The sequence below is a fragment of the Sturnus vulgaris genome, chromosome 2, assembly GCF_052056855.1.
Source record: "Sturnus vulgaris isolate bStuVul1 chromosome 2, bStuVul1.hap1, whole genome shotgun sequence".
NCBI lineage: Eukaryota > Metazoa > Chordata > Aves > Passeriformes > Sturnidae > Sturnus > Sturnus vulgaris.
This window is the reverse complement of record NC_142244.1, coordinates 105,959,852-106,010,905: the sequence shown is the minus strand read 5'-3', so window position 1 is coordinate 106,010,905 and position 51,054 is coordinate 105,959,852. Positions and strand designations below refer to the sequence as shown.

The window sequence follows — 51,054 nt, the reverse complement described above, 5'->3', positions numbered from 1 at the left end:
ATAAACATTTGCCACACTCTGGCTGCTTATATTTTGCAAATGTAACTAATTGTGTTAAGCATAGTGCAATGGAGAAGAAGGACAATTGGTGTTCTTCACTGATTGGTGACTTAGGTACATTTTAGGTTTAACTCTTCCATGCTAAAATCTTTACAACCAAATCCATAATAAAATACCAGTATTTTCTGTGGGTACTGGAGCTCATCATGTATCATTTGTTCATGGTATTTCTGCTGTTCCATTAATTTGCCTGTTAAGGAGCATTGCCCAGTTCTGCAATGAAGTGGTTAAACTTCTTTCTGCTAGAGCTGCTTCTATTAGGTCTGTAAAAAATCTGCAGTAAAGAAATGTAGGAATTTTAGGAGGGAACAACAAAAATTATCATCACAAAGAAAATCTCACAAGGGTGCATACCTTGTCTGTCTTTCCACAGTACTGTTCCCGATGAACTGTTTGCTACCATATTCTTCAGGTGATTCACCTTTTGCATTAAAATTCTTCTGCTAATGCTTTCTAGGACCAACACGGTGGTATTCATATTCTAAAATCAATATTAGCTTTTTTCAAGAAACTATGTTTCTTGAACAACCCCAGCGATGGTGACTCCACCACCTCCCTGGGCAGTCTGTTCCAATCCCATTTTCTGTCAGAAATGTAGCACTCCTTATTTCTGATACTCATCTCCCACTGAGTTACAAATCAGTCACCTGGGATGTACACAAGACCCTCCCTTGTCGCAGATGTGAGCAGAAAAATCTTGCACTATCCAACTCACTCAAGAGAGCTGGGAGCTGCCACGGGGGATGCAGAGATCAAAGAGTCTAAAAATACTGAGAAAAGGGTGTTTGATTTTTTTTTTTTTTTAATATAAAGAGGTTAGAAAGGCACAGAACCCTGTCCATACACTAGCCCCATTGTGCTGGTTTTGGCTGGGGTAGAGTTAATTCTCTTCACATTGGCTGTGTATTGGATTAGTGCTGAACACAGGGTTGATAATACAGAAATGTTTTTTGTTATTGCTGAGCAGGGATTACAGAGACCTAAGGCCTTTTCTGCTTTTCATGCTGGCAAGGGGGCTGGGAGTGTGTGGGAGGAGACACAGCTGGGACAGGTAACCCCAACTGAGGAAAGGCATATTCTGTCTTCAACACATGAATAACAGAAACATTTCTGTATTATCAATTCTGTGTTCAGCACTAATCACAGCCCCTTACCAGCCAATGTGAAGAGAATTAAATCTACCCCAAGCAAAACCAGCACAACCATCCAAATTTTATCGGCAGTGGGACAGAAGAGCAATGGAGCTGGGGAAGGCTCTGGAGCACAATTCCGTGAGGAGCAGCTGAGGGAGCTGGGGGTGTTCAGCCGGGGGAAAAGGAGGCTCGGGGGTGACCTTATCCCTCTACAGCTCCCTGACAGGAGGGGCAGCCGGGTGGGACACGCTCTGTTCTGCCAGCGACAGGATGAGAGGACACAGTCTTAAGATGTGCCAGGAACGGTCTAGGTTGGACATTAGGAAGAATTTATTCACAGAATGGGTGAGTAGACATTGGAATGGACTGCTGGTGGAGTCCCCGTTCTTGGAGGTGTTTAAAGAAAGACTGGACGTGGCACTCAGTGCCACGGTCTCATTGACACGGTGGTGTTCGGCACAGGTTGGATTTCCGACCTGATTGGAAAAGACTGATCGTGTGACTGATTCTGTGATCTCTGAACAGCCGAACCTTCTTTATAAAGGCTGCAGGGTAACACAGCAAGCCTTGCTGCGGGGCTGAGGGCTAGCGTGTAAGCCCTTTGGGCATCTCACTCGCGCCCCGCACAAGCCCAGAGGCGCCATTCCCTCATGGCAGCCCGCGCACATTCGAACCTCTCCGCCCCCCGAGCGGCGCCGGCAGCGGGCGGGCGCTGGGCGGGGCCACAGCGTGACGTCACGCCGCGGTGACGCCATCGCTCCGTCGCCGCGCGCCCGGCGCCGCCATGTTCAAGGTGAGGAAGGGTCCGCGCCCGGGCAGGGCCCGCGCCGCCGGCAGCGCTCGGGGCTCCCCCCGCTCTGCTCTGCCTCTTAACTCTTCGCACGCTCTTAGTTCCACTCTCCTTGCGGCTGCTTAATCGCTCCTTTTAGCGCTTCAGAACCGCGTGCCCTCCGTGTTGCATGAAAAGAGACACATTCCTTACCTAAGATTGCTTCTGGGGTACATCCGCGCGCAGCTGTGTTGCCGCAGAGTTTGGGTTCGTGCAGTTGTGGCTTGAAAGTGTCAGTTCGATCTTGAAAAGTCTGCCTTTTAGTGCGTGAAGGTTGTCAATGAAACCTGCGAAAAGCACGGTCCGGCTCTCGCTGTCTCAAAGGTCTTTGCTTAGAGCAGCCCCAGGTCCCATCAGGCTAAAAGCAAGCTCTGTGTACCAGCAGATCGTTGTTACGGCTGCTGGTTTAAAAAAAAACAGCAAAACCTGGTGATGCTCGATTCTTGATATTCATTTTCTTTAGTACCATTTTCTGTGTGAAATACTGATAATAGATCTTGATATCAATATACTAAATACGAATATATAATTGAAACACACAAGAAGTTCCATGTCAACTTGAGGAAGAACTTCTTTACGTTGAGGGTGGCAGAGCACTAGAAGAGCTGCCCAGGTCGTGGAATCTCTCTGGAGACATTCAGAGCCCACCTACCTGGGCATGTTCCTGTGTCACCTGCTCCAGGTGACCCTGCCTTGGCTGGGGGGTTGGGCTGGATAACCTCCAGAGGTCCCTTCCAACCCTGACAGTTCTATGAGTCTGTGATACTGATCCTCGCTTGCTCTGCTCTTGTCATGAATTCCTTTTTGTGCTTTAATATTGGAATTCTGTGCTCGGAATAATTGAGAATTCCATAATTGATGCTGGATTGTCATTAGAGGGGTTATATGTGAACCTGTGCATTTAGGCACTCTGCATAATATGAGTACTTTTATACAGCCATTGAGGATTTAGGTGCTTCAGGCCAACCTGATGTTATGACTCCAAGAGTCAAAGGGAAAGGTAGCTTTTTGTCCAGGATATTTGTACTTCAGGGGCAGGAGTGTTGAAGAGTTTGGATTTTGGTTTTATGTTTCTATAGTTTGGGTTGAGAAATAGGAGGAAAAATAGAAAAAGAAGAGAAAAAATGAAGTGGTTTCATACATTAGGACCAGTATCAGCCTTCTTAAAAGTATGCTCAAGCTTTTCCTATCTGATGTCTAAAGATAAAGTTGAATTCTTCAGCTAGAGAGGAGTAAATGTATCTTTTTTTGCTCTAAATAACTGCAGAGCAGTGCCAAGAGAAAAGAATGTCAGCTCTGCTTTTCTGATACTGAGTGGCTGTAAGACTGGCAGGCTAAAAACACAGTCAAAATGTTTTACTAATGCAATTGTTTTAGTAATACGTGGTTAGTATGGAATTCAAAAGTGAGATCCTAAAGGGAGTTTTGGAAACGGAAAGTACAGCAGTTGATCTTTCATATTCCCAAATAAATACTGTGTGTGCAAATATGCAGTATTTCAGCAGCAGTTCTGTCTGTCCTGTACGGTAGCTGATGTAGGGGACCTTTGCAATATGACTTGAACAGCACATTTAAGAAAAAATTCAGCTCGCACTTGCAAAGGTTAGTTTCATTATTTAAAAAGTAAAACCAATGGAAAATGTCTTCAGTATCTTGATAATACAAACAGTTGACATTTTCAGTCTGAGTAGTTCTGTGATCTCTGATACTGTTTTGTGAAACCCAGATGCTTCCAGTCTTGTGCTCTGCTGTTTGTGTCTATATAAAAATTTCAGATATTTAAAACATTTGGTTTTACTGTTTCTGCTGGTGACACGTAGCACCATTTGCACATTTACTGTTTGAAAACATATTTTAGAATGAAAATGCATGCAGATTTTTGCCTTTTCAGTGACAAAACAATTTTGCAGTGAATAAAGGAAAGATTGAGGAACTAAACTCTACAGCTATTAATGGTTAGTAGCATTCGTTTTTGTCCTGGCTAATGGAAGTATGTGAAAAGTGTTTGAGCAGTTTAACACTATTAAAGATTATCCTCGTCTTTCCTTGGCTGTGAAACAGCTGAACCAGTCATTGTGGTGTTTCATTTATAGTGATTTAGTAATTAGTCCATAAATTCAGACAAGGAAAAACTTCCATTTTAAGCAAGTTTTTCCATACCTTTTGACCCATCAGATCCCTTACGTCTTCCAGAAAAGCAATCCTGTGACCTAGTTCTTGTGTGCTGTTTCTCTATACTTAAACAAACATTTTCAGGAAGTTTGACAACTATATAGTCTAATTTTTAAATTGAGGAGTCTCTTGGTTACATTGAATAAACATTCCACCTGCAAAGCAGTAAAAGAAGTTTAAGCTGCAAATGCTTGACTGCCTACTGTGAGCTGAAGTGGTCTGGATAATTTTAAAGCTATTTTCTAATAGTTCTGCAACAGACAGAAAGAGCAGTTGTGCCGTGGCTGGGCCAGTTACCACCATCACAGCATGCAGGAGGTATGGTTTGACCACGGTTTCAGTCTCACAAGCAGCTAGGTCAATGCAGCAGACCCTACTATTTGTGAAAAAGAGGCCTTGCTGCCTTCTCCTTTCTCATGTCCTCTCCCCTGGCCCACACCATTCCTCTGGTGCTTGTCATGGAAGGGTTCCATTTCCTAAGCCTGCACATAGCTCTCCACTTCTCTTTCAGGATTAATCTTTTGCCAAATTGGCGAGGTGAATTGCCTCAGGGTGGGAGCATCCGGCCACCAAAGCTAGGGCAAGGTGAGCAGCAGGACTTCTGGGAGCCAGGCCTGGAGAGGAGCCAGACACCTCCAGTTTGGTGTTTGATCCACTCGTGCTGTAACCTGATCCAGCCAAACAGAGGCTGTTGTAACTCTGCACATTTCCCTGAGCAGTAACAGGAGTATGAGACATTGAAAGCTTTCCCATTTCAGCTGACATTTCTGGAGTTACACTTTGCTGTTAATAAAGATGTGCGTTTGCTGGAAAATGCTCTCTGGGCATTCTTGATTTACTGTGCAGCTAAGATTTTTTTCTTCTCTTTTTTGGAGCACACTTTCCCATTAAGAAGTTCAGTTTAGCGTAGGTTCTAAACATTGAACAATTATATCCACCTTACTCACGGTGGTTGTGTTGTGTGATTGGATTAAATATAAAGAATTCAAAAAAGGTCAAGTAATTAATGTTTCTCACAGAAAAGTAGGGGACATTCCTAAAAGTCTTAGAAAGTATTGGTTTTGTTCTGATATTTATAGCTGTAGGTCTCATTGTTTTACTAAATGTAGATGCAGATATTAAGTAGAAGTAAAACTTAACTTCTTGGTATTAACTGTGGAAAAGGGAGGTATTATAGGCATTCACAAAGTTGTTTAAAATATGAAAATAATCTTGCAATTTTAACTGAGTAAGTTTTAAAATTATTTTAAATGAGAGAAAACAAGATTTTATTTTTAGATGAAGACTTATGAGATTAGCATTTATTTCTACTGCCTCCTTTAGCCTTAGGCTTTTCCACTTGCCATCTGAATGATTTAGATGTTGCCCTTTGAGTGCCTGAGAGCATTAGATTGTGTACTCCTGACATTCCTTTCTTCTAATTTCCAAGCATCTTAATGTATCACCTTTTACCATGTAGAGGGACATAAACATTGTCTACCTGGATGTGCTCGAACACCGTGGCCATTTTGTTTGCACATAATGATGTGCTTGTCTTCCTATAATGTTTCCAGGTAATTCGGCTGGGGGCCACCCCTGTCAGCCTGAGCTTGCTCTCTGTCCAGGTTTATGCTGCTTCTTCAGAGAAGACTTCCAAAAAGGAATTGCTGAAAACTGAGGAGGTAAGTGTGGTTAGAGTCTTAGTGCTCTTCTATCTAAGGAATTCTGAAAACATTGTGTTTTGATGTATGAAAGCAATTAGGTACATCTCATCACCTTTTGTATTCATGCCTTTAAATTTGCTTCTCAGTTTTCCACAGTAGAGACATCTATATAGTTTTGCTTTTATCTGGGCATTGCATTTGATGTTTTTCACTTGATAGTGCCAGGATTGCTTGTGTGTAAGATCTTTTTCCTACATTAAAACCTTTTATACTTCATTCAGAAATTACATTTTCATATTTGTAGATTTACTTACGGTTATATTTCAAATCTGCAGGAATATCTTCTTTGCTTTTTATCCAGATAATACCACTTACTTTTTTTTACTGTAAGTACTGTTGGTATTCTAATAAAAATTCATTTATGTTCTGCACTAAAACAGCAGAGAAGAATGTTTTCTTTCTAAATATAGTTTCTTTTTTATGATCAAAATTCTTGTTTGGCAATACTTTGAATCCACCATAGTAGCCTACAGAATTTTATCAGTTTTCCTTTCTTCACAGTTTTCAGACCTAAGCCACAACAAATACAATAAGTAGTGGTAATAAATACCTGTTATGTTATCATTTCTTTAAGGTGTTACAAATGTCTTGATGATAAGCAAAGCCTTAAAAGGCCCTGTCAAACTGTAGAGCCACCAGCATTGTTGCATAGACTTTTTAAAAGACTCCAACACTAAAAAAAATTAAAATAAGTAGTTCATAACTAATTCCAGCTTTATATGCATGAGAGCATGCAGTTGTTTAAAAATTTTGAGTACTTCCACCCAAGCTAAAGTGTTGTGCTGTAAGCACTGAAACTAAATCAGACTCTGTAGGTGTTTTGGCTGGGCGTTCCCTTGTACAGGGTGGGAAGAGCTGTAGTTGCAGGGGGCTCCTGGCCCAGAAGCCGCAGCCTGGGCCACCGTGCCCAGCCTCTGCTGGCCTGAGTCAGTCGTGAGGCAGCAGCGTGGAGTTCATGTGAGCTGAGTAATGGGCTTGCCATCAGCTCCAGCACAGCAGAATGTGCAAGCCATGGAGTTTTGGCTGCCTTTCTTGCCATTCACAGGGTGTTAGTTTGGATCTCTAGTGTGTCAGCTGTCTAGTTCGATAAAATATATGGGAATTTCCTTATCTCCAAGGCTTCTGTCCTTGTGCCAGACATTGCTGTTAGGTTGTCCAAGAGGATCAAAGTTCAGCTCGTGACTATGATTGCCAGGGATGACCAGGTTTCTTAGGGAAGTGAGGCCAAAAATCCTTGTCTTTCACAGTACTATGGGAAACCCAGCTGCACAGGTTATCAAATTACTGGATAAATTTGATGTGATTCTATATTACGTTATGGCTAGCAACTTTTTTTGTTAAGACAGAGAGACAGTTGTTTTCCAGCTGATCATGAAAAGAGAGCTAGCTACATTTTAATGCAGCAGTACTTGTAATCATCAGTTTATAATAAATTACTAAGTGGAGTATAAGTATGGTGTAAAACATAAGCTCTTTATACTAAACATCTGTGTAGTGTATAAACTGCTAGAAATTTTAATAGGTTTTGTTTTGATCTGAACTTTTCTGTTCATCTTCAGCAGTACAAACTTAGGAGTTTCAAATATGCTCAGGCAATTGTAGTAGACGTTGTGATTCTAAACCTTAAACAGGGTGGTTTAGCATTTATTATGTGAAGATGCCCATTGCTCATTACAGTTCCTCTTTGCTCAGTGCCAGGGTGCCATGTGGTTAATGACCAAAGGTTGTACCATTTTCCTGCTCAGTAACAAACAGGCACATTTGTATTGGATGTTACCTTTGTTAGAAGCTGCTTAGGCTCTTTAATGATGGCTTGTGCAAATATAGAAAATGATTGATTGTGATTTCTAGTACATTCAGTATGTTAACCAGAAGTGCTGATTAAGGTGAGAAACATTTTTCACAATTATGTTGTGTGTTCTTATTAAACTAGTTTAATATTAATTTATAACTTGTGACTTGGATCATATAGTAGCTATGAATGAATTGTGTAGCAGTTAGAAGTCATCTTCATCATAATTATGTGCTGTATAATTAAACTTTGCTCATAATGGTTGTCTCAGAGCTGTGTGAATTTTTATTATGCATTGTTTATGTAGTAAGCACAGTGTTAGGTGTTCTCTGCTTAGACTGTTCATGCCCTGAAGACCTACTTACACAATTACACCTTTGTTTTTAACATCTTGTTTGCTGATATTCACAGCTGTCACTGTACTCCTCCCCAGCTCGTGAGACTAAATATGTGGAGAATCCCAAAACCGACTTGGAAGAGGGGGTTTCCCATTTGCGGCATATTATGGAGCCATATACAGCCTGGTGTCAGGTATAATGGTTTGTTTTGCAGCTGGTGGTGGTTCAGGGGTAAAGCCCAGCTGGGATTGTGGTTTATTTTTTCTGAGTTGGACGTAACAGGGAGCAGCAAAGTAAAAGTTGGTAGCTGTAAAAGCATTTTTCAAAAATGTGGTATCACAGAAAGTTTCTGCATTGTTTAAAATTTTCCACAGTTCAGGTCATAATGTTTACCCCCTTCCCACCAGAAGAACCAGTTGTGTCTTTATGCTAATTTGCTGAACTAAACACTGGATTTAGGGTTTCTCTTTCTAAAAGAATTAAAATGAACTAAAGCATAGAGTTGTTTCTGAAGTGAACTTTAGGCTTAAATATACCTAGGCATATCTGGATTTGGCACTGTTCTATGGCTGAGGAAGATAGGAGAGTGGTATTTGCAGTTTTCATGCTGAAGGAGGCCTTAAATTATCAAAGCAGTGTGTTTCGGAGCAACAAAACCAAGTTGCCCTTGCTGCAACTGTGACAAAACACAACTTAGCAAAAAAGAAATCAGTATTTGTGGAACTAGAATGTTGAGGGAAGGGATACAGCTCTCTGGAAGAGAGAAAATCCCAGGCCACTAAGTAGTGGTAAACCTAATCCCCAGACTTTTCCCCAAAAACTTCCTCATATATATTTTATTAGGTAGTATGTTTATAGTAAATAGTCATTAAATACAAAAATAGGCTCCGTAGCAGAAAGGAAAACCAAGATTTTTGTAATCAAGGCCTAAATTGTTGGTATTAGATTGCAAAGCCCCAGGATAGCTTTCTTGCTCTTTCCTGCTCAGGAAATGTTGAGGCTTATTTTTGAAGTGAGAGCATCTTTGCCCTGTGGTTGTCTCTTGGCAGCTGTAGGCGATTCTCTACTTTGCCCTCTGCTGTTGTGAATCCTCTTAAGCTGCTGGCTGTTTGCCCAGCTCTCCATGGAAAGCCAGGCTGTTCAGTTTGGGGTGTCTTTTCTGCCTGGAAGTTCTGTGTGGTGCTACCTTTACCAGGACTGAAACATTTTTCCAGAGTTACTCGGTCTAGTGTTTGTGCAGTGCTGCCAGCAGGAGCACTGGCTGCAGCTTGGAAGGGGAAGAGGAAGGGAGGTTTTCCACAGGATTTTTCTGGCCTCCTGAACATATGGGTTTTGTTTGGTTGCCTGTGGTAACCCTAACTGGGCAGTGAAATTGGAGAGGAGGTTAGGCTTTAACCTTGCTTGATGTCTTCCTGACCTGTTGTCATCCTATTTGTTTTAATTTTTTTGTCTGTCTGGTGATCACTGACATAAGATGTACTCTTCTGCTCACACACAACAAGCCATTTCCTGGCAGTGGTTTACTGACTCATTTTATGAAGTGGGCATGTAGACTTTATGGGTTTGGGGCAATCTTGCTTAACTGTAGTCACAGGTAGCTTTGGTTTTACACCCCCTGCCCATCCCTGATGTGTTGAAGAAAATATTTAGGTGTATCTCAGTTGTCTTTAAAATCAAACAGATAACTTAGGATAATCAGAATGAAATTGGTTATGTTTGTATATCCATTTTACTTTTCCAAAATTACTTAACTGTAGGGGAAATGCAACTCAAAACTTAGATGTAGAAATGAGCCAGTTATATTTCAGTTGTGACAGAAGATCAGGCTTAGTCTGTGGGGTCTTTAGAGCAAGTTCTTCTTAAATTGGCTTTTAATAAGGCCATCATCCATTTAAAGTTGTGTGTCACATACTAACACCTTTTTATTTTCATGACAGATGGGTTTTTTTTACATCACTCTTGCCAGTGAGGAGATAAAAGTTCTAAAGATATCCCCATACAGTATTCTAAACAAATGCTTTCACTTCTGCACAGATGCAGCTCAGGTGGAATTGCAAGACTATTCTCTGCTTTAGCTTTGGGCATATATGTATATGAATTTGTTCCCTCATTTATAGACAGCCTTACACTGTCTCTCTGAGGCATTATTAATGTAAATAACACTTAGCAAGGTTCTTTTTGTTGAGATTTTTTTTTCTATTTTGATAAAAGGCAGTCTGCATTCTTTTACTTCCTGACTATTCTCAGTCTGAAAAAAATCTAGAACTGGTCTGTGGGGTTGATTTACTTTGGACATCTATGGACATCTAATTTTCCAAGTCACTTCAAAATGCCGTCTTGTTAGTCTAAGACAGTCTCCTGGAAAGTGGAATTTATCACCTTGCAGAATGAGTCACATACCCTAGCAAAGTGTGAGGAAGGAGTTTATTGCAGTGTTGTACTTCTTTTCTTTGCATCACCTCAGGTATTTTTGGAGTACCTGCATACACTGAGAAACCCAAGGTAATTCTGAGTTTCAGTTGCCTGATCTCAGTAAAATACTGAGATTGACATCTGTGTTTTGAAGTATTGTATTTTATCTCTATCTGAAGACTCCTTTGTGAAAAATCAGTACGTTGTGCTAAATGTAACATTGAGCAAGCATAGCCCTATAAGTGAAGGGTGGAAATGGGAATAAAAATAAGTTATTTTAGGGACCCATCACCTTTTTCTTTCTTGTTTTGTTTTTTTTTTTCCTCCTTTGTCAGGTCATTTACAGTCTATAGTTAATATTTTACTTACTTGGTATCTATTTACCCTTGTTCTCTTTTTTTTTAGGATCTTTATGCCAAAGCTAAGCCCACGTTAGAAAAAGCTGTTGAGCATGGTAGAGGTAAATCAGTTTAGTTTTCTTAACTAGCAGTCGAAAATGCAGGACTGTACTATATCTTCAGTTTAAAGGGAATTCCATGAAGCATCATTGTATGTATAATTTCTAATGCATTGAAGACTACTTTATTTCCACTGTGTATCTGTTTGAATTTCTTTTGTGGGCCACTTATGACACTACATTTCTAAACAATTGAAATCCGAGACCAGCATTTATGTTTATCAGTGTCACTAAAAATTACTTATGCAGGAACAGAAGGGGAAAAACCCTCACAATTTATTCCCAGCCAGCAGTATTTGCTTGGCCCAGCTTAGTAGCTGAAACCTCTTGTAAAGTTTATTACTTGTAAGCATTAGGTCTTTTGTTTGTAATGTTTAGCTGTTTCATTTTGGTTTTCTTCCATGGATCTCTTAAGAATTTTGAATTAATCCAAAGTTGTTTTTATTTTTGGGACCATCCTTTCATACTTGGGCTTACCATGACTGAGCATGGATTCTTTGTAGAGCTCATTTCAGATACTGCACCTCTTTTCTTTAAACTTAGAAGTTTCAGTCTTTTGAACTCATTGGCATGGGAGATTTTCCATAGTTTCCATTCCCCCACCAGACTCCCATCTTAGAGTGCACTTTGTTTTTGCTGTGTCTTTCCATTGTTCTGTGATTTGATTTTTGTACAGTATTTTACTGAAACTAGTTATTGTTAACATGTAACTGTAAAATTCCATTTTGCAAAGGTTTTCATCACTAATTTGAAAAAGATACGATTGAGATGCAAAAGAGCAAAGCAAAAGAGATGGCCCAGGAGCAAAGGCAAAGCTCCTATGAAAATTGGTGAATACAATACAATATTCAGTTTCATTCATGTGTCACTAGAGAAAATCTCAGAGGCTTTGAATTTTTTGCCAGCATATCTAAAATGCTCATGATAGTTAAATGTGTTTTGATAACTCTTTGTGTTTTGTAATAATTGCCAGCGTGTATTGATGATTCCTTATCACAAAAACACTTTCACATTACATTAAAGCACTTTGTTCTGGCTTCTTTTCAGAGGGCTATGAATTTCTCCAAAAACCGCCTGCTGGATTTTATCCAAGACTTGGTGTGATAAGTTTTGCTGGAATTATTGGATTGTTTCTTGCTAGAGGTAAGTGGGAAGCATTTGAACTGGTTATGTTATGATTTTGGATAAGTAATTTTTTGTGGGTTTTAGGGTACTAATTTTTAATTATGACAGGGAGATCTGAATTAACTGTACAAGCGTGTTTCTACACTGTTCCTCCAATTATAAAGAAACTTCATGGAAAAGGTGTTCAATAACCAACAATTATTGTTTTATCATTGCTGTATTTGTTACTAAAATCTAGTCTTCTGTATTTCCCAGTGGTATTTTAGTATAACAAATGGCAAAGGACTGGTTTGATATCTTTTAACCTAAAAATATTTTTAATTATTGAAATTCTTGATCACATATGTTACTGTAGAAAACAACAGAGGAATGAATTATGTTAAAATAACAGATGTTCCTGAACTATGATATGTGTCCAATTAGGTGTATATTCGAGTTTTTACAAAGGATTGTGTGTCCACGTGCAGAGCTGCTGCAGATAGTGACTCAGCACATAGACTTGTGAACTCTGGGTGTACTATAAATATCTGCACATTTTGCACTACAGAAAAGTGATACAATTAATTTCATCACACTAATTGAAGAAATGTTCATGGTTTCATAAAAAGAAGCATTAGTCTAAGAAATGTTAAGTGTGAAGAAGTATTCTGTGCTTACATTGAGATATTCTTAATGCAGTGAAATGTAGGTACCAGAACTTAAAAGCTGTAGAATTTAAATACCAGTGAGGACATGGTTTGGACAAAAATAAACCTTTGTGGAGCCTGAATGTGTTGAATAAACTGGAAGTATGTGCTTGGCTGTGTAGAAATTAGAAGTGCACCTCAAAAAATTTAATTTTCCAGTGAAGCTGGTGAAAGCAGTACTTTTTTTTTTTCCCCTAGTGTTTTTTTTTTTTTTAATGAAATCAAGTTAAGTTCCCTGTTTTAAGTTCTTTTTCTTCAAATTCCTGCTTCTCAATTGCCATGATCATGAGTGAGATCAGCTTGCATCACTTATGAATGTGGCAAAATGAGGGAAGAGGGGAAAGTGAGTTACACATTAAAGCAGTACATGGTCTGAAAAATAGAAAGGCTGAATCCTAAGACATCATTTGTGTGGTCTTGAGACTGGAATTTAAAGACTAGAGGACCCTAAGTTTAATGAAAATAAAGTATCTCATACTAAAAATGTTAAATTTGTGAATCTTTTAGGATGGGAGCCATGACTTTAAGACTTTTTTTTTCCCCTGGTAATAGTTTAAAATATGACTATTATTTCCAGAAAGTATTATAACCATAGAAGGAAGTTCCCCTTAATTTTGATGCTACCAAATGTCCTCTTTATTTTATTCCTCCCTTCCTTAGTCTTTGTGGAGAAATTGCCCTCTTGGAAGGTACAGATAAAATCCTCCAGGTCTAGTCATAACAATTGAATATGCACAGCTGCTCACTAAGTAGAGAATATGATATTCAAAGTTTAATCACGTGAATATTGTGCAGTCATCCAGCTTGGTTTAAAATGCCATTAGAGATAATTAGTTTTAACTCATGTTACGGATGGAGTGATGCACTTCACTTGTAAGAGAGCAGCAGCAATGTGTTTCTTGATATAAAGCAGTGATTTGAAAGGATCTGATGGCAAGGTACACTTGGTCAGTTACAGAGAGGACAGGGTCAGACAGACCTGTCTGGGGAGGATCATCCTCTTGAGTCACAGGATTCAGAGACAGCCTCCTTCCTTTCTAGATTCCTACTCAGAGGAGCTTTGATGTGTCCAGTCCTAGTCCCAGACTTGGTCAGCAGTTTATGTCCAAAGGATTTTATGTGCACAATCTGTCTAAGATACAATCTCAGTGAAGCTTAGAAAGTTTAGCAAACTATTAGGGGGGCCCCTACTGATCAGAGTGATTATGTTTCTTTAGAAACTGGTGTGATAGTAAATACACTAAAATGCATTTAAGAAAGTTATAAATAAAATTTTAGGGCCATTCAGCTGACTTGCTTAACATATACTCTAACAATGGTTTGTGGTTTTTTATTTTTTGTTACAAAACAGGCTCAAAAATAAAGAAGTTGGTGTATCCTGCAGTTCTCATGGGTATTGGTACCTCCATGTATTACCCTCAGCAAGCGGTTGATATTGCAAAGGTCAGTGATGATGCCTTTCTTTGGAGAACTGTCTTTTACTTTGATTGTTGCCTCCTAGCTTCAGATTAACAGGTCATCCATGTTTAAAAGTCATGTCAGTGGCAATTAACAAAATTATGGTTATTTTGTCAAAGCAGATGCAGTCTGGGCTGAAAGATAATCAGACTTGTTCCTTTTAGTGACTCTTTTTCCCTAATATCTGCAGTAGTGTCTTCAGTTAGAGGAACATAATTTCCTTTCAATATCTCTAACCTCATGTAACACTAAATTAAAATAAATATGCTAAGTGACTGCAGTTTGTGTGTTTACTTACAATACTAAGGAAACATGAAATATCTTGTGAGCAAATGCAAACAGTGTTTGAAAGAAAAAAAAGTTTCTCTAGACAAGTCATCATAACATTTTGAGATAAACGTTATTGACATTTTCTGCTTTTTTTTGGTTGGGGCTTTAAGAAAAATAGCATGCACATTCTGGAACTGGGTAAGAATTCTGCAAACTTACAGGATGCCTTCCCTATTTATGGATTTGTTGTTTCAGGCACGCAAGAAATGTGTTAAATTGCAGTTGCTTAAATGAGTTTTCTGTGAGAGAAAGAGCAGAAGAGACCACAGAATTGCTTACAGCCCTTACTGATGTTAGATTATGTGCCTTGCTGTCCACACTTAGTGGTGCTGGCAGATTCCTCAGTTCTCCACCACATTGTGTTTCAAACCCAGCTTTTAACCACTCACAGTGCACATACTTGCATCTTTCAGAAATTCTTTATATTTCAGCCTTTGGTAAATTTGCTGTTTAGCTACCGGCCACCCTGAGATGTCAGAATGGTAATATGATATTCTCAAGGACATATGATATTCTTTGAAAACTGAAAGGTCATCGACTTAGGGAGAGTCAAAACTGCTGAGTTTGAACTCTGTCAGCGTGGTGGTACTCTGATCTTTGATGGAATCTTTTTTTACTGCTTCCAGGATTCAGATGCTCTAATTACAGATAATTCTGTTGACTTATTCTCAGAGAGTGAAAATTATGCAAGTGGCAGGGAAAAAAGATCAAAATTTAAGAAGCTTAGACATTTCTGTTGGAAACTGTGTATTAAAATTCTACTTGCCTTCTGAACAGTGAAGTGGGAAGCGATTGAACGCTGTTCAAACTGATGTTACTGTTTTTAAAGAAGCTCAGTTCAGGCTTAACTATGGATTTGGTGCTAACAGCTTCACAATACTTAGTTTATTTTATGAGAACTTTGAAGTGCATGATTGCTCTTTGATTAATTCACAGTTCTTAGTTTGACTGTAATGAAAAATCTGTTAGGAGATTGGAATGGGTTTAGCTTTGTTGACTTGATCAGGACAGTAGACGTATGAATTTGGAAACTTCTGTGGGGACAGTAATATCCTAGATACTGTTTTGGTTCCTCTAATCTATCTTGTGCTTTTCTTTTCTTAAAAAAACAAATTTGAAATATACTGTATCTTACTATCCATAATTTTTAGGCTTTAATTTGAAATTGGAAACACTTTCCTCTCAATTAATTTTAAATGTTTCATAGGCCTTTCAAAAAAGTCTGTAAACCTAGAAAGGACTGTCTGCAGGACAAAGCTCACTTGCCAAGTTAATGAAACAATATAGAAAATATTGTGGAACATAAATTTAAATTATTTTATTTTTTATATTATGTTCTTTTTTTTTCTTCCACACTTAAATACTTCATCACTGCTTTTTCTTTTACAGTTGTATAATTCCCTTCACTGGGTATTGTGTTGTTTTTGGTTTTCTGATTTGTGGGGGTTTTGTTTCTGTCTCACTTTTATTTAAGATTTTCCAATGGAGAATTGGAAATAAACACAGCAAAATGTACTTGTAATTGAGGTCCACCACTTAATTCATCTGGAAGTAAAAATTTTTCTTTAATTAAGATGTATGAATTCCTAGGTGAAGTTGTAGCAACAGAATTCATCATTGGTAACAGGTCGTTTTCAGACACTGATCATCAAACAGAAGACAGAAGAAATTCATAGACTGGTTTTGTTTCCCCTGCCTTAGTAAATAATCTAATAAATAATCGCAAATTCCAACAAATCACAAATTTGTAAGGAATTTATTTCCTTTTAATAACTTTGTGCAAAAGATTAGACTGTATATATGGTGGGGGAACTGAATTTAATGCTAAAGCTTATTTTATTCTGATGGAACCCTACTTAGTGTTTTGAAATGGTATTGCTTTCCAGCTAATCATAATATACTCAAAATATTTTTTATTTATTGTGGCTTATCTTCCATCTGGAAAGAACTTTTCGTTATGTAGTTATTTAAATCACTCTATCATTAGAATTAAATTTTGTCCTTTGTTATTAGAACCTTTCAAATTGACTAAAATTCTGTCTATGCTTTCATTCTTCTTAAAAGAAAAAAAAGCTTCCCAATATGCCAGTTTTGTTTCTTTGACAGCAAACCACATTATTTCTATGTCTTTTGAACCTCTATCTGTCCCTTGCTCAGTTCAGTCTATAAGGCATAAAGAGCTGTGCTGGCACAGCTGAGAGCAGGACATGATTCCAGGAGCTGTGAGCTGGAAAGCAGGAGTTGGGGTCACTCCATCCATGTTTGCTGCTGAATGCTTTGACTGCTTTGTTAACAGTGTCAGTGCAGAAAACCAGTGGATGCTCAGTTTATTTTCTCAGCATGAAACTAGATAAAGAATTCTATGTAACATCCAGTTAATTCTGTGTAATGGAATTCCCTTTGTGTAATTCTGTGTAACATCCAATATAGTCAGTAATGCCTGCTCGTGGTGCTGTGTGGCAATTAGGCCTTGGAGACCACTGGTGCTACCCCAGTAGCCTAGTGTGGGTGTTGGCGGCCCATGGTCACCTGAAACTTTCAGAAACCCTGTTGAGAACCAATTATCTGACTTTTGAACTTGTTTGTTCAAACTTTAGCATACAAACCTGCTTACAGTGCTGCATTCAACAGTGATGGTATTTTAGTGTGTTAACCTTGTAGCTTGCACTTCCAGTCTGCCTAGAACTTTGTCAACTGTGAAAGTGTCTGTGGGTCCTGGCTCTTGGGAGGTTTGTGCACTGGTGAAACATTGGTTGGTTTTGGCAAACTAAACTGTCTGGGTTGCTGTACATTGTGATGCAGCTACTTAATCCAGCAACATGAATGACCAGTTTCTTATTTAAAGCAATTCATAAATCACTTGGTCATATGATTCCTATAATAAGAATATTTTTAGCTTTTTACTGTAAGACATTTAATGTGGTTTCAAATAGTTTAATGGAGTATTTTTAAGCAGAAACAAAAAAAAAGCTTAAAGACAGTTGTTATTTCTCATTTTATTTTGATAGCTGTGTTTTCAGTAATACTGCAGACAAAACCAGCACTTTGTTTGTTGTGATTATTTTTCAGTCCTGGTAGGCTTGTACTGTTGGCACAAGGGACCACCATCTTTTCAGATGAGCCGGCTAGTTTGTTAAAGTGCTAGAGAATGAACACTTCTGATACTGAAAAGCAAACTAACTGTCTATACCTGCACTATTTAAAATGTGCAGTTTTGGAGATTTAACTAGTTCACTTGATGTGTTTTTTCTGATGACCCTTATCACTTTCAACTCTAGAGAAAACTGAATGCATCCAGTGGTGGTTTGTTTAAACCAAAGTAATTGGTCAGATATGGTGACAAAAAGGACACTTTGTATTTAAGACAGCCTACATTTTGGATTTAGTTGTGACTTGGAAGTGTAGTTGCTGATTTGGGTTTGTTTTCTTTTAATTCTAGTTATTCAATAGCCTCTTTTGTGAGGTAGCGAGCACATGGTATCTGGCCAGAAGCACATCCTTGTACCATTGTGTAGTAACTGGTGTAATCAGTCTTGCTGATTACAGATCAGACAAACAAGGGGAAGTGGCTCTTCACATCATTCGTTCCCAGCAGTAGAAACACTTGGCACAGGGATGCTAAAAATTTGCACTTCCCCTTGAACTCCATGCAAAAAGTTGAGAGAAGGGAAATTCCTTGGGCCTCTTTGCACGCATAAAAATCACCTGTGGCTCAGGAAATCTCTGAACAGTGAATTGATGGAGACTGGAAGAAACTTAAAAATGTAGTTCAGAAACTTTTTCAGAAGCATCAGAAAACTGTTTCAGAAACATTTACATTTGCCCTGTTCTCACAGTTTGCGTTTTGTAGCTTTGCCTGCTGTAGAAGATAGGAAAATACCTTCTTAGCTCTTGATTTCATAAGGTTTGTTTAGTTTAATAGCTATTTAGTTGGACAAATTGTCCTTTTTGCTGTTCTTCATACAGAAACAGATAGTGATATGAAAGTCAGTATAGACCTGAGCCTGGCTGTAAAGATACTATAACACTATAAAGCTAACACTCTTTAGTTTTAAAGAGTGTTATGAATAGTCCAATTCCATGTCACATAAGGGACAAGGGATACTGTTTTATTAGACTTAGGGCCTTTCCCTGTCATAAAATAGCTGTTGCTGTAATATAGTATATACAGACTTTCCTAGCTGTGTTCTGTTTTAGGACTTGACAGCTGGTTATTCATTTCATTCATCTATCAGGAAGTTCTAAAAAATAAATAAGAAGAAAATCTAAAATTGCAGAATAGTGACACCCTAAATAGGGTCTTTGAAATGGGTATGGTCAAATTAAGAAATGCTTTGCGTATTTTGAATGTCAAATACTAAGAAAACCAGGATTGTTTCCATGCAGCATCATTCCACTGTTTGTACAGATGTATATTCAGGTAGTCCTCAGACAGTTTATTAGCGTATTGTTTTTTCTCATTTCTCATCTCACATTATTTTCCAAAATGTTTATTAATGCTGTACATCATGAGCTTGAACAGGAAGAGTTAAACATCTTGTGTTTTGAGACTTTTTCCACTTAAATAAGAAGCAAGGCAATATTTCCCAGATTATTAAGTTCATGCTTTCTAAAAACTTTCGTTTCAAAGGTTGCTGGCACACAGCTGTATGACTGGAGTCTTCAAGGATATATTGCTGTAGAAGCTCTTTGGAAGGATAATCCTAAGAAGAAGAAATCAGGGGAAAAAGGTGATAAGGTAAGAAGTCTGAGGAACCTGATTTCTGAATTTACCACTGCTTTTTCAGACAAAAAGTTTACAGACAACAGTGTTTTTGTTCCACTGTTCACTTGGCCTTTATTTCTGAAGAGAAGTTTTTCATTCTCTCTTTCTAAGCTGTGGAAAAACCTTAGGCTTACTTCAAGTTAAACTTTCAGAAATGATGTTTGGAAGTTTCCTTTAGAATAATCTAATACAGATAAGCAGAGTTCTAGGAAATACATGTAGATGGCTTAGTGAAGCACAGTGTGAGAGACTGGAGAACTGAGCAAGTTGATTAAATGTGTGCCAGGGAAGGCCTGTGAGGTTTTTAGGTGTTCTTTTTAGCTGCTGCTAAAATAAATAAAAGTTCAAGTGTGTAATGTAAATCTTCTGTGGTTTTAAATTAACTTCTAAACTCACTGGGATAGGGAGAGAGGTGTTTTGGAGACAAAATAACACTTGGATAGACCTCGGGGATAGCACCAAGTTCCCTTGGTAGGGCTGGGTGTAGGACTAGTTCCATACAAGCTGGGCTGGGGAAATGTTCACGTGTCCTGGGAGTTGCTGAGTCCTCTGAGAGTGAAGACTTTCATCAGTGGATACTCATCCTGTATTGGCCCAAGGCACTTCAGTCTATGAACTTGAATAAACAAAGACTAGTTAGTCATTCTGTGCCTTTCCTAAAACCTAGGCTGTCAAAAATGTTGAAATATTTCAGAAGACAAACTGACAGCATTAGTAAAAAATAGCTGAAGTTTTTTTTTTATTATGTCCCAGGCTTTCAAAAGGGTACACATGGTTGTTATGGGAAGGCAAAAACTTTTGACACTTTTATCTTACTATAAGACTTGCACTTATAGTGCAAGCACTTGCTACCTCAGCAGAAAAACAAACAGTATGCAGAATTGCAGAGACCACTAAGTAAACACACTTCCTTCTCTTCCTCCTTGCAGAATCTTTAAATCACACCCCTTAGTTGCCAAAACTTGCACAAAAGAGCAAAATGCCCATTGATGGGTCTTCTCCAAAAGCTCATCTCATTGTTCAGATACTGTCAGTGTGAACTGTTGCTGTGTAACTTGATGGATTAGACAAGGTACAGAAACCTTGTGACTCAAATGAAGGAATGGTACTTGATCACTTGATGAAACTACTTGCATTTCCCAAGTTCATGGATCTCTTACCACTGAGGCAAACAGCCTTACTGGTGCTTTGTCCTCTGAAATTCCTGAAGAGAGGGTCTTGTCTCCCTGCTATGCAGTACAGCTGAACAGCAGCTGTAAAAAGTCAAGTGCTTTTGTCTAAAATGGGGACTGAGAAGTGATTCTAATGGAAGAAGTTTGCCTTGAAGCTTCCTTTGGCCTGCGTTGGTGAAACCATACAAAATACATAGTTGAGAATCTGGGTGGGTAGAGATGGGTTTAGGTTTGTTTCATAGGGAAATAATCATATGGATTATTAGCGCCACCAAATCATAGCAACTTTTCAAGCAGAAAAATTTCTGTTTTAAGTTCCATTTTTGTTGGAGACTTACACAGAAGTGTCATGGAAGAAAATGCTGTCATATACTAAAATTGGCAAAGCATTCTAGGGTAGACTCTATGACTTCTGTCTTAATTTGTCAATCTTGTGAAAGAATTTGGTTGCTTTTGTAGACATATTTCTTATTGTCGTTCTAGGCAGCTGGGTTCCTGAACTGGTGAAGACAGGTCTAAATGTTACTCTTGAGTTGTTGTTGCAGCAGATGTAACCCATTTCATGGAACTATGCCAGAGCAAAAGACATTATTTTTGTTTTTGTGACATTTACTCCAACATTTTCCTGTTGCTACACAAAGGATTCTTGCAAATAGTCAAGCAATATATGGGTGGCTCTTATTGGCCTCTGTTAATTTGTTACGTTGCTCATAATTTGTTTGATAGTCATGGGTACCACAGCTGTGCATAACTTCATGTTGTGTAGCAGTATGTCATTAAAATAAATGTGGTATGTTAATTTTCTGAAGGTTTTATGAAACAAAAACCTGTGCCAAATTGAGGTCATATCAACTGAATTCTGAGTTCTGCCAAGAAGGATGAATTCTGGGACCTTCTGTGCCTACATTTCAAAACTGCAGCCCCTCCGTACAGCAAGTCAATCAGATAAATGTTTTAAATATGCTATTGAAGGATGGAGCTCTTCAGATGTCAGGATAAAGTCCCTCTACTAAAACTGAAGCACTTAGAAAAATAATTTTATTCTCTTAGTTCTCACTTTGTTTTGTCTCTATACCATTCAAAGACTTTGGCTGTATTTTTAACAATTTTGGATTCTCTCTCTTCCAGCAACACTGAATTGGGCACCCCTTGTTTTTAGTGAAGTGGCCAAAAAGTGTAAAACCAGAACTTCACTACAGCTCTAAATACACCCATCTTTCAGCCCTTGTTCCTTTCTTCTGGTGTTTGCTCTTTCTCACTTTGGCCCAACTAGTAATGAGATCTCACAGAGGACTAATTTCTATCTCAGCTTCAGAGACTGAGAGAAACTTATATGACATATTATTTGGTTTTCATTCCTGTCTGATGTGCTGATGGACACCACCAGTGACTTAGCAATACTAATATATGATACATACAATTTTTAAACCCATATATTTTTATTACACATGTAAAATATATAAATATATTTTAATATAAATATATTTAAAATCTATCTCTATGGCAATCCCTGGGTATTTTATTAAGTGCTGGCTGGTTACTGAATGTCTCCAGGTGCAAAGAGGGCTCAGCCTTAGCTGATTTCCTGTACTTGCTCAGAACAAGTGTCAAGGAAATTGTGGACCAGAACCTTCCTCACCTGAAAGCTCTGTTGAAAATTATGATGTCAGTGTTTTGACTGGGGAGCCTCACCATCAGCATCACAGATTGTCACCATAACAAACCTTGAATTTTGTTTTAAGAGAGTTTTTAAGTCATATGTATTTGAGTCATCTTTTAAAACATAAAATAAGCAGCTGAGAGAGTTTCTTTCAGCAAAAAATGCTTGTCAGGCTTGGCTTTGGTAGGTACTGAATAGGCAGGCAAAAGTTTAGTCATCTCAACTAAAAGATAAACATTTACTTCTGGCAGAAAATTATGTTTTCTGTTATATGCCCTCCTTTTATTGTTTGGTAGTAAGGACAAAAATAGTGTGAAACTTGTAAGAAATATTATTTCTTTTGGAATGAATGCTTAGTACGGGCAGTGGGGAATTTAGATGTGATAGAGGTGGGATGGATGGAAAGAAGGTACTCTGCAAAAAGTTGATCTCTCTCAGGGCAGCATTTCAACATTTTTGAAAGTACTTCATATTTTTGTGAGAATTAAGTTGAAGGTCAACTTAAATAAAATAAGAAGTTACTGATTAACTAGGGGAGGATGAATAAGGTAAGGCAGTGATGTTCTCTTTATTCCAAGCCATACATTGCAAACAAAAGAGGACAGAAGGTAAATTATGAATCTGTGAGCCCAGGTGAGCCTTTGTTTTAATTTTTCAGTGGCTGTTTTTTTTTGTAGTGGCCAGACTTTCCCTTTCAAGAGTTTCCATAAGCATGAAAGATATGTACCTATCTTACCTACTTCTGAAGTTAAAATTTCTAGGATGAGTGTAAAAAGGTCTGACCGTCTGCAAGCCTTCTGATGTAGTAACAGAAACTTCTGCACCTGGCTCGGCTATAATGTAAGGGAAAGAGGCACCACACATCTGAGGGTTTAACATTTAGCTAGTTTGCTTTGTGGTGGTTTTCTCTCTAGGGAAAGAAAATTTTAAGAGTAATCGTGGTGAGTTTTTTGCAAAGTTTGTTCTTTAAAATTTAGGTCTCAATGTATCTCTGTTAGATACTGTGTGAGCTAAGTTGGGATGTTTTAACCACTCATGTACTGAAACTGTACAGTCTCCTTAGTTCCAGTGTTATTTTTAGTTTCAAATAATGATTTTTTTTTAAATCCCAAGGAATCCCAATGTGTTGAACATTTGATAATGAATACATTATGAAAATTCCTTATCAGTCACCTTCCACATGAAACAGAAACACAAGAATGCAAAATATTTCCTCTTCTGCTGTAGGATAGCGCTCTGATGTGTGAACTCCTCTGGCCACCCAGATTTGTTATGGAGTTGTGTTGAGCCAGAAAGTAGAAAGGCTGTCTTGAGTATATGCCTGCTTCTGATTATGAGAGTACCCTGGCACAGAGGAAGTCTGTCTTCTGAGTCATAGATCTAAACACATTTTTTACTTCTGACTTATTTTTGAGTGTGCTAGAGGAGTTTGGCAATTTTTTGTAAAATTATGTGCCTGTGCCACAGGAAGTCCTTTTCTGGCTAACTCACATTACTGCTTGAGTTGTCTCACTTGGGCTCACTCTTTACACAGTGGGCATATACAGTGGATGGAGTATAAAATGGAGTAATAGGATGGATGGAATAAAAAACTTCTTAATTGCTTTGTGTGAGGAATGATAGTCTATCTGTGCATTGGCTTGAATTAAATAACTCAGGCTTAATAGTTCTACTAAATGCAAGTCCTGTGATGAGATCTCCTGAGCTCATAGAAACAAAGGAATTTAGCAAGACCCTTGTTCTTTTGCTTATGTGTGTGTTGCTTTAGATTCTTTTCCTCTTTCAGGACATTAAAAAAAGAAAAGCTTACCAGCTTACCTAGACAATAATTGCTTTTTACAAGTTAAAACAAGAAACTGGAAGAACACAGGCTTCTCTGTGAGGAGCTTATTTTTAGTTCATTTGTTCAGGATTGAGTAAACTCTGACATGAGGCATCGTTAGTCAGATTATTCATTGTAAATTTTAGTAAAATGTCATAACTTAAAAGTTCCTGTACAGGCAAATTACAGAGTAGATTATTATTTTGAAATGGGTGTGGTTTGTGGATGTGATTTTCTCTACTAAGAAATATCCAGAATAATAATCAAAACAAAATGGTTTTTTGAAAGAAAGAACTAACTTTTAAAGGTCTTGAGAGGCATTTTTTGAATAAGACATTTAAGAAATATCTTTGTAATTGAATCTTGATTTATTGAGTCCATATCTCCAGCACAGCGTATGCAGGATCACACCAAGACTTGATGCCTTATTGTGTTTAATTGGATATATATAAATTTGACCAATTCTTTGAAACATTTCCCAGTCTCTTATAGCTTCTTTTGCTACATTTTCCATCACATTTAGCATTATAGAATCAAAGAATGACTTGAGATTGAAGGGATCTTAAAGATAGTCTAGTTCCAACCCCCTACAGGGACACCTTTTACTAGACCAGGTTGCTCAGAGCCCCATCCATCCTGGCCTTGAACACTTCCAGCGATGGGACATCCACAGCTTCTCTGGACAGCCTGTGCCAGTGCCTCATCACCCTCACAGTGGAGAATTTCATCCCAATATCTAATCTAAACCTGCCCTCTTCCAGTTTGAAGCCATTCCCACTTGTCCTGTTGCCACAGGCCCTTCTGAAAAGTCCCTCTCCAGGTCCCTGTAGCTCCCTTTTGTAGGCACTAGAAATCTGCTGGAAGTTTTCCCAAAGCCTGCTCTTTTGCAGGCTGAACAATCCCAACTCTCTCAGCCTGTCTTTGTAGAAGAGGTGCTCCAGCTGCTGATCGTCTCCCTGGCCTCCTCTGGACTTGCTCCAACAAGTCCACGTCCTTCTTATGTCACAGGCCTCAGAGCTGGGCACAGCACTCCTGGTGGGTCTTCCAAGAGCAAAGCAGCCCTGCTGCCCCCACTGCTTTTGAAGCAGCCCAGGACGTGGTTGGTTTCTGGGCTGCAAGGGCACTTTGCTGGGTCATGTTGAGCTTTTCATCAACCATTAACCTCAAGTCCTTCTCCCCAGAGCTGTTCTCAATCCATTCTCTGCCCAGCCTGTGTTTGTGCTTGGAATTGTCCCGACTCAGGTGCAGTACCTTGCACTTGGCCTTGCTGAACTTCATGAGGTTTTCCTGGGCCCACCTCTTGAGCCTGTCACGGTCTCTCTGGGTGACATTGCTCCCTGCAGAGTGTTGACTGCACCTCACAAGTTGGTGTTGTTGGCAGACTTGCCTCGATCCCCCTGTCCTTGCTGCTGACAGAGATACCAGTGCTGGTCCCAGCACTGATCCCTGAGGAGCACCACTTGTCACTTGTCTCCACTCAGACATCAGACTGCAGCTCTGAGTGTGACCATCCAGCCAATTCCTTACCTGCTGAGTGGGCCATCCATCAAATCAATGTCTCTCCAGTTTAGAGACGAGGATGTCCTGCAGGACAGTGTCAAGTGCTTTGCACAAGTCACAGATCACTCTTCCCGTGTCCACCACTGCTATAACCCTGTTGTAAAAGGCCACCAGATTTGTCAGGAACACTTTGCCATTAGTGAAACCATGTTGGCTGTCACCAATCATCTCTTTATTTAATTCATGTTGGTAAAAATAGCCTTCTAGAATAAAGAGGAAATGCTGTTTAATTTCCATGTGTAGAATTCAAGAACAATTGAGGGTGGGTGTCAGCTCTGATTATTTCACCTAACTCCCTGTTCAAAGCAGAGACAGTTTCAAAATTAGATTTGGTGTTTCAGGCCTTATGTAGTCATGTGCTGATTATTTCTAGGGCTTGAGATTTTAAAAAGTTCTCTGGAAAACCTGCTTCAGTGATCAGTGGTGTGATACATTTATAATTTTTTGCCCTTTGATCTAAGATAAATTTACCATGCTCCTCTGTCCTTTTCTCTCTGTCCTTTGGATGTGAACCTCTGAGAAGAACCTGGCTTTTCCAAATATGTAAATGCCCATTAAGAAATTGTGGATAGGAATTAGGTCCCCCCTTTGTCTGGTCCTCACAAGTCTGAACAAATCCTCATCTGAGCTTGTCCTTGTCTGTGCTTCAGTCCCCGGGCCATGTGTGTGGCCCTTTAAGTATTTTTTTAATGGATATCTATTTAAAGCTGTAATCAAATGCATGTTTGTTATAGCATCTTGGCAAATAGATAGACCAGACCCTGTAACAAGCTTCTCTTCATTTTTTCTTCTTTTATTTCTGTCATTTATGTTGGGGAAAATGTGAGAACACCCTCTAAAAGGATATGTGCTGAAAGAGGCCTATTGTATAAATCCACGCAGAATTCAGAGAATGCAAAATTAGCAACTACTCTGTGGGTATTCATCCTCTGTTATTAATACAGACAAAATGATTCAATTAAAGCACTTCTGCTGAAAATACTTGTTCTTTCAAATCCTTTAATTGCTTGGCTAACTATAGGAAGACTAAAATCTAGAAAGTGTTTGGTAGAGGATCATATTTGAGTGTATTACGCTGAATTAGTCTCATGAACCACTTGATTTTGTGAGATATTTTTATTTCAGCTTTTGTAGAGTTTCTGTTCTGGTAAAAACATTAATCATGGATTGCCTTAATTGAAATGTTGTGCACATTTTTTTTCTTCCTCAAGGGTGATGCAGTAGGTGACAAGCCCCTGGAAGTCCATGCTGCTTCAAATAAAGAGCAAAACCACAAGTAGAATGCTACATCAGCTGGCATCAAAGAGGTAAAGGATAAACACTGGTAATAGTTTGTGGCTAAGCAGCAGAGTAACTTGGAAAAGCTGAACATTTTCAAGTTTGACTTGTAGTTTTCTTCATAATGATTAGGAGAGTGCGGACAGATAATTTTATTTGTCCTAAAATTTGTCAAGAATATATGCTCCCTAACACTATTTAAGTTAAGAAATCTGAATTCTTCATCTTTAGAACATAATAAGTAAATATATGTCTGCTTGAAGGGTTCTGAATTATTTGAGGAAAGCCTTGTGATTGTGGTGTTGGTTGGTTTTGGCCTTTTATTTTCTTTTTTATCTTCCCATTTCTGCCTCCCATACCAAAAACCTCTTTGTCTTCTTTGTCATGCTTGTAAAAGTATTAGGGTGGGGGAAGAAACCTTTTCCCTGCTGATAAGTTTTCTCCAAAGATTTGTGAGTGCCAGGGTACAGCACTGCCTTACAGCCTGTAAAAGTCCATGATGTGCCTGACCTTTCATGTTAGTGCAGCTCCCAAATGAGTCCTGTTGGGAGCAAAAGATGGAGGAAATGAAAGCAGCATTTTCCAGGCTCTCCAAGGCAGAAACTCTACTTGAGATATCAGTTCTGTCTTGGCCTCGGGGCTGTGTTCTAAACTCAAGCAAGTCCTATGGTTACAGTTTCTAGAAAAGCAAAACAAAAACATCTTCTTGACTTTTTTATGATGGTTTGGTTTCATAGAATAAGAATTACTCTGTATTTGAGGCTTATTACAAGTAATTATAAAGTAATTGGACATCATTTAGTGCAAAATGCCAGATGTCTCCTCTGTTATCAGTTGATAAAGAGTGTCTCTTCTGAACATGTTTTCTACTTCTCTTTGCCCTGTATTATTTTTGCATCATATTAAAAACTTAGTTTTCATCAGAAAGTGATCCTGGTATTATAGGGCCTGCTTATCATTTTTGTATGCAGTATTCCATTTCTTTTCCTTACTGCCAACTGTGTAAATAGAGTCCAGGTCTGGCAAACTGCATCAGTTTTTTTTCCATGCATCAGTATCAGTCACATATGTTTGCAGATGTGGTGGAATGCACCCATCTGCTGAGCAGCAGCATTCCACTGTTACATGGGCAGCTTTAAAAGAAAACCTGGTTTTTAATGTTGGCTTCCTTAAAACGTTTTTAATGGCTATTGCTAGTTCTCACAACAGCGATGTGAGCTTGTTGACTGGCTGATGTACTATGAGTACCTTAGCTTTCCCTTTAGAGTTATGAATATTAAGTCTTTAAGAATACATATTTTCTAAGTAGTTTGTAAGATAGTCATGTAAAATAAAAACTAAAAAAATAATAGGAGGATTAAATTTAATAGGGAGATTTAATTTTTTTTTTGTGTAAAGAGTCCCAAGAGAACCGAGAGGAAGAAAACCCTCTCTAAAATTTACTGGAATGTGCTTATTGTCAACTAGGACAGAGCTACTAAATGATAAAAAAACAAGAAAACGGAACTTTTGTTTGTGACACTGCGCAAATATCAAGGTTCACTACAAACAGAAATCTATAAATAGGTTTTATTTTCTTTCAGAATTTCTTGCTATGAATATTTCTTTTAGGCTTTTATTCACTTTTTGAAATATCAGCCTTTTGCTTCAGGTGCATTTTCTTTGTTTGGGGAAGGTTTTAACAGAGTGAAGATAAATTATCCTGGAGCTTGAAGTACCTGGGTGCTCCTGGTTTTGAAATCTACATGCTTCACCTCATGTTGTTTCTGGAGGGGCACATGAAGGGAGCTGGATTTTTGACCTAGGGCAACCAGATGGTGAAAGTTCAATTCAGTATCAAGTTCAGCTGTTCTGCGGGGGTGGCAGTTTGTTACTTGTGCTTGAAATCAAATCCAGTCATTTAACTCCATACCCAAGTCCAGATGTTCTGTTGGATTTGGGTGATCCCAAAGGTTGGAGAACGTTGCTGTGATCTTTGAAAAGCAACATTATTTTTTTTTATTCTGGATGCGATTAGTCCTGAAAGTCTCACTGCATTTTCAACTGTTGCTAATATTCCTAGTTGAAAAAATAAAGACAGTCTCATTTCCTCAGTGATGTGCCACAACATGGGTCTCTGAACTGTGAATGGTCAACCAAGGACAAAAACATACTGGGTTGAAGACAACAACATATTTCTCTATTCCAAAACCAGCAGCATTGTACCTTCTTTATTATAGTTTTTTTTGTCATCAAAAATTATATGCAAACTTCAGCTCAAACCACATCCCACTGTGGAAGAAGCAAGCTTTAATTTTATGCAGCTGTTGTGTTTAGGAGTTGCACGGAAGTGACAGGGTTTTGTGTTTTTCCGTGAAGATAGCATATCTCATTTTCACTCTGTTCCAGATCTATATTTATGTAATTCCATTTCTTTGAGTTAAATTGCCCTAGTCTTATGCCAGAGTAAGTAAGATTAAGAAAACATGCATTTGATGGGAATTTAAAATAATTATTTTTGAGAAAATTGGTTTGTTATACAAGGTTGCAGTTGATGTTTAGTTGTTGGGAATGTTCTCTTTTGTCTTTCCATTTAGTTCAACTATGGGAATCGAGTCCTCTAGACCAGACATGAGCATTAGTGCTCTAATGTCAGTAATATGAAGATTTAAATATCTCTATTGCAAGCAAAATAGTGTTGAGAATGTTCCTTAACCAGATTTTGATCAACTTGACGCATCAAAAAAGTTTTGATTGCACTTTAAAAATGGAAAGAAAAGGCCTGTGATAAATTTAATTCTGCTTTCTCCTTCCTTCTCTCTCCCCCTTAACTTCTGTCCTCTTTCTTTGATTATAGGTGAATGAAAATATAGATACGAGCAACAATTTCCCAAGAAAAAGATTAAAACCATCTGAATCCATTTTGAATGTGACTAATCTGCCTTCTGCCTCAGGACAGTCTGATGATCTGCTGCTCAGGCTTCTGGTATGGCTTCTGTGAAAGGACACTACGTGTTTTGGGTCAGTCTTGAGACTTCATCCTGTGTTCTGCAGTGGGACTCAAGTCTGCCCATGCCTGTCCCATTGCAGGATCAACATTGCAAGTAGCAAGTCTCAAAATCCCTCGGTCTCTTTATTATTTATATATAAAATAAAATTCCAATTACAGAAAATGGTCCTTTTTTTCCCCTCCTCCTGTTTTCTTTCAGCTCAGGGATGTGATGTTTGCACAATCTGAGAGGTTCTCGAGGTGGTGTTTACAGTGCCTGTATTTTTTACGAGTAAGGAAAGCTGAAAGTAGTAGGATGTTTTGGCTAACATGAGCTCACAGAATTGGGAATGGGAACAATTACAATGACTCTTGTGTTTTGTCTGAGTCCCCCCACCTCCTTTCTATAAAGTCCTCTGCCTCATCAGTGCCAGTGGGAGGTGTGTAATGAAGCATCTGTGAGTTCCTGTCTGGTGGATGGATGGGAATGGAGCTGTTAATGCTTGTTCTTGTTTTTGCTTGAATGCACAGTACAATGGGAACCAGAACATTACCCTGGTGGGAACCAGCTATAGAATAATTTGGCTGTTTCCTTACTCCCAGCCAGGGGAGGGGAGGAAAAAGTGATGTGGAGGGAAATACAAAAGGATTTCCAGCATTTTGAAATCTTTGCACAATAAAACCCTTTCATCATTTGTTATCATTTCCATGAGTCTCTCTTTTAGGGCTTGATGCATTACAAGTAATTAAATTACTGTAATCCAAGTTGCTCAGAGCATTTAAAGTTGTGTTCGTGAGCCTTAAATGTGCCTTAATTAATCAGTGAATATGAGGAATGGGGGAAGGATGAGATTAAATACGTGTTTGTATGATACATTGACTTTCTAAAAAGACCAGGGAAGAAAATGCAAAGTAAATCAGATTCTAAACGCTTTTAAACATCTGTGTTACTCCATGGTTAGGTATTCCTGTTACTGCATGGTTAGGTATTCCAGCTGAGCATATTCCACAGACTTTTAGACAAAAACAACCAGACCTTGGCAGTGTGAATGCCAGCCTGTGTGGGCATTATAAAACAGGCCAACTCATTTTTAGCACAGGCAATAAGGCATGTGGTTGCCTCAGGCAGAAAAACAATATCTCCCAACATGTTTGGTGCATGTTTTTATGATTGTTTTAGGCTGGTAAAGATGTATATTGATACAGGGAGCAGAGTTCTTGCATGGAGTTTGGGAGGTGTGTGTGTGGTTTTGTTTTTACTTTAAACTTGCCAACATAGTTTAAGCAGGATTGGGAGGATCAAAGTAGTGTTTTTGTCAGTAGTGGAAAGGAAACTTGGGAAATAGAGCTGTAGCTGCTCTGTTACACCACTCCTGTGGTACAAGCATAGATTTGTTTCTGCCCTTAAAGATAGTTCTTCACTTACCCATTCTCATATCACGTAGAGAATAATTGCAATAGACTTAGGAATACAGCTTTAGATGCCTGGGTTTTTTTCCAGTTTCGTATTATTTCAGTATTTGGCATATGCCACATTGGCATTCAAGGACATGACTACTTGTTAATTCAGTTATTCGTTTACATATACACATGTGCATTTTTTAAAAGCCTGGGTTAAATAAATATCACTTAAATGCTTTTCAGTTGATCAGATATTCATTCAGCATATTTACACTGCTGCTTAAAAATGTCCCAAGTGATTGACATCAAACCGGAATGCTTTTATCTAGCAGGAAATGACTGCCTTCAAGCACCTGCATAGACACATGACAAAGAGATGGTTCCAAAATGTGAGCAAGACAGCCTTAGCTGGAATCCTTTCCTTATGTCTTCTGGTTTTTATAACTACAGGAAATAAAAACAAATTGTCATGCTGGCAAGAGCCTAAGAGTTTGTAAACATTCAACTCTTCTTGGCACAGACCTTCCTAATGAGGAACAGGAGAGGAGTTGGCCACTGTTGGTGTCTATACATACCTGTATATGTGTGTGAGTGCACACACATGGAACTACATTGTGCATGCATGTGTTACCTTTTGCCAGGCTTTGCTTGTGGGTATTACAATGTAGGCTAAAAATGGTATATTCCCCACCCAAGTGTTGCGTTTGGTCATCCTTCCACTTGAAGCTTTTTGGCTTGGTAACTGGACTGTGTGCAGCTGAAACAGTGTTCTCCTCTCAGCTTCCTTGGCTACACTGGCTGCAGCAGAGGTTGGGGCCAGGTTGCAATGCTCTCTCTTACAAACACCGTCTTTAACCTGCAGCATGTGAAAGTTGTAGAGCTGGAGATCAGCAGGATGGCCCCATGTTGAGATGAGGATTCTTGCAGGCAGCATGTGTCATGTCAAAAGTGACAGTGAAGCCTCTCTGTTTGCCAGAAGGAGCCTGGAATAATCCAGTTAGCCCAGGTAAATGTGCACAATCTTGCAGACTTCAATAAACACACAGGATTTTGCAACAAATGTTCATTGCAAAACTCTGGTTTAGACTCAGTGCTCTGACTGCAGGAGGCCCCAGACACAGACTTCACAGCAGTCATAATTCAAATGTGTTGGAGCATTTGTCATTGCATCTGTCACCTTCAAGGAGAGTGGTAAAGACCAAGATTGAAGTGGAGGGAATTGCATTTTACCCCTTAAGGAAACAGTGCCCTGGGTGTTGCAGTGACTTGTAACTGCTGTTGATTGGCAGAAAAACCTCAGTGTGAGCACATTTGCTTCCGGACAAATACAAACCGCTGCATTTGTTTATTTTCCCCCTTTTTTTTTTGTTTGTTTGGTTTGGTTTTGTTATGATTATTTCTGTACCTTCCCATGAATTCTGAGCTACTTCTAAAGCCAGTTTCATCACAATAAACTGCTATTGACAAGGAGCATTTTGGCTTTTCAGGCATGCTGGGAAGGCCTGCATGGCTTCCCACTGGACTTTTCTGGATGCAGCCACTCACAGCAGTGTTGGTGTTGCACCTGGGTGGTCTGCCAGCTACGTAAGGTTAACCCCCTTCCAGAGGGGTTTTGACAGGTACAAAAGCTTCTTGTTTATAAGGAAAACATTTGATAACAATATCTAAACTACAAAGCAGAAGTTGTTCTAGCAGAAAAAAGTATGTTTCTAATTGTGCAACAACCCCCTGTCCTCTTAAGTCTGTACTGTTAGCTGATTCTGGTATTTTTGACTGGATACGGTTCTTAAGTTGACTGGAGCTGGCAGCTTTCTTATGGTTCCTCTGGAGAAAGAAAGATCCCAGCTGACTTGCTTACCGTGTGCCTGGGAAATTGGTATGGTGCAGCCTGAGCTGTGATCCCAGAGCCTTTGTGCCCACTGTGAAAGGAGTAGTGGGGACTATGGGACAGCTTGGTCAGGGAACTTCTCTTTTTGTTTATAGTGTGATTATAAACATTCACAAGACTCAAGAATTTGATAGAGACTAATGCTAAAGGATGCACTTTAGTCTGAGTGTCCAGCTCTTGTCAGCAAAGTTAACCTGTCAGAAGACAGCCTGTGAAGTAACAGGACGGGTCATTTGCTCCACACTTTTTGGCTGAGGGGACAGATGCTGTGGCAGGAAGGCTTTTGGTGCAGTCCTTTACCTGCTGGGGCTGTGTATACAAGTACTGGGGGGCTGCGGGAGAGCACCTCATCTTTTTGCAGGGGCTTGTGCAATATGCATTTTAACGGAGTAGTCAGTTCAGCCCTTGCATGCCCGGATGAAAGAATAACCTCACAAGGAGAACTTAAGTTCTTTCTGCTTTGGCCATTACAGTGTGAAGCCACAGGACCCAGCACGTCCTGTACAAAAATCTTTCAAAATCCACTGTTCCGTGTCCCACTGCATGGGAATCTTCCATGTCTTTTCCTGGAGTACCTTCGTTCAACTCCAGGGCGCAGCACCTGTGCCTTTGAGGAAGTTTAATCGGTTTCTTTGAACTGAAAGTGAGCCCCATGCAGCGCCTGGCTGGGAGGCTGAGGAGAGGAGGGCAGGATGCCCCGAGCGGGGTGCGCCGCGATGCTCCCTCTGTGCCAGCTCACTTCTTTACCCAGCCATGGAGGAAAGCTCTCACTGCCCCGGCGAAGGGGGGATGATGAAGCACCCAGCCAGAAGTGTCTCCGTGGATGTATGCACGTACCAGCTAGAGATGACAGGCAGGCAGCTGGAGACGGCCCTCACCACCGCAGTTTTAGCCCCTTTAATTTGTTTTTGTTGTTGTTAAAAACGGTGTAGAGAAACATAGGGGGTTTGTGTATCAATCATCAGTGAAAAGAGATTCTTCCCCTCCCCCCACCCCCTGCCCCAGATTAAGTTCACCAACGTCCTCTTTGTAAATTTAGCAAGCTTCAGACTCACTTCCTTTTGTCAGGAGACCTGAAAGAGCCATTTCCTGATTCGTACAGGGCTCTTGTATGCGCACACTAAGTGCTCATTCATGCCGTGAATCATAAAGGTAACCTCAGTTCAAAGCACTGCGCTGATACTTCGGCGTGGGACCAAAAGAAAAAAAAAAAACCAAAGAGTTTTGTAATTCAGCGCAGAGCAAGCTGAAGTCATCTTTGCATTTACTGAGGAGCCGCTCCAGGGGGGTTTTGATCTTAAAAGCATCGTTTACAAACTGCCCAAGCTAAGACGGGCTGGTGAAAGCACCAAAGCCAGCCCAAAGGATTATGTTTGCTGTCGTGTGCCAGGCTTGACATATTTTTCATATCCTGCCAGAGACGAGGAATGGCATCAGGAGCTGCCAGAGTGCGGCTCGGCCCCGGCGGTGCCGCGCAGGGAGCGAGCGCAGCTGGCTCACACCGCGCCTCACTCACACCGAGCTCCGTGAAGGTGCCGGGGAAAACAGCTCTGCCACGAGCACAGGACTCACTCGCCTGTCTGTGGTTCACTGGGAGGTCAGTGAGGCACGGTCTGTTGTGTTTATCTCTCCTGTACTCGCCTCCGGGTTCATCTGACAATGAAAGGGATGAGCTGTTACTGGCTGAAAGAAGAGAGAAATGTGCACTACTCGCCTCTCTCTATCCCTGCCAAGAGAGAGAGCGAGCCAATTCATACATAATATTGGAGTCTCTGCCATTTAGCAGCTTTTGCACAGCATCCAACTGTACAAGGACACGTCCCTGGGGTCAAACAACCTTTGGCTGTACTTCTGCAGTGATGGAGTAAGATCAGTATGATCTCTCCCTACAAGAGAGCAAAAATACACAGATGCTAAAAGCAGCAACTATGTTTTGACAAAGAAGAAAACAGTAAAGGAGAAGAAGGCTTAGCTTATGGAAGAAGTAACATAAAAGCCAGTGCATCCTCTTTTACTACCACAACCCTTCTTGAATCCTTAAAAAGCCATATATTCACCAGTCACTTTTTACCATTATTGCTTTTACAGTATTGTACTATTTGCAGATGAGGTTAGCCTGCTAAAGAGACTCTCTTGTTTGAGGAATGTTAGAGGAGCAGTGGTATAAAAGCACTCTCTGCCCTGGGCTAGCCAGCCCAGGGTGACTCACACCCAAAAGTAACATAACTATGGGAACAAAAAGCCCAAATGATTTTAGGCTCCCAGTGGGTGAGGTAAAGGGCAGCATAGATGTGCAGGTAGAACTTTACATACCTCATGCCACAAATCTCTGAACTAACAATGTGATGTGCTGTGATCAAAGCCTGATTTTTGTCCTGGAAGGCTACTACCATGAATAAACCCATAGCCACCACTTGTAAGTAAACTGCAATAAATAAAAAAAATCATAACTGCAAAGGAGGTGTGAGGTGATAATTTTAATTAGTAGTCCTGTAGGACTTCTTGTATGTTTGTATTTTCCTTGTGGAGTGAAATGCATAAGAGGAGCAGTTTTATTTGCACAGGAGTTCTCCACTCTTTCTGCAGTTGAAAGACTGCTCTGCCTGCAGGAAGGCTGAGGAGCATTGTGAGACCCATCTGGTTCACTGCCAGCTCCAGAGGGATGCTCCTGGAGACCAGGAGAGTTCTGCAACATCCTTCTGGACTGGAAAAGTGGGACTCTTTCTGATCCATGCAGGATCTCAGGGGCAGGATTCCTAGGCAGAAGATTCTGTAATGTTTTTGTATTTGATTATTGGCTCAATTCTCTGCAACAAATTGTTTTCTCAGCTTTTTTGTCTTGGTCTGTTTGTGATCCCTCTTTCTGGTGGACTTTCCTGGCTTTGCCCAGAGCACCTTCCTGGCCCGGGGTTCCTGCTGAGGCCTTCCTTACATTTCTTCTCTCACCTCAGTAATTTTCTTGAGGAATTCTGGCACCTCATCATCCTGGCTTTCAAGATTTCTCAGGTACAGATGCTCAAGCTCCTCATATATGGTTATCACTAGCAGCTTTTATCACTTTGGGATTTTGGAACTGTTTCCTTTAAAACCTGCTCAATTACTATTTCGAGAGCTGGAAAACAATAGGCTCACTCTTTTTTAAAGTGTAATTTATTTTAAACATCAAGGGTTTGAGCCAGGTTAATTTTTAGTGATGATGGCTGTCTTGCGTGGCCGCATCTGACCCAGTGCAGGGGACCACAGCTCTGCACCAGCATGTCTGGAGAGGATGCAGATCTGGGTGGCTGTCCCTAAAATCCTGGAAACATCAGTTTTGCAGCACTTCTGGTGCCCTGCACCCTGAAAGGGTGTTGGTGTGCCTTGTATAACAGGGTCCTGTTTAAGGTTATGAGTGTTTATTTATGAAGAGGTTGGCATTGTGTTTGTTTTTCTAACATTCAGTTTCCTGCTCGCATGAAGGCAGCTACAGGAGACAGCTGTCTGACTGGAGAGCACTGTGGTACCCTTGGCTGGGTGAGCTTCTCAAACCTGACCTTCCCTCCACAGTGAGTGCAGGATGGGGACAAGGAAAAAAAAAAAAAAGAAACATTAAAACAAGAGTGAGCAAACGTGCACTATGGTTTGGAAAGGGCACAGTGAAAATCTACAGTGGACTTTTTAATGCATGTTCTCCATTGTTGAATTTCTCCCTGCGCTAGTAAGGATTGGTTTCTTACCAATCCCTTTCTCCTTTCTCCCCTTTCCTACTCCTAGCTCAGCAGTACATTTGGAGGGCACCACTCACTTCTCCCCAGGTTAAAGCTTAAGAGACATTTTTGTGGGGGACTTCCAGCTGTGTAAGGGGAAAACCCATTTCTCCAGGATGCACAAAACTGGTCATGGAAAGGCACCCAATGGCACAGCCCTCCCAGCCCTAATTTCACTAAAGGTGATACAGTAATGCCAAAGTCTTGTTATTGTGTTTCATAATGAGTTTTATTTTGACTGCTCTAGGTGACATAAACATTTTGATGTCTAAACATTTAAACTTCAGGAAAAATAAATTAATTTGAGATTTTAAATACATTTCATAGAGAACAACTTACTTGTAGCAAGGTGATCAAAAGGGGTCCTTGCTTCTGGGATGGAGATTTAGGCACTGATTTATTAATCTGATCTATTTCGTTTGTAATAAAAAAAAAAAAAAGAAGGAAAGAGACAAGCAAAATTGTGTTTATAACAAAGAAGTTATCAGGGCCTTTCTAAGCATGCCTCTACCATTACAGTGCCTTAATTCTCTTTATAGATTAACAAGCCTGAGCCATCGTTATCTTACTGAAAACAAAAGTAGACACAACCAATATGTCATATTGGCAGTGGTGGTATTGGATTGATAAATGTGTTTAAACACTTTGCTGGAGAAGTGCACCAAATGTTTCTCCTGGGGCATTCATGAAGGTTACCTTTGATCAGGCACAGCAGAGGTGAGGATTTCCTGCCAAGCACCAAGTTACCTGGACACTATTTACCTTCAGATGAGTCAGTGGGATGAGGGGTTGTCACAGGGCAGGGAAGCACAGACAAAAACGAGTGTTGCAGAACCTCTGACTAAAAAGAAACTGGCAAGTGTTGGGTGCCTGACCGGAATTTTCAGGCTCAGTTGCAGGAGGTGTTGCCAGCAGTGCTCGTGTGAGCTCATGGAGTCAGGCTGCACCAAGCTGTCTTGGGAGGAGATGGCCCATGGAGAGTGGTCCCAAAAGGATGCTGAGCTCCCACACCTATGTATCAGAGGACCACAGGACCTCCTGCTTTTTTCACAAAATAAAAGGCATGGGAAGAAGCCCAAATGGCACCCAGCCACTGCCCTCCAGGAAAAGAGAGGAGATGGGCTCACTGCACCGAAGACATGGCTCAGCCATTAGTCAGCCCCACCACAGGACTCTGTGGGATGTGGGCCCTTCTGCCATGCCAAACCTGCTGTAACACCTCCAGGGAGGCAGCCAGCAGGTACCAGCTGGGGCTTCCAGTCCTTGCTGTTGGGACCAGGTCCTCACACTACTGGGACACAGTCAGGGACACACTGGGATTCCTGATGGAGCATATTTTTTTTAGCTGGACAAAGGACACAAAACATGGCACTTGACTGCAATGGGGAGCGATTTACAAAAATAGAAGGTATAGTACACACTTCTCATTGGAACAGTCTCTTATTTAATTCTCTAGTCATACAAGAAAATTGTCTCAAGAATTAAATACTTAGAATTAATTATTTTATATAAAAATGCAGTGTTTAGTGTCTTCAACACACTTTATGTAGACTTCCCTGTGATACAGAACAGAATAGAGCTATTTCATTTGGAAAGACCTACAAAGAAGATCTAGTCCAACAGCCTGACCACTTCAGGGTGATCAAAATTCAAAGCAGATTATTAAGGGCATTGTCCAAAGTGCTCTTAAACACTGACAATCTTGGGCCATTGACCACCTCTTTAGGAAGCCTGTTCCAGTGTTTGACCACCCTCCTGCTACAGAGGTTCCTAATATCCAGTCTAAACCTCTCTGATGATGCAGCTTTGAACCATTCCCACACATCCCATCACTGGATCCCAGGGAAAAGATCATCACCTCCCTCTCCGCTTCCCCTCCCCAGGAAGCTGTAGAGAGCAATGAGATTGCCCCTCAGCCTCCTTTTATCCAAATATTGAACAGAACTGGCCCTTGCACTGAGCCCTGAGGAGCACCACTGGTGACCAGCTACATGTAGCCCCATTCACTACAACCCTCTGAGCCCTGCCCTTCAGTCAGCTTTTCACCCAGCCCACTGTAATCCCATTCATCCCACAGCTGGACAAGAGCTCTAGAAGTTCACTGCTACCCCTTTAATGGAAACTACTCAAAAACTTATCATGAACAGGTGCAACTCATGCACTACATATGCACATTGTCACTCAGGTACTAACTGTATTTGCTGTGAACAAAGTCAAACTCCACTATATGTCTGTGGAAAAAGTATTTTAACTATGGCTTTAACGGGGCAGAAGAAGAGGAACTCATACATGTGCTCACTCACACGTGATGTGAGTCACACATAACTCTGAGACTATGTGATTAAATAAACTACTCTGAAAAAAAGGGGATTTAGTTAATGGTGTCACTCTGCTGGGTGTCCATGGAGTTTGTTCTCAGGTGTCACAGGGAAGGCTGATTTGAATTCAGCCCTGGCCATTATCCTGGCTGTGCTTGCCTGGTCTGGCGTGGTGGCTGAGTTTGCAGTGTTTTGGTAAAAGACACTCTCTGGAAAAAATACTGATGTTTCATGCCAGCTGCGTTGCAGAAAGCTGTTTTTGGAAACACTTGCTGCTTCACCGCAGGGTGCTGTATTTCTTCACTTATAAAACTCAGTGTATGTTTTACCCAGAGTGCTGGGACGCAGCCTGTGAGACAGGCAGCCAAGTGTGCTGCTATCCACGGCGCCATAACACACCCTTGGCCTGTCACGTTCACTCCAAAAGCCTCTTCAGAGAGGGCACTTCCCTGTCTGAAGTTCTGAGCTTCCTTTCCCTGTGATGCACAGTAGCTGCTGAGGGGGCCCAGCAGCAGAGCAGACTCATTGCCAGCCCTCCTCTGCCCCTGGCATGCCCAAAAGCCTAGGGAGGGACAAACCCACGCTTGCCCCCACATCTGTCTGTGTTTACCTCAGTGGGTTTCTCCTCCATCGTGCTCCCACCTTGGGCCACACTGAGGCCACAGCTGTGACTCTGACTGTGGTGTCCCCAAATCCCGACTGCCTGAGCTCAGCCCCGCTGCAGAGAAGCTGCCTCGGACAAACCCGGGCTCTCCTCAAACACTGTTTGCCATGCCATGAGACTGCTGGGGCTCAGCCTTCCGGGAAAAGGAGTGCAGTCATGGCATTGGCTGGCATGGTGTGTGTATCCATGTGTGTGTGTTGGCAGGTGCTGAGCCTGCAGGTGTCCCGCACGCTGCAGCCAGGCAGGTTTTGCTGGCTGCAGTATCACCAGAAACAACACTAGGAGGATTTGACACTTGGAGTTGCCTGTGGTCGTTTCCCCAGGCATCTGTCTCTCCTGTGGAGTACTCGGTGGAACCTTCAGTGCAGAGCAAGTGCTTGGGCACCAAGGGGCTGAGAGCTTCCAGTGGCTCAGGAACACCTCCATGCCCCTCTGTCCTGTGCCAGCTCCCACAGAAACTCTTCTGAAACATCCTGCAGCACCTGTGATGAGCTTGGTGCTATTTAGAGCTGTGTAAAGTAAGGCCACCATGGCTGAGCTTGGAAAAGATAATGAAAGAGAAAGACCAGATGCAAGTGCCACTGTCCCCATGGTGCTGGGGCAGCCCAGCCAGCTGAGGGGCTGTGTCTGCATTCTGGCAAGGGGTGAGCATGCTGGTGCCTCTAAACCTTTTATTGCAACCTGCACATGCTTGAGGTGCATTTATATTTGATTTATATTCTTTCCTTCTGTAAACAGGAGCACCTGACGCTTTACAACTTAAATGAAAAGACCATCACTGCTTGGATCCAAAAGACTCAATAGTTTATTTAAGAACAATCAGGAGAAAATGTCCCATTCTCCTCTATACCTCTAATTGCTTTTAGACCTATGTAAAAGGACCTTGCACTTTTGCAGTCTTGTGCTTATTGCAGAAAATACCCCAGCTGAGAGACCAGACGTAAGCCTGTGTAAGGGAAGCCCCAGCTGCCCAAACTGCTGCAGAGGCACATGGCTATGGGTGCCTAGAAGCAAACCTGACCCTGCTTGGGAGTGAAGCAGGGATGTCTGACTATGTTGAGCTGTGGGGGTGAAAAGTGCTTTGGCTTTTAACAGCAGAAAATAGCTTGCTGACACCAAGCCCAAATGGCAAGTAAAGGAGATCTGGGGTTCTGAGTCCCTGCAGGACATCTGTAATTAAATTTCAAATTGTGGTGATGGCAAAGTCAGCATGCAAATACAGAATAATTTTATTACTCTGTGCTGAGGAGGTAATCAACTCATGCCTATAAATCCTGAGTATTTGCTTACGTAATTTATTTTTGTTTTCCTTTGGGATTCTTTAGCCTCGTCCTAACTTCACTGTCATTTGGACCAGCTGTACTTTGTAATGCAGTGGACTTTGGTTTATCACCCTGTTTTACAGTCTGGCAGCTTTACAGCTTTCAGAGATATGTAGTTACATAAAATGGGTGTGCTTTCTTGCCTGGCTAAGAATAGACACCATCCCTCAAATTTTCATCTGGTTTTATTTTTGTTTAAAACTGGATAAATATGGTGTTGCTTCTTTGATCCTAGCACTAGTTGCTGCCTCCATCTGCCAGTCCTGCCTGTTGATCTTCAGCAACAAATAATTCCTGCTCCTACACCACCAAATCCAAAATTAGTATTTGCTAATTCATTAAGTTATGGCTAGTGGCATCAATGAGAGGTAAAAACAATCCAGAAATTATTAATGCATCCCAAGAATTTGCCTCTCAGACTTCTAATTTTGTGAAATAAATCTTACAGTTTGTTCTGTTTACATTATCTTGAAAGAAAAAAGCCTAAACTGTTTCTTTGATGTGCTTCCTCTGTTGGGTAAGTGACTTCCTGTGGCAGGCTGTGGTCAGCCCCTGCACCTGGCTTCCTTCCGTGTTGCAGATCTCTTCTCCTGCCTCCTTTTTAATTTACATTTTCTGCCCCAGTGGCAAAGCTATGCCTCTGTACAGAGATTATGACCTCTAGGAGTGGTGAATGCAGAGTCTGATCCATCCCTCTACATTTACTCTGAAAAAGACCCATGTACCTGCAGCTGTAGCTAAAACACACTGAGGCTGTGGTTGGAAATGTCCTTAAATATTTGTGCTAGGCCGTGGCAGGAAGCTGGCTGGGAAAGAAACATAAATGCTATCATGTGAACTGATTGCAAAAGGCACGAGACTACAGACCAAAACTACAAGTCTTGTTTCCTCCTGCACAAGGTGTGTGGTGGTGTTTGTGTGTCAGTGACTCAAGTGGGCCAAATCTGGAAGTTCAGAAAGATCACAGAGAGCCCAGACTGGAGTTTGCTCATTATGAGAGAAATAAAGAGAGTCTGTCCAAAGGTACCTCTACAGTGGTATCTGGGTGTCCAATTATAATAACCAGCTTTCCAAAGTCTCACCCTGCAGTTTTATCAGAATGTTTTGAAAATAACATTGCAATATTCAGTTACTTGGAAACTCTGATGGGCTTTCACGTGGAAAGCTACCATCTCTCTCATGTTTCTTTCCTGTGTGAAGGAAAGTTTCTAGTAGGAATTTCAGGGATTCATGTCCCATCCCTGCACAGTGGGTTCCTGAGAGGTGATCTGGAAGATGTAAAGCCACCTCATCATACTGTACAGTAAACTTACAGGAGAGGATGGGCACCTGGTTTTGTCTTACCAAATCATGTTATTTTTAGTCTGTTTTAGTGGAGAGAAGGGAAATAGTTCAAGAAGACAGAGGTTCCTTTTTCCTTTGAGTAGATGTGACCATCTGACACCTGCTATATCAACAATCAAAATATGCAAAGTTCAAAACAAAATAAACAAAACTATTTGCCTGAGAGCAGTTTCTGAACAGTGTGTTTGTTTTCCATCCTCACAAGCTAATTATCCCCTGGGACTTTTTGTTTCTTGCTTTGGCCTGGAGTAAATCTGTGAAATGAAACCGAAACCGGTTTGAAGATGGAATTTCTTTCCCCTCAGTCACTGTTTTCAGTTGAGGTGTGTACCTGTGCTTATTCTGTTATCAAACACAGACTGTTTCTGATGGCAGAAAATGTCAGAGCTCAGTAGGTCAAGGCCTGAGGGTCGGGCGAGGATCATCTCCTTGTGCTGCACTGGTGTTGGGCTGTGCTCTTGTGTGGGCAGCGGTGCAGAGATTTTGCACCACTTAATTAGTGGTTTGTTAGTTAGTTTTGTTTGTTTTTTTTTTTTTTTCCCAGAGCTAGGATTAACAAAAAAAACAGTTGAAACAGTTTTTCTTGTGTTCAGGCTTGAATGTTTATTATATCTTATCAGAAAGTATAGAAAGTATGACAGCACTTCTAGCTCCTTGCTAGAAGTAGGGAAAATGGCTAGAGAGGCAATTGTAATAAAGTCTTTTAAGGCTAAACAATTCAATAGAGAATTAACACATATTATTTATACTTATGACTTAATAACTATATTCTCATGACCCTTAGAGTGACACTAACTGACTAACGAGAAACTAGTACTTGAAAACTATGAAGAAGGAAGAAGAAAGATGAACAAAGAAAGAGACAACGCCTAAAATTCTTCATCTTTTCTTATACTTATTACTATACTATAAAAACTTCAAATTTAAAACCCATCACCTTGTGAAAGCACACACTTTTAATTCACGGACACACTCGTGATTTCTACTTTACCACTCATATTTAGAAGCCGTTTTCAAGACTTCAGGTCAAAAGCAGTATTTTCCAGGGGGTCTCTGCCTGAAAGCACAGAAAGCTCAAAAACTCCAGATTTCTGGGATCCAACATTCCTGCCCCAGAGCCCACATCTACACCCACTCTCTTCAGCCTCACACCCTCTGCTCCACAAGCTTGGGGACAAGTCTGAGCTCCCGATGGGTTCCAAAGCCCTCCATCAAGGTTGTATTTACCAAAAAATGTCTGGACAGTAAAAAAAGTTAGCCAGGTCTGGGTGAGAGAAAGAAGAGTCCTGCGAGGGAATCTTGCCTGGATGGTGAAGTTAGAGGCTGCTTTGAGTTTGCAGCAAGATTAAACATTGACAGCAGGCTCAGTTCTGCTTTGCTGCTTGGTTTCAGACAGACTCTGAGGCCTTTGTTTAAATTGCAGCCACTTCTCTGAAACCTGAGCTCAAAAAAAAAAAATCAAAACAAAAACAAAAGCAAAAACAAAAAAGAAAAAAATTTAGCAATCCTGCCCAGGCAAGCAAAGCAACCAGCCACAGCCGAGTCCTTGCGTGAGGTGAATTATTCAAACCCGCAGGTCTGCTCAGGCCCACCCGTCAGGCCCTGCGTGCTCTGAGCTCAGCTTTGCTCCCTGAGGGAAGCAGCGAGCACCGTGACGAGGAAGCTCCAGCAACCCGAAGGAAAGAAAGCTCCTGCTCAACTCAAAGAAAGGGAGCCACAACACACACCCCTGGGCTGGCCTCCAGCCCGAGGCAGCGCTGCCTGGCGGGGAATTAGGCCGAGCTTTCCCGAGTCCCGCTCTGTACAGAGCCGGTGTTTGCCCTGAGACCTGCGCTCCCCCGGGCCAGGCTCCAGGACAGCGACTGTCCTAAGACAAAACACTGTGCAGTAAGGCCCCCATATGCTTTTTCACAGGAAAAGTTTGGCTTTTTGAATTACATAGACAGTGAAGGCTCTTTATAAGAAGAGGGGAGGGGGAAGGGTTGTTTTTCTCACATATATTTTGTTCTAACTTATGTAGACAAAAAAAGCCTCCTTCCATGCCGTCGCTATGGCTACAGCTCGGATCATTGTGCGGGAGCCTGTGAACAGGAAAAGGCCAAGCGGAGAGGGCGGCGGGCCCAGCGCTCCCTCTGCTCGCAGCCGGGACGGTCCTGACGCATCCTCCTGCCGCAAGGCCACCCTTCTGTCCCCTCCCGATGGGAATGTGGAAACTCCGCCATTGCGAAATGTTCCTCTGGCTCCGCGTGAGGAGAACTTCCCGGGGCACGAGTCTGAGAGGGAGAGCGAGGAGGAGCTTTGCACCCCGTCTCCCTGGCGATGTTATCGATGTTATCAGCGCTGGTAACTCTCGCTCCTGAACCCTTCCCCGGAGGCAGGCTCGGTGCAGCAGGGAACAGCGCAGCGCTGGCTGACCTGCAGGTCACACAGGTCACACGGGCCAGCCCCGTGCCTCTGCTGCGATGGACTCCCACTGGTGGGGCACCTGTGACCAGCTCAAAGACAGCTGGTATTGCTCAGCCCCCATCATAGGCTGGCACTCTCAGCCTGGCGACTGTGCGATTGTGCTCCGGGAAAGTCACCACCAGGTGAGGCTTCTCCAGCACCTAAAGCCACAGAAAACACTCTGCTGTATGTTTCAATTGCAGTTCCATAGGCACTTTGGTCCTCCCGTAGCTTGAGAAAAAGTTACTGAGGGAATTTAAAACTGGTCTTTTCTTGAGCCGTGGCATTACCACATCCCTGTTGCAGACTCTCTTACCAAAATGGTGAGAATATTCTGCTGATTTAAAAAACCCTGCCTCTTAGTAGGATCTCAGCAAAAGTCATATCTGAAAGGTTGGTCCTTGTATTTTCTTTCATGCATGAATGTTTAAAATTATCCCCATTGGCTAGAGAAGGTCCCATTTAGCACTGACTCACTTGTTTTCTGTGACTCCCTGAGAATCTATTCCATCAGAATTTGTTCAGAAAATGCAATGGTAAGCCACATTGGCAGAAGACGAACAAGATATGATAAACAGTTTTAAATTTATTAAAATTTTGATTAAGCTGCTTATTTTCCTAATTATAATGCCTAATTAGTTAGCTTGTTCCATTCAGTCATGAAGCTTTGATAGCTTTATTGTGTTCCAGAAGTCTGGGGCCTGAGATTTAAGCAGGCCTGCCCTAGATATCCAATGAACTGTTAATTTCAAAATAAAAACACTCTTAAACTGTTCTACTAGCAATCACCTTCTGGTCTGATAAACAGAGCCAGAAGCACAAGCTTAAAATAACTTCAAAACAGATTGCACTAGGACTGAGATGCAGTAGATATGAGATGCAGGAGGTTAATGTAGCTCGCAGAGTAACATGTGAAGTTACTACATCTTCACCAGGGAGATGATACAACACCCTGATGCTCAGTGAGAACTGCTTGGGACCATCTCCTCTTTCCCATTCTGCCTCCATCACCAGTTCTTGGGCTGGTTCTTTGGGTATGCTTGTTTTCTCTTCCTTTGGCCTACTGAATTCCAGAAGAGTAAAGGCTCAGCAAGGGTAGAGAGATTTGTAGCCTGGCATTTAATCTTTGGCCAAGTGAGAAACACAGATTTCCACTGCCTTTGGGTAGGAGAGGGATTGAGCCTCAGGCTGCTGTGTGTGGTATGAATGCTCCAGAGCAGCTGAGGTGCTGCACAGACAGGACAGTCCTGGAAATGGATGTTTCTTATGCAGAACCTGACATGCTCAATTGAGGTAATTTTTGTGACAGATTCCATTCTCAGTCCAGCTGGAGTTAGTCCAGATAAGCACTGGAACCATATCACAGAACCATAGAATGGTTTGGGTTGGAAGGGGCCTCACAGGCCATCTCCTTCCAGCCTCCTCCATGGTCAGGGATGTCACCCACTAGACCAGGCTGCTCAAAGCCTCATCCAGCCTGGCCTTGAATGCTTTCACGGATGAGACGTCCACAACTCTGGGCAACCCATTCCAGTGCCTCACCATCCTCACAGTAAAAATTTCTTCTTACTAGCTAATCTAAACCTATCCTCCTACAGCTTAAATCCCTCTTGCCCGTGTGAAAAGTCCCTCTCCAGCTTTCTGTAGCCTCTTTAGGTATTGGAAAGATGCTGGGTGTCTCTGGAGCCCTCTCTACTCCAGGCTGAGCAGCTCCAACTCTTTCAGTCTGTGTTCATGGGAGAGGTGCTCCAGCCCTCTGACCATCTTCAAGGCCTCCTCTGAACTCACTCCAGCAGGTTTGCATCCTTCTTATGTTGGGGATCCCCGCGCTGGATGCAGCACTCTGGGTGGGTCTCACCAGAGTGGAGCAGAGGGGCAGAGCCCCCTCCCTTGACCTGCTGCCCACAGGGCTCTGGATGCAGCCCAGGACATGGTTGGTTTTCTGGGCTTCTTGTCCACCAACATCCCTAAGGAAGAGCTACCTTCTGCTCTCTTCCAAGAGCTCCTGCATTTTTTATTAGTGTTCTCACTCTTGAAGCAACAGCCAAACCTCACAATTGGGCAAAGCTGGTACCTGCTGACTACACGTCAGCTAAAAACGAAAATGAAAAAAAGTAAGAACAGTTTCATGCACAGCTCTCTGTTGGCCTGGGCAGAGTGATACCTTATTCCTACAATTAGTTCAGCATTTCCCATGGCTGAAGCAGTCTCTGCCCGCTACTCTCCAGGATGAGGAAACACCTTCCATGTGACACATGATTTATGCAGCAACCAGCAGGTTTACAACCTTGTTTTATTTAAACCAGTTTATGTTACAAGGCAGCTAAGTCTCTTCCCTTCCTTCAAAGTGAAAGCAGTGCTGGCCAAAAAAAGCCTTTTATTGCAGGGTTACCAGAGAACAAGAGGAGAGCAGCACAAAGTCTGCATGCATCCACTTTCACCATCAACTTAGGAAAAGGGAAAACACAGTACTACAAAGTTGTTAATTTGTTTCAAAGACAACTAAAAAATTGATGAACAGCAGTTTTCACCTGCTACTGTGCAAAGGCTTAAACACAAGGCTGGTTTCCTATTGCTTAACACAGCACTTATCACTCAGCACAAATGCTGAACCTAATCTGAAATCATGATCAGAAACACATGCCACAAGAAGCACTCAAGTTTGGTGGTTTAAGAATCACATAATGGAGCTTTTTGTGGGGTTTGTAAATATACTTTCATTTCATGCGACCAGTCAGAACCAACTTTTGTTACTTAGGCCTTGAAACCACACCAGGATGCATCTTTGCCTTCAAAGCTCTGCCTCACCTTCCAGCTGAGGATGCTCTGCAGGTTAAGTGGAAGTCCCAAGCTCTGGGCTTTCTGGAACAGCTGTCCAGAGAGTAGCAACCTAATTTAGGGACTCCAACTATAAATGAAAATACAGGACACAAGCCAGGATGCTTGAGCATCAGTAGGTTGATCAAAAACCCTTTCAAACACTCAGGTGCTCAGCCTTGGCACCCAGGTCCCACAGGCACAAGTGCACTTTTATCCCACTGGGAACATGGCACATCATTTTACTTGTGGGAAGGTTGAAGTCATTCCAGTCTTTTATCAATCTGCACATTATTCGATGGAAAAGTTTATGAGAGAATTAAAGCAAGAACTACAGCCATGAAGTGAAAACACTATTTTATTTTTATAAAAGGCAATAATTAAAACAAACCCTACCAGTGTGTACATTGTACACATTTGAATGACACTTACAAGAATGAAGTTTCCATATACAAGAATTACAAGCCCACACTGGTAAAGGCTGCACACAAGCACATACTGAACTTCACAGATGCCTCAGCTCCTGATCACAGTACCATTACTCTATGACCACACCTGCACTGCCATTATTAGCATCCACACTACTTTATTCCACTACAAACTGTACATACACAGAAAGCAAGAAGTAGTTTATTCAAAGAGCACATATATTCGCAGGAAGAATTTATTTGCTGGAATAATCTCTCACTCTTCTGCTGCCATCTTCAAGAGATATTCTTTGTCGATCTTGAAGAGCCTCCAGCCCTCCTCAGTGGACAGATCCGAGGCGCCTCTTCTCTTGTAGAACCTGATGGAGGGTTCATTCCACTCCGCAACCAGGAAGTGCATGCTGCTGCAGCGGCACTTCACAGCCACCTGCAAAGCCAAGCCCACGTGGTCACAGTGCCCAGGGACAGCCCCAGTTACAACATTACTCAACAAGTCATCGAGTTCATGCCAGCAGCCACTGCAGCATTTCTCAAAGTTTACAGACTCTAGGCAATGTTTTAAGCTGTCTAGAGTCTTGCCACCTCCTTTAATTCTTGTTTAGTCTTAGCAATTAGACATACCTGACTCAAGTTCTTCAGAATTTCCGACCCAATACCAAGTCCTAAAAAAACAAAAAATAAGCAACTTAAGTTTCAAATCTACAGAAGCCCTATGGGTAGCAACTCATCTAGTTTTGCAATAGGTACCTCTGTACTCAGCCATCACATAAAAATCTTCAAGGTACAGCAGTTTTCCAATCCATGGATCGTAAGTGAAGTAATACATGGCAAAGCCCACGACGCATGTTTCTGAAACAGAGGGTGCAACTTCAATTAGATGGAATTAAAAAGGTAAAAATATTAAGTTTTACATGCATGTTTAAACATACAGATTCTCTGGGACATGCAGACATTTGATATTGGGTTACAATTAAAAATGAAGTTTGCAAATAAACATACAATTGAAAACGCAAGTTCTGATAAATTTGTATCAGCCTAATAAAAAAAAATTGCCCTGTCCATACCCTGAAATCCTCAAAAGCACTGTCATACTAAGTGCTAACATGGCTTTTTTCTACAAAATAATGCACACCCTAATGATTCACTTCCAGTCTGGAAGACAAGTAAGAACTTCACACAGCAGCTCACAATCTAGGGGATTGCCCCAGCTCAGCTTCTTTGGGAATAGTCTTTCAAACCCTGGTCTTTCCATGTATATTCCTCAGTAACTACTGTGCCAGAAGGCCTATTTACAGGCCACCTTTACAGCAGCACTTCAAGCACTTCCACCTAGCATCATGCTGTTTTCTTTTCCTTCACCATCAGGAAGTCAAGATAAGTAAAGCTGCAGCTCAATTATAACTCTGTGGCTCAAGATAGAAGAGAAGCCAACTCTTCCAACAACAGCCCACTCAACCCTGAGTATTTTAAGTACATCTGCCACAAAACTCTGCACATACTGTAAGAAGCGTGCAAACAGGTTTCTGTCATCTACTGTGTCTTTGGTAAAGGTTTGGGAATAGCACTTGTCCCTGTAGACCTTACCTCATGTTATGATCATCTACTTTATTGTGTAACGGATCTTTTAGTTACCTCCCCGCCCATCCATGTACACAGAAGGGCCATGTACATGGCGAAGCTAGAGACTGTAACCTGAAGATTGGGGACAAATTAAAGAAAAAAATGTGATTCAACAGAATTACATAAAGGTAAGTCAGGGTCAAACAAAAAAAGTCATTAAATAATTGGAGTCAAGCATCATTATGTTATACCTGATCTCCCATGCTTCCAGGATTAGCAAGCACTTCAGCAGAGTGCCACTACATATTACTGAATTTTACCAGTTAACCTAGTTCTCCTACCCCAGTCCACTGATGGAACCTCATCTACAATCGTTAATATTAAGCAAATGATGCTTCTGTGTATTTAGCGTCCAAAAATAAGTATCAGGAAGTCTCACCTTTAGACGACCACTGATCTTTCGGTACTTCTGCTACCAGACAGTGGTAGAAAGGGTGCTCGCCAAAACCATCCTCAAGTAGCTCTAGAAAAGCAGAATACACACGCACCTGAGCCACAGGCGCTGTCACTCGGCCGCCAGCCGGGTGAGCTCTTGTAGACTCCGTACCTTTCTCAGTTAGCACCACTTGGTCCTCCATATCCTCGTATTTCGCCAGCTCCTGGAAGAGAAGGAGGCTGTGAGTGGCCTCTCCCCGCCTCCCGCCCTTGCGCAAGTTTGTTTTGCTCCGGCACCGGGCAGCGCTGCCCCCCCGCCCCGCACCCCGCCCGTACCTTGATCAGTCGCAGCAGGTCGGGACAGTCCTCGGGACGCGCGGCGCGGATGCTGAACGAGGCCATTTTCGGCGACGCTTCCCCCTGCGGCCCCCTCGGCTGACGAGTCCCCGATGTGTGAACAGGAGGAGCAGCTGCTTCTTCATTCGTGTCCCGGGCGCGGCGGCCACCTGCGGTCAGTCAGGCTGCGAGCATGTCCCGGCGGCGTTCGGCTGCTGGCGGCTCCGCTTCGCTCTCGCTCCTTCCCCGGCTCGGAGAATGCAAAGCACCCGCCTCGGCCGCCATATTTAAAGACATTCTCGCCCCGCCTTCCCCGCCCACCGGCCAATGGGAGCGTCCGCGGTGCTCGCTCTCAGCCAATGGCCGCGCCCTTCCCCGGAATCCTGCCCGGGCCTGCCAGCAACAGCTGCGGCCGTCTCGTGACTCGCCCTGCCCCCTCCGCGCGCGGCGCCCCCTGGCGGGGCTGGGTGGCGCTGCAGGGCGAGACCTCGGCGGCTCTCCCTGGGCGACGGGACCAGCCCTCAGGGACCCCCGGCACCTCCCTCAGAGACCCCCGACACTGCCCTCATGGACCCCGGCACCTCCCTCAGAGACCCCGGTACCCCCCTCAGAGACCCCCGGCACCGTCCT

At 41.6% G+C, this 51,054-nt stretch overlaps 2 protein-coding genes across 4 annotated transcripts; one reads left to right on the top strand and one right to left on the bottom strand.

Moving 5' to 3' along the window:
* The first annotated feature begins 1,917 nt into the window (after positions 1-1,917).
* Positions 1,918-30,423, top strand: APOO (apolipoprotein O). Of its 2 annotated transcripts, none has more exons than XM_014879746.2 (9): positions 1,918-1,986; positions 5,748-5,855; positions 8,101-8,220; positions 10,845-10,899; positions 11,944-12,039; positions 14,059-14,150; positions 19,126-19,233; positions 26,686-26,781; positions 29,589-30,423. In XM_014879746.2, the coding sequence occupies exons 1-8, from the start codon at positions 1,978-1,980 to the stop codon at positions 26,752-26,754; spliced, it is 657 nt and encodes a 218-aa protein (XP_014735232.1). In that variant the 5' UTR covers positions 1,918-1,977; the 3' UTR covers positions 26,755-26,781; positions 29,589-30,423. The 2 variants fall into 2 exon arrangements, with proteins under 2 accessions (XP_014735232.1, XP_014735233.1); XM_014879747.2 differs by lacking the exon at positions 1,918-1,986 and adding an exon at positions 3,919-3,977.
* Positions 30,424-48,005: 17,582 nt separating this feature from the next.
* Positions 48,006-50,690, bottom strand: SAT1 (spermidine/spermine N1-acetyltransferase 1). Of its 2 annotated transcripts, XM_014879753.2 has the most exons (6): positions 50,425-50,690; positions 50,261-50,312; positions 50,093-50,176; positions 48,841-48,942; positions 48,715-48,755; positions 48,006-48,520 (listed from the first exon to the last, which is right to left on the bottom strand). In XM_014879753.2, exons 1-6 carry the CDS (start codon positions 50,488-50,490, stop codon positions 48,350-48,352), a joined length of 516 nt encoding a protein of 171 aa, XP_014735239.1. In that variant the 5' UTR covers positions 50,491-50,690; the 3' UTR covers positions 48,006-48,349. The 2 variants fall into 2 exon arrangements, with proteins under 2 accessions (XP_014735239.1, XP_014735238.1); XM_014879752.2 differs by having other exon boundaries at positions 50,093-50,312.
* Between the last annotated feature and the right edge of the window lie 364 nt (positions 50,691-51,054).

What these genes read in the sequence shown, in the direction of transcription:
- APOO (XM_014879746.2), top strand. An exon ending in AATTGCTGAAAACTGAGGAG is followed by an intron (nt 5,856 to 8,100) that starts GTAAGTGTGGTT and finishes TGATATTCACAG; the next exon opens with CTGTCACTGTACTCCTCCCC. An exon ending in CATATACAGCCTGGTGTCAG is followed by an intron (nt 8,221 to 10,844) that starts GTATAATGGTTT and finishes CTTTTTTTTTAG; the next exon opens with GATCTTTATGCCAAAGCTAA.
- SAT1 (XM_014879752.2), bottom strand. Translation starts at nt 50,490, where the DNA reads ATGGCCTCGTTCAGCATCCGCGCCGCGCGTCCCGAGGACTGTCCCGAC. An exon ending in ACCTGCTGCGACTGATCAAG is followed by an intron (nt 50,313 to 50,424) that starts GTACGGGCGGGG and finishes CTTCTCTTCCAG; the next exon opens with GAGCTGGCGAAATACGAGGA. An exon ending in AGATCAGTGGTCGTCTAAAG is followed by an intron (nt 48,943 to 50,092) that starts GTGAGACTTCCT and finishes CCTCTGTTTCAG; the next exon opens with AAACATGCGTCGTGGGCTTT.